The 72,089-nt window shown below is 40.5% G+C and overlaps 1 protein-coding gene across 1 annotated transcript; it reads right to left on the bottom strand.

Annotated features, from left to right (window-relative positions):
- Nucleotides 1–12,878: 12,878 nt before the first annotated feature.
- On the bottom strand, nucleotides 12,879–50,967 carry LOC131573643 (plakophilin-2-like). Its single transcript, XM_058827795.1, has 13 exons — nucleotides 50,601–50,967; nucleotides 42,886–42,998; nucleotides 39,749–40,440; nucleotides 35,161–35,299; nucleotides 32,408–32,615; nucleotides 27,980–28,157; nucleotides 21,487–21,604; nucleotides 19,839–20,000; nucleotides 19,255–19,428; nucleotides 17,732–17,885; nucleotides 16,099–16,288; nucleotides 15,061–15,148; nucleotides 12,879–13,533 (listed from the first exon to the last, which is right to left on the bottom strand). Exons 1-13 carry the CDS (start codon nucleotides 50,806–50,808, stop codon nucleotides 13,465–13,467), a joined length of 2,493 nt encoding a protein of 830 aa, XP_058683778.1. The 5' UTR covers nucleotides 50,809–50,967; the 3' UTR covers nucleotides 12,879–13,464.
- Nucleotides 50,968–72,089: the final 21,122 nt, after the last annotated feature.

The following is a 72,089-nucleotide window of genomic DNA, read 5'->3' as shown; positions in this document are numbered from 1 at the left end:
GGTTACACCTAGTAAATCTTTAGCAGGCAATGAATGAGGCACTTTCAGACAATCCTTATTTATTGTCGGAATGGAGATTAATATATAATCCCAGAGGTGAAGTTGGTTTGACTGATCTCTAAATTACTGACCTGCTTTTTACCCTCTCTAATGAGAAGTTCTGTGCTCTGGTTATCTCCAAAAATTATGGCAGTTTACACATTCTAGAATGTGTTCTACCAAACTCTAACAACTGCAATATATATATATATTTTATTATTTAAGTGATTAACATGCAATCTGTCTTGTTTCATCCATCTCCTTTATTCCAGTGAGATTATGCATGTAGGATTTTTTATCCTCATAGAGCACTGAGCCTATGGGAGAAGTTGGAGATGGTCTCATGCTTTTGACTTGGCAGATTCTGATGCTGTACAAGATTAACAAGAAAGCAGTTCAGCCACTGAAATTAGCACAGTTCAAACTTCTCTTGATGGTTTCTTAGCTGGACATGCCACAGGCCTTGACGGAATAATTTTTTCTCTTGGTCTTTGTAGTTTAGAAATGAAAGGGAATATACAACACAGGTGAAATAATGAGAAATAATTTTATTAGCATAAACATGGTGAGCATTCTCTGTGAAAGGAAGCATTTTAAGGAGAAATCTGAGCAGATCTCAGCTTCTGCAAGGTAATTTCTGCAAAGCTATAAAACTATAGAGCTGAAATACCAAATGTTATGCTGTCTGAAAATATGGTTGTTCTAATTAAGCTGTCTTCTTCCATTCTGGCCAAGCTAGAAATGTAGTTTATTTGAATGCTCAGAAGATGGTTTTAGTAGTGTCATTAAAGGAACCACATTCGCACAAGCCTTAATAAATTCTGAGTATGAACTGACAGTTTGCAGTCAGGATCTTCAAACAGTTCTTAAAAAGAGCTGTTGGATCCTGTCCTACCTGGCAGGCAGACCTTCCTGGGCCATGTGGTCTTGTATTTTTTTTCTGATTCTGGCAGAAATGTTTTGGAAGACTGTGCTTTTATTATTAACATTATGAGAAGGCTACTCTGAAATATGAAGGGATTGTTTCTAACAAGGGGTTCTTTGCCTAAACTGGGCTAGAAAAACCAGCTGTTCTAGTTTACCTGAGCTATTTGCCCTTCTAATTCTCCTTTGCAATATGAGAGAGAAACAGTTGCTTTTCTACATTTTTATTCTTTTAGGTGCAGGGTGAATTTGCAGAGACAGCTGATAGATCAATCATTGCTGCTCTTGCCCATGCAGAGTGCATTTAAAATTAATATTGTAAATATGCTGCTTTCTCACTTTTCTACAGTTAGCTTTTGGCATGGGCCCTCACTTTGTGGTCCTAAATGCACTGCAGATGTGCTTTAAAGGCAACAGTCAAAATGCAGCAGAAGCTTCTGTCTAAGCTTGGCACCTGAATGCCTCCTTCCAGGATTGTGGGGGCGAGTTGCCAAATATATTCTGCTCAGCATTATCTCTGCATCTGGCCCTCTCTTGGCATGGGATGGGCCCGTGCAGAAGGAAACAAAGCTACAGATTCAGCAGAATGTTGAAATGTAGTAAATTAAAGCCCCCAGCCAAATGAAACTTTTTAATTGATGTGTCACTTTCAAGTGAGAGAATGGCTCAGGCAGGTTCAGCGTTCTGCCGGGGTTGCAGAACTGTTGTAATTATCCTGTGTGGTTTTTAATACTTTTGAGAAGAAAATAAAAAAAGTGCACTAATTTTTAGAGCTACAGGCTCTGTTGCCAACGTGCAGCTGGCATCTGAGGGCATCTGAGCTTTTCAGCCAGATGAAGTCTTTGTGAGCACTAAGGCTGGGTCAAAAATTGCTGCTGCCAAAGCAGGCTGAGCTACTTTTTAAGTAATGTGACTTCTTCTGGACATAGATATCAGGCTGTCATTGAAATAGTAATTTAGTTTCAAGATCAGACACTTTCTCTCTGTTACAATGCAGAGCATCTGCTGGAAACATGAGAGGACAGACTATAAAATGTAATTTTACTTCTTAACTTTCAATACTTAGCTTTTTTTTCCCCCACCTCATTCTCAAGGATATTCTTATTATAACCCTGAAACAAAGTGGTATAGATACCCTCAAACACACAGGTGTATTGAGAAAGACGTTGGAATTTGATGTGCTTGAATAGATTCCACTCCTTTCCAGAAACAACCTAGATAATATGAAGGCTCTCTTGGTAAAAGAATGCCCTTGAGGTATCATATTTGCATGAGGAAGCTCCTAAAATAAATATGTGTGGGAGTTGCTGAATATATTTAATCTATATTTGTGTGTCAGAAACAATAAATCTCAAAAAAAGAAAAAAAAAAATTGCTAAGTTGATAGCTATTTAATCTTGAAGGTGAAGTAACACCAACCAACTCCTGAACCTGCTATGCATATTGAAATCTGAATGCTTGTGAATGCTGCTAGTTCTGCTCAGAGCATTCATGCTTTTTGATATCAAGTTTGTTCAACAGCTATCAAAAGCAATTTATCAGGAAACAACAAAATAAAACACTTTATCTGAAACAGGTACTTTCAATTCATGTCACTGTATATAAATATATATATATGCTCAATGTTTCTAAGAAACAAGCCAGACTAGTGCTTGGTGTATCTGCTGGTTGCCACCTTTGAATGGCAGCACATCATCATTTCACATACCTGTGGGCTCCTGGAAAACACAGAAATTTCCCCTTGGTGCAAAAATGGTCCTTTCAATAAGATTTTTCAAAGCATTAAAAACCAACATCAGCAACAACAACAAACAACAAACTACCACAGCAATGCTTTGCTGAGGAAGTGGCTTGGATTGTCCCTGGAAAAGGATCTGAGGTGTGTATTTGAAGGAATGGAGCTATGTCCCTATGTGTTTGAGATGGAAAAGGTGAGGTTAACTCAGCTCTTGTGGCTGATGCCAGAGAAAACTGCTTGTTTTGAAGGACATCCCGTTCATAGAAGATTTCACTGATGCTCAGAGGCTTTCATTGATCTGACAGGTGAGCAACAATAAACAGAATACCTTTGAGTGTAGGAATCCAGTAAACTCCTCAAGAACAGGTAAAACTTGTTCTTTTCCTGCAGTACATTCTGAACCATAGCATTTATACAGAGAATGAAGTTTAGACACACTGTTCAGGCTATTTCCTCTTACTTTTGTACTCTGTAAGCAGAGGCTTAGATGTGCAATATTAAAGGGGAGTTCTGTGGATAAGTGGCATTATATGTTTTTTTCTTTGAGTGCTTGCATGCTTTAGGAATGAAAAAAACAATTTTTATATGCAACTCATGATGGTAACTAGGCTTCTTAAGGCTTCAAACATCCTGAAAGGAAGAATCCAGGCTAAAGTTTTCTCTTATGATGAGGTTTTGCTGTTCCTAAACCACTTACTCCAGCTTACTGAGTGCCTTGTATCTGAGCTCAGTGCCTGGGCTCTCAGGGCAGCTTGCATCTCAGGTCTGTAAGGACAGGACTAACTCCTCTATTAGTAATTACTGCTGATTAGTTTATGTATTTTCAAGAACTTCTACTGAGGCTGGTCAATACAGCATAGTTGCTGAGACCTGGGGCTTTTAGCAGATACTCCTCAAATTTTACATCAGCTAAGGAGGAAGCATGGGATTTATCTTGTGAATAAACCATCTCCAACTTTATTGCTGCTGTTAGAATAGCAGATTGCTGCAGCACTCTGCCTTGGAGGCATAACAAGTAAATTATTTCAGTATGAAGTTCTTTCATGGAATTTTGGGCTCTTCCCTCCTAAGTTAGGATGTCTTTTCCTTTCTCTTTGTTCAGCATTTACTAAATGACAGATACAGTACAAACTTTACCCATCCATTAACTTCTATCCACTGGTGTGTCCGAGGTCTTTCTCCATTCTCCTTACTTAAGTAGGAAAAAGATTTAAAAATATGCTCTAAACACCTTTAAAACATGTTTATATTAAAAAATACCTTAAAAACATGCTGTCAGTCTCCCTGAGCACTTTAACACATTGCTTGTTTTTATCTAGGTTCCCAGGTGAACTAGGACCTCTTAACTCAGGCTGTTGAAAATAAATAAGTCAGCAGAATAAAACCAATTTCTAAGTTATCATATTCAGTACAAATGAAATGCCAAAATTTCAAGCAGAACATTTTTATTCTTCTTCCCTTTACCTATTTTAGTCTCTCTTTAAGAAAAGTCCTAATTTTAGTCTCTCTTTAAGAAAAGAAAAAAAAAAAGAGACCCATATACCAAAATGAATCTGTAATTGGAGACTTTAATGATAACTTCTAATATTTACTACTTAAAATGCTCATTAAAACTAACATGGTAACTTTAATGAGAAAAATGAGTTCCACATTATGCAAATATTTGCACTGGCAGACCAAGATTTGAATCTATCTGTATTATAGCTAGTGGAAACAGCTAAAAACAAGGTCAAGTTTCCTCCTTGTGTCTGAGACCTTTTTCACAGCTGACTGGGTTTCTCACTCATCAGCTGGGCAAGACCAAACATCCTTTAAGTTCTCTCTTAAGGAGGGGTGTGACTGCTGCTTGATGTGGGGCTCACATATGATCTCCTGGTCAGGGTAAAGGAATTTCCAGAGCTGGCCTGGTCTGGCTGATGCTGACTATTACAGCTGTAATGTGAGAGCTCTACTGAAAGGAGAGCAGAAAAGGATAAAAAGTATGGTGAAGGAAGCTGTCACCATTATTGAAAATCAAAGCTCAAGCAAAAGTACAGTAGATTCTGAAAACAGATATGGGGGAGTTCTTTTAGAATGGTGATTTTAAGACCCACTTCGAGAAAGTCTGTAATCAACTGCTTTTTCTCTCAAATATGTAAGTTTTCCTTTTAGGTATGGGTTATATGAAATGTTTTTTGGAGGCAGAACTGTTGGCTTGATTAGAACAACAGCAACAACACAGAAGCATTCAAAACTTGTGAAAAGTCTATCTGCTTTGCTGTGAAACTCAGCTTTGTGTTGAGGAATGAGAAAGGGATCAAGAAAACCTTTTGTTCTGGTGTCATTGGTGTCATCACCCAGTTAATGCTAATGTTAGTTGGAACTAATGCTGTACTCTCTGCTTCACGTAGCTAGGCAGGGCCACTTGGAGCTTGAATTTCCAACCAGGGGATGAGTAAATATTTTCCTTCAAGGGGAAAATATTTACCAGTCCCCAGTTAAAGTTATCTCAAAATTTTTTTTTTTTTTCTATCCCCATAAACCTGATCTGGTTTCACTTTATGACAAGAAGTTTTAAAATCCTGAAGAAATGGTACAAAAGGGGAGCAACTGGAGCTGTAAGCACTTGCACTGTGCATAGAATAGGAAATATTGAGTTGCCAGGCTGCTTTTTTCTTGCCAAGTCTTCCAAAGTGGTAGGAATGGAGCATCTCTGACCTCTCTGGATAGCTGTTTCTAGCATGGCATCACTGTGCTGGTAAGAAGTTTTTTCCTGATGCCCAACCTGAATCTCCCACACCTCAGCATGGTGCTGTTGCCCTGTTGCCCCTTGCTTTACCACCTTTCACTACTGGAACAAGTTTGGTTCTGTGATCTCTGAGGCTTAGTTGCAAGTATTTGTAGGCTGAATTACATCCCTGCTAAGCACTTAAAAAGTACAGTCCAATGAGCATGAAGAATTTTTAAACAGTCTAAATGCTATGCTACTTTATTTCTGGGGGAGAATAAAAGTTATAGGTTCAGTCCTGGAAATCCTTTAACAGAATTTGAAAATGCAAGGCAATTTAATATTTTTCTTTTACAACTCGAAGTTTTACCACATCATTGTTTATACCAAACTACAAGCTCAGCTTTCACAGAAAATATCCATCTTCCTCATCACCAAATCATCCTCCTCACCATCAAAAGCCCTTAGAGTAAAGAGCTGTTTATGAGGACAGGTGTCTCATATCAGCAGACTTTAAAAAAAATACTCCAAACAGACTTTATCTCTGTAGTGCACGCAGTAACCAGACAAATGCAAAGAACTGCACAGCACAGGTGTGAGAAAGCTTATCTGCCTCCTTATCTGCAAATTACAAGGGTCAGAGATACACAGGTTTGAAAAAATCATAGCAGGAAGGAGCAGATGGCAAATGAGGCAGTATGGGAATAGTCTGCTAACTTCAGCCATGGGTGAAAGCCAGTGGCAGGTGAGTGACCTGTTGTCAGGAGGAAACACGAGCATGCAGGGCTGTCAAATACCAGTTTACCCAGAAATGCTGGAGCTGGGCTGTTTCCACCAACCATTGGGGTACAGTTTCTCAGAAGTATGTTTGGGCAATTAGAGGACTTCAACAACTGGAATAATATCACTGAAGATGCTTCCCATCAAAGCTCTTTAGGGATTAATGAATAATAAATAAGCACAAGACTTTAGCCATGGCTCTCTTGTCCCTTCAGAACTACCTTCCATGTGAATGAAGCTCGGTGAGCAAGGTTGGATCTCCTGATGTATCCCTTGTAGCCCTGGGAGATACCACTATCAACACAGCTACTGTTGAAATGAAGAAGGAACCTAACAGATGTATCTCACTTTGTTTTGGCAAGAAAATCCTCAAGCCACACTTGGAACATCCTTTGTTTTGAGACCTTTCTTTCCCTCAACCCTGTGGTGAATTTCCTATGTCTGAGGTTTTGGGTTTTGTGGAGTAAGCAATGTGTTACCCAGACTTCACTGCTAAATTTGCAAGACATGGAATTGACTTTGATGTGGGAGCAGATACGGGACTGCTGGATTATTTCTGGTCTCAACTTTGTCACCTTCAGAGATTGTCTCCTAAACCAGAGCAAAACCAGTTTGTACTTCATAGCATGCATGCACATTTCAGCATGCCTGTTGTACACAGGACATCCCAAAAAAACCAGTAATTGATTTATCTTGGAAAAAGCTGGGGAAGAATTATATTTTTCTTAGTTTAGGACAAGAGTTATTGTTACAGCCTAGAAAGATAAAGAATGTTGGCAAGATCTTCACAAAAACTCTTCTCTTCTTCTTTTTTACCATGAAAAAGCAATTGTTGAATGGCATGCATGCAAAAACTAAACTGTCCCTTTCCAAAAAGGTACCTCTGCTTAAAGGACAACAGCATAAGCCAGTGTAAATTATGGGTTATTTGCTGTCCTTTTGGTGATGCTGCCAGCACTCAGGAGGGTGTCTTCTTGCCCAAGCCACAGGGCCATGCACATTTAAAAAGAATTTCATGGTTTACTAGAATTGTGGTAAAATATTTTTCAGGCTTGAGATGTTACACTGGTTTTGAGTTTTATTTTTGCTTTGTGTCTACTGAGAAAAAGAAATTCTAGGCAAGGTACCACTGTCTGGCTGCTGGAGTGGAAACAGTGACAGAGCAAAATGTGCACCTACCACAGGTGGTTGGTATGAACATGTGAGAGGTCAGGGACCACTGACCTTGGTTATTACCTTGGTTTTCTCTCCTTCTGGGAGTCAGCTCACTGCTGCTTGCTGCCTTTAATGGCTTTTTTCTCTCTCTGTGCCTATTCAACAGATCTGTACCTGTGGCCACTACAGTGGATGTGAAGAACATGAGGTTGCTTTGTAAAACACAAGTCCTTTCAGATGCACCAAACAGCTCTTCTTTTATAGGTGAGCACATTATAGACTGTAGAATCCATTGTGGCCTATTTATTATCCATAATAACCCTCACAATGAGTTAATTACAACCCTGAGGTAATGGTGAATGTGTCCAGCTCTCTTTAAAACAGCAGAAAATAACTGATGTCATCAGAAAACCTGTCTTTGGAGGATGGGTAATTCATGCTGTGTATTCAGGGGGAATTCTTTCAAAGGCCTCTGCTCCAGTCTTTCACACCAGAAGACAATCTTCCCTCCATCTGTGTCATTTAAACCGTGCCAAATCTTCTGCAATAACATTTTTGCAAGAATATTACTGCTACCCAAGGCACCAGTTTTTGACTTTCAGGTTTTAAGTAATTTCAGGTTGAGTAGTAGTCCCACCAAACAAAACAAAACAAAAACAAAACACAAAAACTCCCTACAATGCTGGTGCAAATATTGATTTGTAGGTTCTCCTTTTTATCACCATGTATCATCAGACCTGAGTTTCTCATCCCAGCCTCTGCTTATGTTAAAAAGTCTTACCTTTTGTCCCTATGCTTTTAAAATAACAAGTATTATCCTATTATAAAAATAGTATTTCAAGGCTATGTGTATCATATGTTTAGAGCACTTCTTTTTCCCAGCATCAGGAAAGAAAAAACTCCTTAAGAATCCCTGTTTTAATTTTCAGAAAGACCTAATACCTCCACTGCTCTCACTGCAGCATCCTGTGTGCTGCTGTGCTGTAACTGCAATACAAAGGTTCCCGAGGTTCCCCAGTCTAAGAATTCTGCAGGGTTTAAACTCATACACAGTTTGTAATGGGGCTAAGCCAAATATCCAGAGTTTTGAGTTTAAACTCGAGCATGCATCCTAAGGCACAGTGTGCTTTCCAGGCAGAGTTCAACACTGATACTACAACATTACTGATTTATTTTGTTGTTATTCCAAGCCAAACAGAGCTATTCTGGCTGGAACCCATTTTCTTTTGACCTTCATGGGTTTCAGAAAGTTTCTGAACTTTCTAAAAGATTTTACCCTCCTTAGCCTATCACTATTATTTTTGTGTGGCTCAGACATGGCTATTTCCCTTTCTGGTGAAAACACAGTAAGGACATGTTTTTGAGGGTCAAAAAATGCCTTTAAATTTCTCTACAACTGAGGAAGACCTTGAGTCTTCCACTGAAGCTGCAGGAGGGCCCAGATGTTTAAGAACAGTCGAGGTAGTAGTGGTGTCCTGAACCCCAGAAAGAAGAGCAGGGTGGGGATTTTGGGGACCCAGCTCCTTTCAAGGTGGGAGTGGTGATAGTTTTGACTCATAGTCCTATAGCTGATTACAGATTAGAGCAGGCAAAACACGGGCATAGGTAAGAGAGGGCCTTGTGCAGATTTGGAGGGAATATGTGGTCAGCACTGGAAAAAAAAGCCTGATGATGAGCAGTGTGGGTTTGCAGTGTGTCCCTGTTTCTCTGTGCTGCTCTGTGACCACAGGCTTATTCAGAAACCCCTGATACCATGGGGGTATTTGCAATACTGGCTCTAAATTGTAGCTGCTGAGGCCTGCTTCTTATTTTCTGTATCTGTGCATATTTAGGCTGTTCTGAGAGAGGGCTAAGAATAACAAGATACAAATAAGAGAACGGAAGCTTAGGTTAAATAATTGTAAAATTGTTGAAGAAATGTTCAGTTCCTAAACTTGAATTATTTATGGTCACACTGGGTACGGCACTGGAAGATAGAGCTAAAGGAAGGATGCAGGGAAATTCTAATTTCTGATCCTAAGCTTAGAGTGCTTCTAACACGTATTTTAGGATGTTTTTAGCTCTGAACATGTGAAATAAGACAAAATTAAGTTCCCCTTCATATGCAAACCTATTAATATACCCAAAGCAAGCCTGTAGAGAAAGGCAAACCTCTGATCTGTGTACAATGTCTGCACTAAAGCCCTTTTTGTCTTTGGTGTATTTGAGCAAATCTCCCTGCTGGGTTTCCAATGGGCTGTGCAACATCTAAACCAATATGCCAGGCATAACTCACATCTGATGTTTCAGGGCTTGTCCTTGGTGTGCTGTTGAGCTCAAATATGCATTTCCTCCAGTCTGACTTCTGTTTCCAGATCTTTGTCTCCTATCAGATGATGCCTTAAGGTCGTGTTATCTTCCCCATGGGATGGGTCTGGTGAGTCAGGAATGTAAACTGAGGTTTTAATCAGCAGCAGTTTAAGTAAAGGAATGGAAGAGCAGCAGCTGGAGTTGGAATAGCTTGGGAAGCAGCAGTTCTCAACACACTGCATAGTCTGTGCATGATTCACCGTGTGACTGCTCATCAGGCTAGCTCAGGAAGCATCCCCCAAGGGGGCTGTGAAGCGACACCGTTGGGCTTTTTGGCCCCAAAAACTAAAGAAAAGAAAATGTCGATGTTTCTGTCAGGCTGGAGCCTACGGACTAAACATGGTAACAAATAAAAAACCAAACAGGCAGCCTGACTGCCCCCAGCTTCCATGGAGCTTTCCTTTGGAGCATGGACTACCAGGCTAAATGGGAGCCAGGGGAGGGCTGGGCTCTTGTGTGGGGCTAAGATGATGGTGCCAGCTCATTTCACCTGAAGTTCTTTTATGGGCCCAGAAGGGGAGGTTCAACCTCTCTTAATCGACAGCACGTTCTTTCTCAAATGAAAAACCCCACAAAAAAGACAAATAACCCAAACCCTGTGTCCATGCATAATATAATGCAATATTTTACATTGTTTAATTCTATTTAGGAAAGGAGGGAGAAGAAAAATAACTAATGCTTAGGAGCAGTGATAGTAGAAAATAAGGTAGGAGGATGAAATGAGGAAAGGAATGACTAATTCTCTGGCAGTGTCTATAATCTACTACAAAATTATCTGTATTATTTAAGAGTTTCTACTAAAACAGTTCAATGGAAGATAGTTGTACTGGGTTGTGGTTAAGACACAAGACAAGAGGACCTGGGATGAGTTCCTTGTTCAGCCAAAAACTCTTTGGGCACTGCTCAGCATGTTTAAATTCAAAGTTTCCAAACTCCTCTCAGGAGTAGAGCAAGGGGGAATGTTCTATTTCCCAAGTCCAAGACTATGGGGAGGATGATTCTAATTATTTTTGATATCTCCAGTGGCCCATGGTGAAGTTTACTAGCAAATACCAATTAAAGAGAGGTGAAACCAGCAGATTCTGGGAGGTTTGATGGGTCAGCAAAACTGGACAAATAAAGTATTTGCAGGAGGGCTCTGATGCCAACAGGAGCATTACACAGCTTGCCTTCAGTAACACTGTCCTGTTGTAGAAAAGTCTAAGTCTCCATACCTAGATTTAATTTAAAAATGAGTCTGCCCTTTTGAAGGAAGGGCTAAGGCTTAAAAATACATTTGCTGCATCACAGACAAGTAGGTTCACTAATAACAAAAAGACCAAAGACAGATTTTTTTGCATTAGAGAGAGCACTTTATTATTTCTCTGCTTTGTTTTCTTTGGAGTCTGGCTGAAATGTTTTTGATTGCATACAAGTAGGAGATCAGTTGTAATAAGGCGTGTCTCATGTTTCTGGTGTTGCTGCCAGGTCTGAGGTATTTTGTGACTTTTGAACACAGCTTAGGTTTTAAAGGAGCATTATCATAGATTCATTTCGGTTGAAAAAGACCTTTAAAATCACTGCATCAATGGAAACAACCCAAAAACTCTGCATTTCCTCTTTAAGGGCATCTTACTGAGAGGTACACATGTATTTGAAGTACCCAGCACAGTTTGTTTTGTTTCTTAAGTAGCATGTGAGTTTAATAAAACTAAATGCATGAGAATTTCTAAAAGCTCCCTTCTTCATCTTTTAAGACTGCAATTCTTCATTCCTATGCTACTCTGTATTCAGGTTTCCTCTTTCTACATTGATTTTGCCTACTACTCCTATTGGGCAGTAAAAAAACGACCTTTCCAGGTTTCCTGGTATTCATTCTTTCATGGCACAAGCAGAGTCACTTGGGTTAATAAGTTAGAAGGGAAAGTTGGATTTTAATTGTCTGTTTTCTATCATATTTGAAAAAGTTATAAAAACAATTCCCTCAACATGTGGTGCTGTAAGTTCCCCTTCCCCATGTTGTTTTTGGACCTGCAGTATTTTGAATATGACATCTTACAAAAAATAATCGTATTTTTAAAACCTCCTACTGGAGTGCATTTGATTTGAGTTATTCAAAGCAAATGTGGAGGACTAAGAGCTCCTCTGAAAACCACCAGTGAGGGGAAAGCAGTGGTGTTTGCTCCCCTCCCCGGGGCACATTCTGTTCTGTGTGCAGGGGTGGGACTTTCTGGGACTCCTCAGAGAACTGTGCACATCCACCAGCAGAATTTAGCTCCCAGATATCCAGAAATATGTTTGGACACAGTGCAGTGGTACAACCTGCTGGTTCTAAATTTCTGGTAGGAGCCAGACCTTTAGCCAGGAGTGTTGAAATGAAGAGGCCTGGTGACCTCCCCTGTGAGGTCCCTACTCCAAGGATTTTGCAGCTCCTTCTGCACAAGAAGAGCTGTTCAGCAGTGAGGGTACAGGATGGGCAGCAGGGCTTGTGCTGACACATGACAGAATATCCATTGCCATCAAGGTAGCTCACGTCCCCTGATTTCAGAAGAATAATTCCAGATCATGTCTGCTGATAACCCAATATTTATATAGGAATTTCCTACTGGTTTAATGGCAAATTTGATTTTTTTTTTTTGAGAAAAATCTGACTTACTAAATTCAGTGGATGGTGTTTTTTCACCACTTTTTACCATCTTGAGCATCACGCCATGAAAACCTGAGCCTTCAGGTCCTCAGGAATTTCTTTCCCTCCTGTTACCTATTCCCACATGTGCAAGCATAGTCCTAAAGCTATCACATTGCATGTAATTGCTGTAGAGAGGATGATCATTTCAAGCGAGAGAATATGAAGCAGGATCAGATGAATTCCTTAATCAGGACAGAGCCCACCATCTTGTGTGTGTCTATTACTTCAAACATAAAGGCAAGGCTCCACTCCCTTTATTATATACAGATTATCAACAGAATTGTTTTGAAATTGCAATTTTCTTAAAATAATCACTGTACCACCCACAAATAATTTCTCCACCAACTAGAAAAGAATGATGAGCTTAATTTCAGCCCAAAGTGTGTGAAACATAGTGCCTTAAACCTAGTGGTTCCAGTTAAAATCTTTTCTGGACACAGCTGTAAAATGCAACAGCCATGTGAGGGAGGATGAGAGAAGCAAGGGATGATAAGATTGTTATCTATGTAGAATCAGTTTTGCTGCTGTTGCTGATGAAATGTCAAAGGAAAGAGGGTTAAGAACCAGCGAGCCCATGAAAACAAGCAATACAAAAATAGTAATTTTAACTTCATTGGTGCTTTTATAATGAAGGTAGTGAAACAACTTCTTGCGCATACTCATAGAGTCTGGAGATTCTTATTTAGCTGTGTGAAGAAACGAAAGAGTGAAAAATGACTACATCCTGAGCAGTGCACTCGATGCTTATCCACTGTAGAAAACTTCTGGTATAAAACAGTCTGGAAAGAATTTGCTGCCAAGTAGCATTTCAAACTCCTCTGCATAGAACAAAGGCAGTCATCTGGAGGTCTGACTAGTGGTAAACCTGGATGAAACTTCACCTCAGACATCCTGGAGAATCCATCTTTGGTTATTCTTGGATCGATATATACAGTGACAACAAGGTGATTTGGATTAAAAACTCAAAAAAGCTACTGTGACCACTAAAGTCTTTATAGAAAATCAGCCCCTTTTTTTCTGAGATCCTCTGTGGTTCGTGATGGCAACACCAGCCCTGTGAGGATGGTCACATTAGGTGCTTGATGATCTCTGTTGTGCTCTGATTCAATCCTTTAAGGAGTTATAGGCTTTTGTGGTCCGGCTGTTGATGAAATCTGCCTTCTTAAAGTCAGCCTTTGGAATGGAAGAAACAGAACAATTCATTATCTTCAGTGCTGGTTCTGCAGGGGAAGGCTGGGTCCAGCTGCCTAAAAGCTGAGTAAGGAGCCATGGTAGGGGTCTAGGCAGAGTCCTGTGCAGTCACAGAGCCAGAACAGGCAGTGCTTGTTTAGTCCCAGAGAGATGAGAAGATAACAGGAACTGCTGAACTCTCTCCGCCCACTGCACCAGGAGCCCGCTCCTCAGCCCTACAGACTCCTGACTTTTGGGTGGCTAACAGCTGAGATTAACCTAGCTGAGATTAACCCTGTCAGAACAAAGAACACAAGGCAATGCCAAAATGACTCAGGATTTTATCGATTCTGTTTGATCCAGTGATTTCTGTGATTTTCATTAGACTAAAGTTTCAAAAATGTCCAGGCATTAGATGGCTCTGAAGTTTTCAGTGCTATACCTGGTGTCTCTAGGGGACCTGATTTGCATAGGAAGAGCAAATAATCAGCATTTTTGAAAATCAAGTCTGACAAAGGTGTCTTACAGGCTTTGCTAAACTACCAGTAAATTAATAAAATTCATGCCATCAGGGATATTGCTGTATGGTAAAGTCAGGAATGCAGTTGTAAAAAACCACAGACAACAAAAGCCAGTTAAAAATTTATATGACACAATAGCCTTATTCTTGAACACAGATTTCTGGTTTGTGGGGCAGTACCTGCTGATTGTGATGCAACACTCTTAAAAGTTTATGCTAAGAAACTATTTTGGAGCAAATTTCAACCAAAAAAATCTACAAATAGAAGCAGCTGAATAATAAATGCTAGCAGCTTGCTTGAGAACTTGGAACAGTTTTAGGTTATAGGGAATTTGAAGTGACAAATTCTGAACAGCAAGCACACAAGGATTGAAAACAGTTTGAAATGCAGGGTGAAGGTAGGTAGGTGGAAATTAACTCAGCTGTGTGCTGAAAAAGCAGGAACAGAGCTTCAAAAAAACCAAAGGGGCTTGTGGCAGACTCATGCTGGTCATTTTTTGTTTGATCTGACTATGGCAGCAAATGTTTGCCAACACCTCTCCCAGGCCCTAGGTTTTGTGTTTTTTATATGTGACACCTGGGCTACCAGGCCATGCAAACAAGGAGAACAAAACTGCTCTGGTTTCAAAGCAGGAAGCTGCCTCGCCCTGCCTTTGTTTTTGCTGGCACTGTAGCTCCTCTGTGCCAGGCTGGTTCAGCCAGCGTGGATGGTCACCTACTCTGCATCACTTCTCACCACCTGACACTTCTGGCAGGCAGCAGCAAGACTTTTCATAAGCTTTGCCAGCAGATATAAAACCACAGAAGGAGAGAACATGAACACGGGCAAAAATTAAGGCCACGCATTACTTACACAGGCTTATGTACAACTAAATAAGAAAACCAAATTCAGGGACCACTTGAATCCTATCATAGGTTGATTCTTAAATGTACAGGAGTGCTAAAGGCCCCAGAGGACAAATGAAAGGGTTCTAGGTCTGAAAGAACAGATTATTTTCCTTTGTGCTTACCTTTTTGTAAGCACTGTGGAGGTCGGTGTGTGACCACAGCGAGTAGAGGAGGACTGAAGCAGCCCTGCTGGCTTTGCTGAACATATTGCTGCCATTTTGCAAAAAAAAGAATGATAAAGCATGTTTAAATTCCCACATCATAATCACAGTGCATGTACAGACTTCAGAAAACATAACCTCATAGCAATTGTTTTATCTCCCTTTACTCCTAAGTGCTGGTTTGGCGCCCTTTAGGTACTGTAGCATGTTTCCTTATTACTGAAACAAATAAAACATGCCTCCCTGCTTCACTCATTCTTCAAATTTAGGGAGAAATCAAGTGCTCTGTACCCTACATCTTAGAGCAGCTATCATAGTGTCCATTTTCAGCTGAGGAAAATACCCTCAGCACAACAAGCATTTGAAAGAATATTTCCAGTAGGTAAAATCTCTGGTTAGTTAGACAGGATTTAACCTATTCAGGGGCTCATGAGGCCTCCTTTACTGAGATTGATTTCCTCTTTCATTTTGCAAAGAAAGAGCAAGGCAAAGGGAACAATTATTCATATTTATAAAGCATTAATTACCTTCTGAGTAAATACTGACTGCATGTGCTTACATATTAAAGAACAATTAAATTTTTAATCCGTTCTCTAAACTGCCAATATATTATTTTTAAGTACAGATCTGTCAGTTCTATAAAATGTATCCCTGCACTTTATTGCTAAAGCTTATTAGGGCTGTGTCACGATGAACAGGAAACACATTTTGGGTACAGATGAAATCTGATGATCAGTCACTACAAATATGTCAGAATACAGATAATGTTGTTCAGTTATCTTCTGAGGAGTTGGTTAAAATGCTGGAACCTGGTGAATTTAGCTATGGATGGGAGAGATACAGAGATCTTTATTTCCCAATCAGTGCAATTCTATCCACATCACTCATTTGGGCTGTCCTGTACCTTGAGATGAAGCAGGTGTTTTTTTCTCCCCGAGTGCCAGAGGCTGCATTTCTTTTTTTTCCTAGGGAAAGAGTGAGCCCTGTGGAGCCTCTCACCTGTCATTCATGCTGATGGCAATGACCTTGGGCAGGCCGTGGGCGCTGAGGAGCAGCCGCGCGTTGTGCGAGCTGCTCTGGGTCAGGTTGAACAGGGTGTAGCAGATGGATGCTGTGGTTTCACAGGCAATGTCACACCCTGGCACACACTCGGGCAGGATGGACACCAGATCAGGCAGAACTTCTCTGGCTGCAAGTTGGAAGAGAGACAAGCAATTCCATTAGTAGCAGGTGCAGATTAACCTCATTCCTCGCATTGTCCCTCATCAGGGAGCTGTGTGCTCCCACCACACACTCACAGCTTCCTACCTGCATTACATCCCCACAATTCAGGTTTAGCTGCACCCACACTGCACTGGACAGCCTGTAACTTGCCTCATGCACAACCCATTAATACCTCATGTGCTGGACTGAACTCACCAGACATGTGCCAGCTGCAGGCTGCCACCTCCCTTTTAGAGATGTTTTATATTAAATTTATCTCCGTTTGATATGGAGGTTCACTTTGCTTGATAAATTTGGATAAATGTAGGTTCATTTTGCTAGATAAATTTAGACCCTTATAATCTAGAAAACAGTGTGCCCTCTCAAATGTTTTCCTTTGGCCAAAGGGCTTTTTTTTTTGAATTTGACCTGAATTCACAGATGCTTTCAGGCAATCAGAAAGAACATCTTTTGACAGAGAAAAGACTCGCCTGAAATTCCCCCAGTCCTCTCTATTATGGGAAAGCAAGGAAACAACTGTGAATGTGCAAGATGAAGCACCTGCCCCCAAAGCTTTGTGCTATTCTGTCTTTCCCACACTACCATAAATTATTTTTTCCTGATGAAATCCAAACTTTTTATCAGTTTAATTTCTTCTCTTTCAGAGGGATTCACCACCTGTAATCGTTAACACCATATGGATTATCCCTTGGAAGTCAGCCCAACAACATGTTACAGTATTTTCATTAAAAGGGAATGTTCTCTAAGGATCAAACAAGGCCCAGGAGACTGTTCTCAGAATTCTGGAGGGTAATCTGGCCCACGAGCCATCTGTACACCTGGAACTTCCCCTTTCCCCCTTGGTGGGAACACAAAAAGGACAACAAATTATATGAAAACATTTTATCCTATGAGTAGGGAAAAGTCTTAAATACACAATAAATCGAAATGAGAATACTCAGAATAGAAATGGCTTTTATTTAGAAATGAGATTATTTAAAAAGAATGAACTATTTTTTCTATAGCATCTTAGCCTCCATTCTCAAAAAACTTTGCAGGAAAACTGTGTGGGCTGCAAACTTCTTAAGCTTTGTGTATAATAAAAGAGAGCCTGATCTTTGCTAGAAGAATTAGAGATGTTTTGTGATTTCTTGCAAAGCATTATGCAGCTGTGGCAGCAGAGAGCTCAGCACTCACCTTCCTTTACCCAATTTTAAGCAAAAGAAAAAATCCCTCTCTAAATCTATGTAGACTTTACTTCAATTATGTATTTTTCAAAGTAACACCAATGGAAGTATCTGAAGAGGAATACCCAATAGAGTGAAAACTTTGTTTAGGTGAAACTCTGTTTTTTTCCGCATTTATTTTTTTATCAAAGCAGGAAACATTAATGTGAAGAGAGCAGAGCAGGCTGTGAGTGTTTGCTCACCGATGTCGTTCTGCAGGGAGGTGTTTCGAGACAGGTTCCTGAGCAGTGAGACCGCTGTCTTCTTCACGGCGGGGTGGCTGACGTGCAGCATGGCTCGGATGCCTGGGAGGCCGTTTGCCTTCTGAACAACAGTCCGGGCCACTGCCAACGGCATCTGCAGAAAGGCAGCTCTGGGTCATTGCCATGAATGCAGAGACTCACAAAAAGCCACACACAGCCAGTTCCCTGCACCAGTTTAAGCTTATTTAAAATAGTTTTAAGCCAGAGCTACATATGAGTTGTAACAGGAAAGGAAGGTGATATAAAAGAAGTTTCAAGCCCCCTTTCTCCCAGGTGCTCTTTGGCTAGTTCCTCAGACAGATATCACTGGTTTCTTCAACACAAAAGTGATCTGCTGTTGTGCCAGAGCCCTCCTCTCTCCACAGGAATATCTTCCACAAAACAACTTTTTTAGTGCTTTGAACATCTGCTCATCCCTCGCTGTGTATGAACCAGCAAACTCCACACATGGAGATGTACACAGAGGGAAAAGAAGCAGATCCCATTTAATGCCAGGCAAGGAAAAGCTGAACTGCTGTTGTAACTTTTCTCTAAAAAGTCCTTTTTCTGTTTCTCTGTTTCTGCTGCATCTCTTCTGTATTTTTCTTTTTATTCTTGGATTTCTCAGCCTCCTTTGGACTGAATTCTTTTGGGATCCTCCCTCGTGGGGAGCCCTGCTTATCTCAGTTCTTATGATTCGAAGAAAACTCCCGAGCTTGTTAGAATTTTGTTTCTCATGTTTATTAACAGGTGATCACAAAACTTAACAGGTCTCTCCAGGCTGGTTACACAAGATTAATCTTTGCAATTTGGTACATTTCTTTCTTCTGATGGTACAAACAAGGCTTTGTGGCACCCTTCGTGTCTGATGCACAAAATGTCTCCGAAATACACAGTTCTTTTATCTTTATACCTATTTTTACTCAATTAACAACAGACACGTATATTATTTTTCTTAATGACCTAATGACCCATCACCTCTGTGATGCACTGTGGCATTTTCTATCTAATCACTTACTATTACCCAAAAACCTCTAGGAGAAGAACATGAAGAAGAAAGAAGGGACAAGGGACAACACCCTAAATCCTCCATCTTGTCTACTGTTCTCTAAACTAACTTTTTCACCCAGTGGTTTAAAAAAACTTTCTAATCTATACACTTACACTTTAAGCTTTTTTCATCTAACTTTAACATTTGTTTTCATGTATCACCATGAAAACATGCTCATGAATTTCATATTATATGAAATTTAGTGTTTTTCTAGATCTTCTAACTAAGTATCAGAAACAAGGGCACACACTCTGTATTCCAGACTCCAACAGCTGCCTTTGACTTTCCCTTCAATGTTCTTCATTCTCCTTCACCATGTCAGAGAGCCAGTTGCCTGTCAGTGGTTATTTGAGTGCAGCTGCACTGCAGCCCTGAACTCTATGCATTCACATCAAGAACTAAATGAAAATAAAAGGAAAAAAAGTTGACTTACTGGTCCAGTGCCAGCTGTGAGGTTTTGAAGAGCTCCCAGGGATGCTTCCTGGGTGTAGTTTCTGGTACTCTTTGCTATTAAGGAGAGGTATATCCTGATCAGTGTAGAATGCCAGAGCGATTCAACACCTTTGGGATTGCTCTTTTCCTCAGGTAGCGGGGTGTCCTGCTGCTTCTAAACATGTGAGCAGATCAAACCTTCAGAAACAGTGACCTCCATAGCTTAATGCATCACAAGCTCAGCTAGCTGTTTTGTAACTCTCTATGATAAGGTTATTTGAAGACTGTCAAGTTCTGAGATCAAATAACAATGTGCAAAATTTCAGTATTTAATGATAGTGGCCAGTCCATCCAGTGGAGTATTCCTCAACTAATAAAACATTTGCCGTGTCTTTGTCATCAGCAGCAGCTGAATGAGAGAATTGGTGTCAAGAATGACTATCAATAAATTTGCATTTTTGGGGCAAGGAAGTGTCACCCTACCAGATACATCAATAACAGACTGTTAATTAGATCACAGCCTTATTCTCCCGAGGTTGCTACGAGTTATTAACCAAATGAGATGCAACCAATCATGTACATTACCTCTTTTACTTTTCTGCTCCGTGTTCCAAAACAGCCTGGTGTTTTATCATTGTTAGAAATATTTCTTCTTTGCATATATATGCTCTGGGCATAGCTCTCAGGAAGCTCTATCTCTAGCTGGTAGGACAGATTGTGAAGAATGCACACACAGTTCTCTGTGGCCTAAAATAACAGAAGAATAGAAATTGAGAACTTTTGCATGTGTTGAAGGGACACGTATAGACACGGGAAGAGATTTCATTTTTGGATCTTCAGTAAGTGACTGCAGAGTTTCTAATGCCTCACAGAAGAGCCAGGCTTCATGCCAGTGACCCACCAGACTGCCTTTGCACTGATAAATGAAACATGCCCTGGGATGTTCCCGAGCAGAGAGGCCAGCTGGCACACGGGGTGCGTGCCTGTTGGAAACCGTCCTGGGACACTGTAATTCCTGCACTGGGCCTGGGCATTGTTTGGGCGAGTGCTGCTTGACACAGGCTAGAAGTGTGCCAAGAAATGTTTAAGAGCTTAGGAGTAAGGATGATCATGTACACACCTCACCAGAACACCAGCAAAGGGAAAGGTTTTTATTTTCCCCAAGGAGGAAGCATTTTTCTGTGGTGGAATTCTTCTTAAAAGAAGACATTCCTTCCTGAACGTGGCTATGGTCAGATCTACAATTTCTGAGTGATGAGTCTAGTGGCAAATAGCTTTATTACCAGTTCCTCCTTTTCTGAAAGCCAAAGAGGAATGAGAGTGGTTTTAAGACAAAATGCAGCATGGAGCTACTGGCACACATGTGATGTGCTGGATTCTCCCTGAAGCTAATGGCACAGGATACAGGGGATGGAGAAGCTCAAGTAACTAATCCTAGAATAGAGCTATAAATGTGCAGTAATTACCACTGCACAGCACAAGTTATTGCAGGCCCACAAGAAGTGCCTCACAGGCTGCAGCTAACGTAAGTGACAGCTGCTCTTCTCACCCAACTTCACCCAGCTGAAAGACAAGCCTCTGCTCCAAGAGTCTGTGTTCAGGGTTCACCTGCACTCAGTGGTGGGAGGAAGAGTGACAGAAACTGGCATCTGGAGGTGTCCATGTCCTTGTAGTTACTGGCTTAGGCAGCAAGGAAAAAAAGTACATTTTTTTTTCCCTAAAAAAAAAAAGCCCTAGGAAAATTAGTTTCATTCTAAATGATGCCAGTTCCTTAATCACACTGCCACCCAAAGGGATTTAGGTTCTTTATTTCCTGAGGGATATGTAGCATTAAATACATAGGAGAGTAACCAGATTCATTTTTTAAGCTTCTAGCTAGCTAGAATCCTGAGACAACCAAAAAGGCAACATCTGACTCGTTTGTGTGTCAGCATTTCTGAAAGCTGTGATTTTATCTCACTTTTTTTTTTTTAAAAAGGCAGAAGTTTCTACCTTTCTCTCTAGTGATTCTGAAGATGTTTTCCCAGTGCTAAATTATACTAATCTTTTAGACTGCAGGATAAAAATACTTCAGAAAACTTCTTACTGGACTTCCACCTTTGGTGGCAGTTTTAAAAGCCCTGGAAATAAGTTTTGCAATTACATCACAGCTGTTTCTGAACATTCGTTTCCAAACAACTACAGAAAAATGTTCACTTGGCAATTTCCCCTAGGAAAACATCTCAAAGCGTACCTTGTCATTGGGCTCATGGTCTGCAATAGCTCCTTGGATATAATACACAAGAGAATCAATCAAGCCCTCACATTCTCTCATCTTCTTCCTTCCTTCTGGGCCAGCAGAGCTCATGTTTCTGTGCAGGAAAGAATATGTTGGGGAGAAGAGATTTAGTCAGAGGTATTTTCTTGTGCTCCTCTGACAAACTTTTCCATCTAAATCTTAAAGATAATGAAGTTCAGGTTGGGTGCTTCTTTTCTTCAGATATGTAAGACAATGAGCCTCTTCTAGATAAAACTTTCACTCCCAGACAAAACCAAATACTCCAGGGAAACAAACCACTTGTGTTTCTACGGATAAGGTAAGACTTGGCTCAAATTTTCAGCTCAAAGTTGAGTTAATCCTTTTTAAGCAGTTTAAAAAAAAGACCAAAACCTTGAACTTTTTTTTTCACTGTTCCATTTTCAGTTATAATTTTAATATTTAGGATGGTGGAAATATCAGAGGAGAGATACCTGTAAAACCTTCCATGCACGCAGATGTCCTTTGAAATTAATTTACTTACGCTGAGCTGGTTCTTGATCCAGGACGACCCATCAAAAGTCCCACGATCTGAGAGTTTTAGCAGCACCTCTACATTCACATGCAAGGACCCCCTCTTTGCCTGGCTTTCAAGTAATGTTTGCTGTGCTTTGTAGTAAACCAAGTACAACATACAAATGCATTGCAAAACTGATTTAAAACCTCTTGAAAAACCAGACACACACTTGCTGCTTGGCTCTAAACAAGCCACTGATTTCCATGGAAGAAACAACACCATTTTGGGGTGTAATTATTTTTACAACTCAACAAGGTCCGAATTGTGGATTACTGGAATTATAACCCAGGCCTTATTTTTTTACTCCTGCAGCTCTGCTGGACAAAATATTGCACATTCAAGCTTCTTTGTTTAAAATAACATTAAATATAACCCAATCTTAGCATCCATCAAAGCACAGATGTTCCTTTAGATAGTTTCAAGTTGCTTATTTTGCATGCTTACTTTGTCCATTAAAAATTACAATGTTTACAATTTTATTAATGACAAAGCCAGTAAGGTTTAAACTTTCTGGTGGCTTACAACTGTAAAATGAATGTAGCATTTTATACACTGTCATTTTACTTCCATTTTTTTTTTCCTCTGGGAAGTACGTATTCAGGTTAAATATTAGGCACTGTAATTACAATTTTACTTTAGGTCATGATGTTAACAATGTCTCTATTTACGGGTTCATTTACTCTCTCATGGAATTATACATCACAGAATCAATATTCAGATCCCACAGCATGGCCTACTATAGAAATCCCTCTGGGATTTGATTTTACCTATATATGTCACACTCAAGGCATGTCACCTTTTCCGGTGTTTATGCTGACAGAAGTGCACACGTTACAGCCCTCCTGCTGCATAGCAAAAATAGTTTCTGGGGCACACAGACTAAAAATACTGTCAAAGATAAGTGTGGAATTTCCCTCACCAAAGACACTTCAGATGATGCAGTGTTTTGTTTTGTCCCAGTACATATTCTAAAATCCTCTCAAGTTTTTACAATTGATCCTGCTGAATGCTTGTGCAAGGAGAGGCTGTGCCCTGGCCTTGCTGTCTGCATGTAGAGAGTAGAGGAAAGAGCTTTTACAGCTCAGGAGGCAGAGAAGAGGGGCACTGAATCAGGGGCACTGTCCTGTTCTGCAAGGGAAATTAATTACTGGGCTCTGTTTGATTAAGAAGTTGATGGTCATCCAGAGACAGACACCAGCATGTGTCCATGGGCACACCTGTACACATATGGTTACTCCTTTCCCCACCCTTCCCTGTTTCCTTAGCCTGACAACATGGACTGGGAAGGGAAGAGCTCCTGCTTTCCCACTCATCCAAACACTGCTGTACTCACCTTCCCCAAAACAGGGTCAGAGAAGAGCATTTCAGGCAAAACCTCAGCTAACAGCTTAAATTTGTCTGCTGATTGAAGCTTGAGAACTTCCAGGAGATAAAAATATTATTGGATTAGTAAAAAAAAAAAAAAAAATCTGAGAAGTGTCACAGAAATGTAAATGTAAATATGTATTTTTTTGAAACAATGGAGACGTTTTGCTTAGAGAATTTCACAACTGACTTCATCTTGGCTTCCTGAGATTTGAGGTTCCTGACAACTGAAATGCCAGCCTCTGAGTTCACCAGTTGGATGTCACTGTAGTGGAGTTCCAGGAGGCCCTGGAATACTCGGTGCTTACAACGTGAGGAGAGTGCAGCCTTAGGGAGATTGCTGCTTGTGGGGATTCTCTCCTCTAAATGACCCAGAACTTATAATTTGGCAGCACCCACCTATGAAAACTCCCTGACTTCTGGCACACTTAGCTGTGCTAATGCTGGTGACATGCTCAAACTGTGCCGTTTGCTGATGTGGATGCGCCCTTTCTGTCTACAGACCTCATCTGTCTCATCTTGCATTTGCTGCTTCTGTCCCCTCCTGCACACATGCATGGTGCAACTACCCCTGTAATCAAAATAGATCTTTGCTCACAGTCCTGTGCCATGTGGTGAGGATCAGCTCATTTCCTGCTGGGAAATATTATTTTGATCCAGAGTTGTGAGGCAAATACAAAGAAATTTGACACAGTATAACCAAGTGTGCCTTTGGAAGAAACAGAATGATGATAATAAATGTTCAGTTAGCTGATAAACGGCACCAAATGAAAGGGATACTCCCTCTAAGCCAACACTGAGTCATACACTGACTGTTGGAAAAGGTTCTTGAACTGCCATGAGTGGCCCACATAACTGATAAGAAGAAGGATTTTGCTCCTGGGACTCATTCTGCTTAAACTAGTAATGTGAATTTAATTCAATTACCAGACAACATTTTGGGAAATTCTATTCTCTTCATGCCTTGCACAGTTCAAAAATTCACCAAGGAGGGAAAGGTATCTGGGATCTGCTTAGTAACTAGATGTGCCAGGTTTCAAGCTGCTTGTTGGAAGTAGTAAAATTCCTTTCAGGATTTGGGGGAGCAGATAAACTGGAGAGGAGGCAAGAGGAGATAAGAATGAATGGAAATAAACTTAAAGGAATGGCAATGCTATGCAAGAGGCTTTGGTTCAAAGACTTATTATCATCAGTCATTTGTTTTACATTCTCTCTTAGCAGCTGCCATTACGAGTCCAAGGTTTTCAACACATGGGGGGAGCTTTGGCTTCACTTCTCTCCAGAGTAAATGGAAGCAGATGTTTATGCAATGATACAATTTCCTCCAAATGCAGCTTTCCCCTGTCCTTGTGGGTCACTGCGTAATTCACAAGAAGCTCAGACAGGAGCTGGGACAGACAAACTGAGAAAAATAGTAATGAAAAAGGAAGGATGACTTTTATTTTACTGGGTGAGCAGAGGGAGGTTAGCTGACTATCCTAGAAATACCTGTATCTATAGCTGACTATATCTAGGAATAGCTGTCTAGAAAGTTTTGAAAAACTAGAATACATAGGGGCACAGGGGGCTCCAGTTACAGGGCAGTTAAAAAGGAAGGCTCTGTAGTGACGTACAGCAGCTTCGGCACTTAAATTAAATGTTTTGTAGGGGAAAATGTGATAACTGTGTATAAATCTGGGGAAGTTCAGCAAATGGAACTGGTTTGTTATCAGCTTTCAAGGCGTGATACAAACAGCCTTCCTGTCACTGGAAAAGTCATGCCGGAGGTTCACTTACGTATCTAAATAATATTCAAAACCGTGCATTGGACATGCTGCTGGGATCTTATCCCTTCAGACTCAGAGGAGTAGGGGGAAATAGTTCAAAGATTTTTATCCTCTGTATTGGAACTGGAAGTAGAAATTTTATGTGTAGCACTTTCAGGCCAAGAAGAAGTGACTTTACGTTTAAAATCCTACAGGACTTGTCTACAAATGCCTGTAACACTCCCCTAGATAGTTTAATACACCAGTTTTACTTGTTCAGCTTATTGTCAGGCAACCAGTGAAGTCTGTTGATTTGGCTTACTCTGTGGGTCCAGGCAGAGTGCTTTTTATCGTATTTCACAGATAAACAACACTATTACTAATTTTAACTGCCAATGCAGAATTCCGTGGTGTACACAGCTTCTTTTTATTACATAAAGTTTGTGACCTATGGTTTCTCTAAAGCTTTGCTTCTCACAGGGTTTTAAGACAAAATACAGACCCAGAGAATGGGATTAACAAATCCTTTAACGTCAGATTTATCAGTGTCTGCATACACTGACACAGGCGCCGAGGTTCAGGACCCCACAATACTTCTGTCAGTAACTGGGGACTGGTCTGGTCATGCACTCACTCCAGTGCTTGGAAGTACCTGCAATATTATCTGCTAGATGTGGATTCACTTCTCCTGCTGCTGTTTTCTCAAAGAGGATGAAGGAAGCTTCAATTTATAATCTGGTAATGGTGTGCTGCAGTGCACATGCCCCCACCAAATGCTCGTGTTGGGTTTGGGCTGTGCTTGTCCCTTTCAGTCAACAGTTGTGTGGAAATCTTTGAAAAAATTTGAAAAAATTCAGAAGAGGTTCTGGCATTCTTCTGTAACTAAGTACAGTACTATGCATAATGTATTGCACTTCAAAGTACTATTTTTACCCTCTAATAGAAGCTGCAGGCTATAGACTTTATCAACATGCCCAACAAAAATGTTAGCATCACAAAAGGGAAGACTAATTACAGATTTATATTCTGGCAAATAAGCAGACTCTTTAAACATATTCATAAGTAACATTGTTCCCTCAGTGCACACTTTTTTTACTCCATGGTGTGCTTTTTATTGATGGAGATTTTATGTTATTAATACATAAGGAAGGAATACCTCTAGTGACCTAAGCTGGGAGGTGAGTCAGTTTCCAGAGAAGAGAAGCAAACTGATTAATCTTAAAAATATCAGCTATTTAGCCTGTACAAATAGGTAAGCCTCATTAAAAACTATTCTGTCCTAGAAAGTATGTGGCAATCTTGCAGATCATCTTTACCTGGGAATTTTCAAGCCCTTCTTTTTCTATTTCTAATTTTCATTTTCGAAACTCTTAAAAATGGGAAGGACTAGAAGATGGACATCATATTTTTAAAACAGGTAATGTATCCTTAAGCACCTACATAAGGGCAATTTTAGAGATTTTTAATTAAGGTTGGAGAGCTCACATGGACTCTGGAGCAGCCCCAAGTGCTGACTTTGTGTCCAGAGTAAGGTTAACCCAGGAATCTACTTTCATTTGAAGGAACTCAGGTACTGTTATACCTTATTTGTCACATAAGAAATTGTGAAACAAGCTCAGGAAGGCCAACACCAAGCTAAACTTGATGATCTGTTTATGATGATGATCTGTTTATGACGATGATCTGAGTCCCCCTTGGCTGCCTCACAGGGAAGAGACAGCTCCAGAGTCCAAACACCAAGAAAGAAGCACCAGACTGGTTTCTGCACAAATGCAGAATTTGTGCTAATTGGGCTAATTAATATGAAGAAAAGACAACCTCCTTCACTTCCTAGACAACAGCACTAAGCATTAGCTAGAGAGGTTTTATTATGGGTGGTTAATGTTTCTTTGTATATGTTTTTGAGTCATGAGAGTAAATAAGTTAATTATTACTTAGAGATGAAGTTAATTAGTAGTTAGTAGGCTGACAAGAGTTCCTGCAGAAAAAAGGTGTATTATTGTTGAGTATTTTAGCTTACAACTCATTTGTCTTCTGAAACCACACGAGTCAGATACAGAGCTGTTTGCACAGGAAAAATCAATGCCATACACATACAACTACTCTGCCACAGGACATGTCAGCAGAGCAGGCAAAACAAGCAGCTTTCCAGCCTCCAAATCCCAAACTTAATTCCTTGTACTCAACTGGAAGGGGTTTAAACCTCAGGTCATGCCTTTGCATTTGTACATTACTGTTTAGTCAGTTCAAACGATGTCCTTTTGTGCATTTTTAAATGTGTAAGCTTACTTAATGTGCAATGACTTTGAACTCACACAGGGCCCCCATTTTATAGACTGTTAAAGGTGCTTTTATTGAAGATGTGGTTTTTATACTTCAGCCATTTAGGGGTGTGCTCACTGAAGCCTTTGGTGTTTGTCTGTAGTAACTGCTACTGTGTCCATGAGTCTATTAGCAGATTGCAATACTAAATAAACAACTATAAATCTATTCCTCCTCCTCCTCCAGGCTGCAACTTCCTTGAACTTGTACAAAAGGCTGGACAGAGCTTACTCTGGTATAAAAAATGCCTTTTCCCTAATTTAAACTGCATCACTTTCTAATCAGTTTAGGCAGAGATTATGATGTCTTCAAACAAGCATCTATGGTAGTAGCTGGAAACAGAACATTTCTATGTGCTTGTAGGTACCATTCCCTCTTTCTAAGTCATCTATTTGTGATTGTGGCTCTGTGTATTTAACCAATTGTGCAGACCTGTTTTGTCATCACTATTGCTTTGGGTAGTTGTCGACAGAGTGCTCACCTCAGGCATCCTGTCGCATTGTAGAAGATATCAGGGTCAGGTAGAACACTTGATTTTGGGTAATCTCTGTCTGGCCAGCCTGAGTAGGGGATGAGGACAGCTTCAGTCAGTGTCTGCAGGGCTTCTCTAACCAACAGGTGCTTCAGCTGGTCATTGGAGGACAGATTCCACAACAGACCTGCAATATCCACAATAAAATCAGAGAGGGAAAAGGACTCCTCTGCACTTTGGAAGACCTGATCTCATACCCCTTGATGTTAATGAGTGAAGAGCCAGCCTGGCACTGATAATCTGAAGAGCAGCAGAAGGGACTGGTAAGTGTTCACCAGCTCTGATCCAGGGACATGGAAACAGGGCAAAAAGGGGGCACAGTTATCCATATGTGAATGAAGTAAGACCTCTACATGGTCAGTCTAATGTCCAGCCAAGAAGTGCAGTTTTCCACAGCTCTGCATTGCCCATCTGCCACAATCACCTCTGTTACCAAAGCAGCACAAGCTAAGGGCAAACAAACTCACAAAAGGGATAGATGGGAGGTGCAGAGAGTTTACAGAAAATCTGCTGGAAGACAGGAGATGCCCATTACCAAATTTCTCTAACACTTGACAGCAAAATTTCTCATAACAAGGAAAGCTGTTAACACTGATTGTCTGCTTCTGTCCAGACATTAGTCACTAAACAAATCATTAAGTAATGCTAAAAACCTTGTCTATTCACAATCTCCAAAACAAAGTTCAAATATAATCCTGAAGAACTTATCAGGTTCCATTATGTTCTATTCCAACAGACAACAATTCTTTTTAAAGTATTCTTCCCTTGGAAAATAACACGTATTTCTGCTTTTCACTACAAAGACATTCATTGTCCCTCCAGCTTGCTGCTCTAAGTTTCACAGACCTCCTCCTCCACACACTGGCAGAGTATTAGTGAATGTTCCTTTCATCAGCTCACAGCAACAACAACAAAAATGTTTCTTTTGTATCTCCTTGCACTTTGAATTTCATTTCAGGTATTGTGAGCAATAGTAAAATCAAAACAAAAGCCAGCCAGAGGCAGCCCATTCCTTCTTCTGGGATCAGCTCCTCAGCCTCTGAATCAGGGGATAAAAGGGAGAATGCACTTTTCTGAAGGATAGGTAAGGCTTACAGGAAATCAGACAAGCAGTCCAAAGGGCACTGGAAAACAAAGCAGGTTAAGACAGAAGGGCACAAATGCAAGGAATGGCACAAGGACAGAATATACTTTTAAAAAGAACAAATACATTTGGAATTACAGGCAGATACTTAAGAGTTGGCAGAAGAGAATCTGAGGTATTGCTCTCACTGTAAATTTTCCAACAAAAACCCTACCTTTACCCACAGGCACTGTCTCTCTGTGCTCAGGATTCTCTCAGTGGTATTCTGGGTGTGGATGAATTTGTGCACATTAGAAAATGTCTTTAGGAGTGGATTGTTTCCTTGCACCTATGCTATATTCTTAGGAGCATAGTTTTCCCTTAGATGATTACTTGGAAAAATGGGTGGGGTCTGCTTTTAAATTTACATTTCTTTTAATGACAGCTCTGCTTGTGCTGTAATCTTCCCTGCAGGAAAAATTTTCTTTCATTTCTTATATTCATGCTGCATGATAACAATTTCAGGAGGTTAGCTACTCCCTGGAGCCTCACCTGGCTTACCTTCAAAAGCTAAAATCTTTTGGTTCTTTCATGCCACAGCCATTTTACTTTCTGTTCCTCAGTATGCTCTCCAAATACTATAAAACTCCAATCCTGTCTTAGGTCCCGCACTGTCTCCAAATGACATCTGCTCCTACAATTTAGGAGAAACCTCACTCCTTTCCTAAGAGATTTCTAAGTAGCTTGTATGCTAAAGAAAGGACAAAGCCTCTGTTTACTTTATCTGTATCAATCCTTTTGTGAAGCTAGCAAATTCAGTCCAATTCAGTGATCTTGGGCAGGTCTGATTCCCCTTGTGAAGAGATCATCTGAGCACAGAAATTGCAGAGAAGCTCTTTTCTGCACGGGGGCATTAGGCAGACAGGTCCACAGCACCTTTCAAATCCCTGTCATCAGCACAAAGCTGCTCTGCTGGGGGCAGTGGTTTGGTGTTTTTTGCGTGCTCACAGCCTGTGAGGCAGTCACAGTACGTGCTGTAATCAGCATTTATCTCCACACACTCTGGCTGCTCTCAGCCTTTTCACAGCCCAATACAAGGCACAGTGTGTGACTGGGCTCAGTCTGTATTCCTAAACCTGAGTCTTGAAGAAAATACAGGCCATCAAAGTATTCTTTGAGAACATTTGATAAAATACGGATTAATGTTAGGCAAGTGCTTGTCTGTATTAACACTGATGGTCCTAATAAACCAGTGACCTTTAAAGATAAGCTTCTAAGGCTGAGATTTACTTATCTCATGTGCACAAGTATTATACTTCTGACAGGTAATGAAGTACAGTATCAGAAAACTTCTGTCTCAGAGTTTTAACTTCCTTCTCTCCTAAAACTTCCTTATCTTCATATACTTTTGCCAGATGGAGTGCTTTGGTACCATGCTTCCCATACAGCAGTAGAAACAAAAAACTTCCCTCTGCTGAGCTTAGACATCTTTATTAATTCATACTGCATGCTTTCAATCCTTGGCCAGGAGTCTTTCACTAGAGTTCACTGAGGTATTATCAGGTACAAAGATGATTTTACTTAACTCTTATGGGGAAAGACATTTAGCTGAATATGATGCCATGCATTTGGAAGTTCCTAATTTGCAGTCAAAGTAGGCAAGTAATATGTATGATCTGGAAAGACAAATGGACTTCTGGTGCTGACCAAAAGTGTAAGACCAAATCTTTGGTGTAAGACCGAATCTTTCACATTAACCTTTTCCTAGAAGTGCACACTTCAGAGAGACTGCATGCATGGATATGATATTCCACTAGTCCTGTATGAAGTCAAAGGCAATGCAAGAGGTGAAATCCATTCATCCAGACTGCCCTTTGCTCTTGTAGGCTCCTTGCAGCTTGCTAGGGAGCTGGAAGAATTGTTCAAGTGACGGCAAAAAGCACTGCCCTAGTGGCATTTTCACTAAGGTACCCAGTGCATTTCCTCCCGCACGTTTGATCTTGAACAAAGCAAGAAATACTTCTGTCTTGGTGTATTTTTAAAGCTATCCTTTGCAACTGACAGGCATGAAAGCACATCATAGTATTTTGCTTTATACAAGCTACATCATCCTGCTTGGCATAGATGTTTTTTTGGTGTCTTTTTTGTTTTGTGAGTAAATATTCACGTTCAGTGACAGCAGTAATTGCTGAAAGAGGATGTCCCTTTATCCATTTCTGCACTGGTGAAGGGGAAGACAGTAATATTCACAATATGCATGTGATTTATCAGGCACAGTCAACATTTTTGTCGGAAATTATGAAACTGCTTGAAGGGAAGGAGCACTGGCTTTCTGGCCACTTTACCACCATTTTCAATGCTTCCCTCACTGGTCTGTAACAGCACTGAGAGTTAAGGCACTATACAGCAAATTACTGTGTGACCCAATTCTGCAGCTGGTGAGTGTGAAAAACTTGAAAACATTTTAATGTTGCAGAGCTGCAGAACTGAGCTAAAAAAAGAGTGAACAATACAAAGCTTTGTTCTCCAACTTAGAGAGCAGAGTATTTAAAATACTTTAAGGAATGCAGAATTACAGAAGGTCTCAACATGTTTTTGCTTCAGGACAGGGCTGCTTGACAACTTCAGTATCTTTTCACACACGGTGCTCTTAATAGATTTTGTTCCTGGTGTCTTTAAAGATCACTTGAAATAAATCCCCATTCACTTATTCATGTTTTCCATTTATAAAATATAAGCCTGCTCTTCCTTTGCATGCTAATTAGAAAGAATGTGGGTCACAAGCAGTGGAATTCCAAGAGACACACTATGAACACACAGGACTGCAGGGATGAAGTAGGAATCTGGGGCAGTGGAGTTTGTGGGGAATAGAACAACCACTTTCTGTCCATGGCACATGACACTTCTGGGTGACAGCCTTCAACAAGGAACTTCCAGTAGGCACTGTCAGCACAGAACCAAAAAATGAAGGCTGAGCTGCTGTGTAAGCAGCAGGCATTAATTATAGTCCCAGGCACCCCCAGGGAGCCTGACATTCTTTTCTGGAATATCAAGGATTTAAAGCTTCTTGCAAGCAGACTCACTTAATTTCTGAAGAAGCTTTAAGAGGGGAAGTTCCAGTTCCTAATCTCTTGTTATTGACTGAAAGAATGATCCTGAGTAAGGACCTTGGAATTTTACCCTACGGGAATTGCTTAGAGTAGGTGACAGCGCCTTTGTATTTAGTCACTAAACACGGGCTTAAGTAAACAATCATGTACCTCTCCCTGAAAGCTTTTGCACTGCTTCATGCTTGACTGCAGAGAAAATACTACCTGTGATTTGCTTCTTGGTCTCTATATCCCTGGTGTGCCGGAGCAGGCGGAGCAGGAGTGGGATCCCTTTCTGCTCTGACACCTCCAGCTTGTTGTCATTGTCCTCAAACACCAAGTTTCTCAGAGCACCACACGCTGCCCTCTGAACGTCCTCATTCTGAACCTCAAGGAGCTGTAGAAGTTTGGGAATACCACCAAGTGAGAAAACCTGTGAGGAAAACAAAACACAACAGAGAATAGTCAGATGGTGTAAATGATAAACTCCACTCTCCCCCTGCCCCAGCAAATGTTTCAATAGTTATAGTGACTCCTTTCATTTGCTCCTATTTGAGAGAACTTGAAGCACAGATCATTAATCATTTGGACATGACTATTAACTTCTGGGCTTTTATATGACTAATACTCTAAACCCACAACTAGGAGAGGCAACATGTTTTCATAATTAATATCAGAGAATGATACTAAATCTCTTCCAGCTTTGCCGCAATTTGTACTCTCTGACATTTAATCACTCTGCTTTTTAGCTTCCGTGTTGGTGAAATGAGTATTTGAGATTTAATTCTGGAACAGTTATGAGCAGGTTTTTACTTTTCCTCAGCAACCAGCCTGATGAAAAGACAGTGTTCTTCCCAATGAATGTATTGAAAGTGTATTAAAAAACAATACATTATACTTAATACTTCTTAACTATGCCACACAGAAGAAAAGCAGTAAAAATAAGCATCAAAATGTAGAGCATTAACCATTGTTAGCCAGCTGTCTACTGAACTACCCACATTTAGCAAAGACTACTTTTCAGTGTTTGAATCTTCAGAAAACGAGGTTTTGGCCCCAAACGAATGAAGGATTTAAAAGATGTTACTTAACAGTAGCTGTATGGAAACAAATAGTTTGTTGTGGTGAATGAGGAATCCCATACAAACTGTGATATGCCACAAGCAGGCCTGAGCTGACTCGGGAATGAATCGACTATGGGAAGTACCTTACATTAATGTACGATTGCCAGCCGTCTCCTCCAGCATCTCAAAATGCCATATGGTTTTGTGGACAAACTCACCCTTGTGCAGAATCAACAGCACATGAAAGACTCAGAAATCTGATACAAGTGTCTTAAATAGTCCAGAGTTTGACGATAAAAAGGATTCAGTACAACCGGCAGGTGTTGGCAACACGAAGAAATGGAATGTAACAAAGCCTTTTGTGCTGCAGGGAATAAACTACACAGCCTGGCAGCCTCTCCTCTCATCCACCTGTACAAAAGGCACAGTTTCTTTGTCCTGCTCTGCTGACCTGATTCCCCCTGCAATCACCTAAGTGCCAGCAGAATGGAATACAGGAATACATCCTGTGAGGGCAGTGGTGCACAGAGCATGCTGCAGGCACATCAACCTGTTTTATTGCAGTAGATCAGCCCTTTTGACACCAATACTCTAGTTGTTCGAGTTTCTTAAAAATATTTATGCAGATATTCTGTCAGTGATTTTAAGACATTTATACCTCTTGTAAAAGGAGTGCTATTTCAACCTAATTTGCCGAGAATTTAGAACAATTATTGACTGGTCCTTCTAAATTTTCATTAGTAGACAAAATTCACCAGAATACTGAGAAGTTCACAGAAACAGATAAACCACTAGACCCACAAACTCTCAAATATCAGGGAACAATAGACAATGAATGCAGGCTGAAAGGCTGAAAAGGGGACACGAGACCATGCCAATGTGAACAAGTCTGACGGGTGCCAAACAGAAAAGCTCATTATAGGATCTGTAGGGTAGACAGGAATATAGGAAGCAGCTTCAGGCTGACTTCTCCAATCTGAACACTACTCAGCCACTTATTTTCCTGGGAAGCTGCCTGAGAGAGGACTGTATAATAAGCTACTTTCAAACATTCAATTCCGAAGCTCTGTCCTCAGTTTGAAGTTAAAGTTGCCACCTGTACTGTTCTTTTCTCCCAAAACTGACTCTGGCATAGCCCAAAGCAAGTCAAAAGGATGGAGAGATGTTTGGCTGTCACTGAACTGGACTGCATGCACATCATTATGGAGGTAAGGCTGGGATTACCGAGCATACAGCAAAGCAAAGCAGGTGTAATAATGTTTTTTTAATGGTTAAAATAAATTATCTCCTTACATTTTAATGTACAGAATCATTCAGCAGGAGGGACATATTTATGTTCAGTAGTGACATTTAAAGAAAAGGAAGAAGAGAATATTTTTAATGTGCCCTTTAGAAAAACTTGTAAGATACTTAACAAGTTTCTTGTAAGAGACTTGAAAATTTGGTTAATATAAGCAATGTACTAATGCATATGCACAGTTCCAGTGAGCCCTTAACATTTTTGCTAACCCATGTTAGCAAAACACATTTGTGCAGTCTTAACAAACCCTCAACCTTGGATAAATTTACACTGTATTCAGAATTTTCTTTTTTTGGGATATTTCTGCATGCAAGTCAAAAATGAGACAGGAGCAACTATATTGACAAAATGTTCAGACTCCATGATTTATAAAGGCTGAAAGAATGAAATTTGTTCAGCCCTAAAAAGAACAAACTGAGTGGGAATACACTGAGTGGGTTCAAAAGCATCTGCAGCAATACACAAAAATGCATTTTAGGGAAAATATCTAACATCAATATCCTGTAAGGTTACTCAGACTGCCTTCTTTATTTTCATGCTGGCACACATTGCCATAAAGTATAGAATCTTATTTTCTCTACCTGATTGTAACTGGCAAAAAAGCAATTACTTACTTTTCTCCTGGCATCTGCTTTTTGGAAGCACTCATGCTGTATGAAAGTCACTGCAGCAAGGATCCTGGGGGTGGACTGGGTATTTTCACTCTTCAGTATGTTCACTGCACGCTCCAGGGTCATCTCTACTTCTGGGCTCCTTAAAAGTACAGACAGAAATCTAGTGAAGAAAGACTGCAGAAAAATTATCAGTCTTGTAAAACTAGGGTTTCTGTGTTTTCCATGTAACTCTAGCTTTTCTTAAGAGATTTTTTGGCCTTTCCAGTAGCAGAAAATATCATAATGGCTTCAAGAGATACTGATATTCAGGTGAAAGAGAAAGTCATAAATAGAAGTGTGGCTCTGGAGAAAGCAAATCATGCTTCAAGTTATAGTAACAAAACGGAAATATCAGTGGCTGTTTCTATCCAGTGGATGAATGAAGAATGTGAAAGAAAGAATGAAGAAGTGGATGAAGATCAAAAGAAGGCCATAACCATGTCAGAGTGACTATTACTGGCCATGAAAATACCTTGATGTTTTCCTCACTAGTGTGATGATTGTTTTTTTTTGTCCTCATGCCTTTCATCAGTGTCTTAGTTCCCAGCCTACATCTATGCAGGATTCAGAACCTCCTTTTTTCAAAAAAGGAAGTTGTTCTTGTTTGAAATAGATGGGCAAAACCCTTTTTCAGGTGGGAAAAAATAAGAATGCCACTCATTAAACTGAGTATGTAGAGATCCTGTGGTAGGGAGTCTACGTAGGGAGTATCAAAAATATGTGCCACCACTTCCCTTCCAACTTCCAGCATGTTTGCTTAAATTACAATTGTGTTAGACAATCATATTAAAAAATGGAAAGAGAGGTCACCAAACACATTTTTTTTCCACAGTAAATGGAAAATAAAAAAATTAATGGCACAATCAGGTGCATTTGATCCAGGACAGGTGGTTATGCTCCCCAGACTTTTTATTTACTTTTGGTTTCAAATATGCTGCAGCCAGATAAAAAAATGGGGTGAGAAAAGTTGACAAGAATGTAAGCATTCTATTTTTTTTTTTTTAAATCCAGATAGTTTTGTAGTAGCAGATGTGTCACGGGCCAGAAAGGGATGAGAGGGCAGCCTGTGACCCCCTGTGAAACAAGCAGTAATTGGCCTAATAATTTAATAACTCCCTACTTAATAGCTTAATAACTCCCTACTGCAGAGCTACCAGAATCAGAATGATTTACTTGATAATCATCTCAGTAAATGAATCTGTAGCTAAAAATTTTAACCCAACTTTTACATTAAAATGAGTACCTGAGAAATACATTAACTAAAGTTGAAACTTTTTTTTTTTTAAAACTAAGCAGAAATATTAGATAATAATTAACAATGCTCAGAAAAGTGGAATATGGAAAATTAGCCAGATCATATTTCTTCTTTTTACTCTGGAGTGGAACTGAAAAGCAGGCTTTTCAAACTTTGGTTTTAGTTACATTTCTTCAATCAGCAAAGGATTTGAGACCATGTTATAAACCTGCACGTGACCATGTCTACCTGTTGGAAAGAGCAGTGCTTTTGGATCCTTCTGACCAAACTCAGTCACCTTCTGTGAGCAGGACACATCTCTGATGTACTAAATTGTGGCATTTCACTGACCAGCAGCTGAAGAGGACTACAACCACGGGCTTCCCAAGGTCAAGGCTGATGCATGAGCTGACCCCTCAGGCCACACCAGAGAATTTATGTGGGAACTCAACCTCAGGATGCCAAGGGTGTCACAGAGGAGTAAAAGTCCATCAGGAGCCACTGCCAGGCTGGGATGGACTCATGGACAGGCAGACAGGGCATTTCTGGGTGCTGGGGGCGTAGCTCTGCCCTGAGACTGACAGCAGCTCCCCAGACATGCAGTTATCCCTCCACGCTGCAGGCAGAGGGTTTCCCTCCTCTTGTGCACTGCCATACTTGGATTGCTCTCCATCAGATAAAAATAACATTCCCTAGTGTTTTATCTGGCAGCAATAAGGGATGCAATGCCATCTCTGACCCTCAATGGTTTTCATAAAGCTGCAGCACCCTAACTCGTGTCAAAATAGAATTTGATGCAAAGATTCCGTTCCCACCCTCAAAGTATTTACAGGCAAACTTAATTAGCTCTGAGGCTCACTGGCACATGAAGTGACACCAAAGAAATGGTCAGCCAGGCAAAGCTTGTTAAACAGCACAATGATTTGACAGATCCTGACTTCACCTTAATTGCCAAAATATGCCAGTTTTGAGACAAATACACACATAATCGTTTTGTGGCAGCTCTCAGCACATTTAGAGGTCAGATTCTGTAAGCAGCTATTTCTCAGACAGCTTGAGGTTGAGTGTCTCTCTTTTCCAAGCTCTTAGTCATAAGGATGCTCTTAACTGATTCACCTCACTAGAAGATACAGAGATAGCATCTCTGTACTCTGATCTTTTTCTGCTTTGCTTTCATAGCATGAGCTAATTCTTTTACAGGAAGTTTGAAAATGCTTTTAGATACATTTCAAGTGCCATACACAGCTGGTCCACTACTTCTCTGTAACCATACACAACTATTTTACATTCTCTTAATTCACCTGGAAAGACTTAAATTGTGACCTGCATTAAAAAAAGTACAGATTTCTGGAAAAATTAAATTACTCCAAAAACAAGCCGATCTTTTTCTTCCCCTTTACATTACTAAGGGAGCAACAAGTAAGGTAGCAATATATCAGATAAATGCAACCTTAAAATAAGAGAATGAGAAATAACAAGATAACTTAGAGTGTCTACAAACTCCTTGAACTGAGAGAACTTCCAGCAAATGCTGAACCTAAAAACTGACACTTAAGGAATTATGCTGTCACAAAGATTTCCAATAGATCACAAATCTTCCATCTGAGTTGACATGGTCACAATCAAGCCACTTGCACAATGATTCAACTCTGATTTTTATATTTGCAGGCATTAAAATGCTTTAGTTGATGCTTGTACAGACAGACAACCAGACTCCAGTGTCTGCACATGCAAAAGAAAAGTCAAAATTGCTCCTACATGTAATTCAAGATAAAAATTGTTGGTTGTGGCTCAGAAATGCATTCAAGAACTTGCCAAAAGTTAAAGCAGATTATTAAACCAAGGGGATGTATGTTTGCAAATTCTCTTACTGATAAACAAAGTCCTCCCTACAGATAAACAAAGCCAGATATCTATTTTCAGTATTAATACTCCAAAATCTTTAGCTGTTGTGAGCTCTCAGCTGGTATTTTTGGACTTACTAGATGCAAAGTCTGAATACTTAAAAGTCAACATAATTGTCAGATCTCTTAAATCCTGCATCACCCAGAGATGATAATTTCAATCCAGACTAGAAGTGAGCATAATGCCATATATATGTTTGCAAATATAATGATAACACACAACATGTAGTTGGCAACAAAAAATATCTGATCTGCACATAGCAGTGATATCAGGTGATGCTTTTTCTCACACAGTAAGAAACTGAGAAGAAAGATAGGTCTTCAGAAAAATTAATTTAGCAGCTATACAGTTATGGGGGAACAGCCATTTCTTAGTAACACTGTTGTAAATTACACTATGATTAAACAGAAATTTTAGGTTCTTATTTGAATTATAAAACAACAACAGAAACCAGGATACACCAGGATATGCAAGTAACCATCTCCTGTATACCAAGTGGCTTGTCCTGTCCACTGAAACATAGCAACTCTGGAAACATTCAGAATTACTCTAAAATAGAAAGATATTCACTTCTGAGGGGAAATTCAGAAAGAATAAAATTTCTCTTTTGAAAATGGAACAGATTTTCAACATTCTGGAATTTTCTCTGGAAAGGAATTTTTGGTGGGGGAAGTAATTTTGGGAACAAACCTGAACAAACTTTTCAAGTATTTTAAACCATTTTCATGAAGTCTGGGGGCAGATTTGGGACTTTCTGGCATGGAGCTAATAGAGTTTCAAACTAAGATAACTCCCTCGGAGCACGTAGGATCTCATAGTAGTGAGAAGCTCTGGGGTCTTGGGATTCGGAGCAGTTTGTACTTGTTCTAGGGATGGATGGTGCTACAGAGCTAAGAGAAATTTCTGCCTGTGTTCTACCAGAAGTTTATAAAAACTAAGAGGTGTCCTTGAAACCATGAAGGATTTTTAACTGGAAACTGTCGATTTGCCAAAAGCTGTTCCACTGGTACACTTCTGACCGGTTCTTGTGAGAACCATTGCTGATATTGTATGGGCTCTTGTGAGCAAAAAATTTACCAGTACAATTTTGTGTATTGTGACTTAGGTTGTAAATTACTCAGTGACTACTTCATGTTTCCTTTTAAAGCTTAACCTTGTCAAAAGGGGGTCCCAAACTTCAGCAGGAGCTGTAGACCCTGCACTGTACTTACACATACACTTTTTCTCCCCTTTCCTCCGTTACACAGGATGTGGATTTTTAAAGGCAAATCTATTTTCAGCCTCCTCTGCACTGATATTTCATACATGGTGCTGGCTGCTGAACCACAAGCTATCAGTTTACTTTCTAACAAACACATTCCTGTCAGCAGTGTCAGCCCAGAGCCAAAGCAGGTCCTGCACTGTGCTTACCCGAGCTGAGATCCATTGAGGGTCACTTGCTCGCTCTGCAGGAAACCATTTCTCCCTGCTGCGGCCACAGCAGCTGTCACTGGCATCCTCTTCCCATCCGTTTCTGCAGTGACACTGGCTATTGAAGCTGGCTGGGAAACTTCTCTCCTGCTCTGTGTGTTTCTGAAGGCGGTTTGGTAGAAGCTGGACCTCACAGACTGCCTGTTCTGAGACAAACGGGACGCGGTCGGGGACCTCACTTGTCCCATCGCGCTCTCCGCGGCCAGGTAGTTTTCCTTCTCCAGGAGGTTGGTCATGCTGCGGCTGTTGCCAGGCCGGTGGTACAGAGGGACAGCGGGGCTGGGGTAGACACCATCAAGGACAGCATCACTGACAGCCCCCATGCGGGACTGTCTCTTGAAGGAGCGTCCCCTGTGCACGGAGTCGCGAAGGCTGTAGCCAACAATCTCGGAGCGAGCGTATCTCGGTGGCACAGTCCCAGCGGACCTCAGGCTATCTCCGTGCCTCATGGAGAACCCAGCTGAAATCCCTCCATTGTAGTGAAAATCACTGGACATGTATGCCAATCTTTCCGGATTTCGTTGGGGTGAAACCTCCAGTCTCCTCAGAGGCTGCCTTTGAGCTCTCTCCTCCATCGTCCTGTAAGCGATCCTTGTCCCCCAGCCATTCGTGTAAGAGGATGGGGAGGCAACCTGCTCCAGGGGGAACGAAACAACAGCAGCCACAGTAAGGTCACAACACTTCAGATTAGCAGCAGAGAAACCAAACCGAACCAAGTAAAGACAAAAATTCTACAGCCTGTTCTCAGAATAAAAGAAAAATAAACACGTGAACGTCACCAAAGTTGTACATCAAATGGGATTCTGCCACACTTCTCTGCACCTCACTTGTGAAGGCAGGAAGAAGTACAGTCTAAACATCAGGAGACAGAGTCTAAGCATTCAGTCTTCTGTCATGAACTCAAAATAGTTGCATAAGTCAATTAAGACAGGTAATGAACAGATTGATTATTAATGGAGATTTTTCTGTTGAAACTCCTTGGGGATTGACACCAACATCTGCTACTAAAGCTAAATTCAAGGCTGTCTAATAGACAGAAGAAAATTAATCAATCAGGTATAAAAAATATTATACTCAAGTATCTGCATATTGATAATAACCTTTTTAATATGAGGTTATTTAGCACTCATGTTCATGTGTGGTAGGAGCTAGTAAGAAGAGGTCGTCCCTTCCCTGTTTGTCTAGCCTCTTAAAAATTAAGGAGATGGTAAAACATTTCAAGAAAATTAAAATGATCATTTCATCATTTCACTGACTTCCTTAATTCTACAACTGGAATTTTAGACTATTTCCTTTTTTTCTTGTATCTAATGGGGATAGACTGTAATGGATCATTACCCTGCTTTACAATTTTCTCATTTCTAAACTCAACAAATCCATTGCCAACCTTTCTTTGTAGGATGTAAATTCAAGATTCTCAGTTTCTGGATCATTTAAGGCTTCTCAATTTTTATACATTGTCTTGCTCTCTATATTGGTCTCCATACTCCATTCAAAACCATCCAGAATTAAATCAACTTGGAACACTCTCTGGCCTTGAAATAGAGGAGTCATGGACGAATGTTTTTTTAAAAAAAGTAAGCATAGGGGCATACCACCATAAAAAGCCCCGTATTTTCCATTTCCATGTTGTGTTAAAGTGTAGGAATATTAAAGGCACTTTTTAAGGTAAACAGAGAAGTTTACACAAGCTATGAATTGAAAGAACAGTGCTTAGCAGATAGATGCCAGACTGAATTCCCTTAATTTCACTGTTGAGGAGATCCTGAGGGTGATAGCTAACTCACAAAAGGAGTAAAGGTTAGATAAACTAGCAAGCTCAGGCAAAGATCATTGGATATATCTATTTATTGTCAGAAGTTATGCAAGATTAGCTTTACCTGTTGTTTGGGGATAATTAATGTTCTTGTCAAGTACCAGACCTTGTGGCTTTTCCCACAGGACGCCTAAGTCTCTCTTTTCCTCCCACCCCCTGCCTGGTAAACTATTATTTTCTTGTGATTCCTATGTCACCTCCAGTTTTCTTTTTGCTGGTCTCTCTGGAAGGAATGGATTCATTTCAAATATTATGGACTTCAGAACAGCTGAGAGTAGAGGGTGGGAGGGCAGAGAAGGAAATGTGTTTAGGTAAATGCTTCTATCTCTCCCCATACAGAAGCATCATCATGCTTCACACACTGTTCCAAAGCTGGGCTATTTCTTTGAATGACAAAAAAAGATGTGTTTTTTCTTGAGTAATCTAAAATTAGGAAAGAATTGCCCCCTTTATACAGTTATTTACCACACACATGTTTCTGCTCTCAAGACAAATTCCTTTCAGTTTACTAAACTGATCATGCAGGAGCTTTGCTATTGAGCTGGAATGCTTTCCCAGTCACTCCTTCAAACAGGTTCACACCAGCTATGAGCTGTGTCACAAACCCTGCAGAAAACCAATCATTTATCTCAGCATTCAGGCCATGACCCCAAGAAAAGCTGGTCAGAATAACAAGAGAATTTATGATTAGATGGATTAGAAACACCATTGTATTGCAAGGACTGTACTGCTGGAATTCTTGTAATGATAAAACAGGTTACAACAGGAGTGGTTTGAATAAAGGAACCATTTAAAAAAGGAACCATTCTATCTTGTGAAAGTGTAAGTATTTGTGAAACCAAAGCAATCTCTTTTCCTTTGGTTTTGGATGCTTAATTCTGAGATACAGATGTGCTGACTGAGCTGCTGTCTGGTGGGAGGGATGAAGTTCTTACAGTGTTTGCCTTAGTGCAGTGTAAATGCAATTTTTCATTTTCTAACCTGATGCCAATTCTCACAAACCAAAGAGGACTGCAAACAGCCCATCTGTATGACTGACTTGAATCTGGCTACTGGGCTCTGAAGTCAGTGGAAGCAAGGGAGAACATGAAGAGATTTCATTGTAAAACCCTCATTTTCTAAAAATCAGGTTTTAAGAAGAAAACAAACAAGCAAACAAGCATTGTAACACCATCTAAATGCAATTATTTGTGGTAACAAAATAAATAAATTATGTGTGTGATACTGTATTTATTTCTACTCATTGTCTTCCTTTGCTCACCTGGTTTGCCTGGTAATATGAGAAACCATAGGGAGACCTTGGTGCAAAATCATTCTCAGTGATCCCCATGTTGTAGACACGCTCTGGTACACTGGATGCACGGTGCAGGCTGCCTGGAACCAAAGACTGATGTCAGTAAGGTCTTACCAAAACATGGCATTGTTACAGAGGATGATACACAGTACTAGCAAAAGGTAGCAGTCAGCACTGACATTTATATAAGCTGAAAATTGAAGAGTAAAATGATGGAGGGATATTTGCATTTTCCAGAGGATACAAGCCATTTTTTTTTTTTTCAGTTCCCTGTATACTTTACTTAATTTTTAGCTTTTAGGAGTCTTGTGACTCGTGCAGCTATGAAAAAGGTTTCAGCAAAGCAAGCTGATATTTTAAATGTCCCAGATGAGAAGCTGATTAAATGCTGAGAAACAGCGTCACTGAACTAAGAACACTTATTTTTCACTGTAACCACTTTGAATGTACATGCAAACCTATAAATGCATGGTTTACACTGGCTGACTGTGACATGCAAAGTACACAAGAGAGGAAAATACTGCAGCTGTAGATGGGAGCTGAGAAACATGGGTTGATGTCTGTATTTGCTACTGTGCACCCTGGATGCAGATTTCACCATGTACAGCTGTAAACAAACAGCACACACTGAGTACAGACCCTTTATTTCACAGCTGTCTGCCTCAAACCCTGCTGTTTCTTCTCCCTCAGGTGCTAATTTAATGACAATGTACTGGAGCAAATAATGCCTCACTAATCTTCTCCCTGCTCTACCCGAACAGCACAAAGAGTCTGCAAACAAACTATGGCTCGTGGCGCCGTGAAGTTGGGTTGTCCAGTGACACTTCAAACCTGCACCTGAAAGGTTCACTAATCCTACAAATAATGTCAAAGATCCAGAGTTTATCTGCTCTGATTCCTTTTTTCCACGAACCAGCTCTGAAAATAGAGCAGCACATTGTGATTATTTCTTCCATTAAAACCCCAAACAGGCCAACAAAACCTTCAGGCCGTTCTATTTTTTCACTAATAGAATGCATTTTAGAAAAAGGACTGCTTCTAGTAACGAAACTTTCAAAAGCAACAGATATTAATGAAGTAATTATTTATGAGATTCCATGTTACTATGAGGCTCTGAGTATAGGAATATAATTAACACAGGTCTAAAGTGGTGAAATAGGGGTTGAAAGCAAGACCTCAAATCAGTCTGAACCAGGCTGAACAGGCAACAGTGGTAGATAAAGAAGTTAACAGGCCATCACTTTTCAAAATATTAAATATTACCTGAGATACTACAGAACAGAAATCTAAAGAACAAATCACTGACTTGCCCAAACTGCTGAAGACCAAATTTGTGTATCCCATGGCAGACTGTGATAACTTGAGGCCTAATTCAATCATAAACTGCAATTATTTTGCTAGTATAATCCTACTTTCCAATTCTCTGATTTTGGCAGATTTAAACACGAATGAGGCGATTTGTTAGGACACATTCACAGTAACTTCATATCATGAGAATGGAATGGTGCAGCTTGGTCAAATCCATGATTTGGATTGTAATAATTCCTTCCTCACATTACAACGTTACCATAGCCCAAGGATTACCTGAGTACATGAGAAAGATACAAGAGGAAACTGCTCTTTTATACTGCAAAAAATTCTCAGAAATGTGCACCAACATCCCAAATCTACAAATTTATATGGATGTCTCATTTGTGACATGCAATTCCCACAGCAATATACCATTTCAGGTGCCCAGTAAAAGTCCATCTCAGCTCAGTCCTGGCTTTTTAAAGATTCACTTTCTTCATTGCTTCATATTAAAGGACTTTTATATAATAAATCTCAAAATAGAAATACCCATAAATTTCTGGTTTTTTACAGCTTGTATTTTTTTCTCCTGTTTACTGTACTTAGTGAGAAAATATTCTCCGTTATCTACTTAGGGCATAAAAGCCCTTTCAGCAAGTAATTTTTGTATATTTTAGGTAACTCTAAGCTCGTCTTTATTAAAAATAAAAATCCAAAAGTGAGGATAAATTAAAAATAACACGGCAATCCATTAACTGGTTGAGGATAATCTAAATACCTAACAGTTCCCTCCTCGTAAAACCAAAATACAGTCAATCAAAAGTTGTACCATTGTCTTTCAAACAGTCTCCTTTTTCCACCTTCAGTCTTCCTATGAAATTATCCATCAGTAAAAATTTTTCTGTCTCAGAGACAAACAGAGTATATGTCAGCCTATGGCATGTCACTTTGCAGTTGTCCCTTGCTTGCTGTTTTCACACCAGTAAATTATTTTGCTGGCCTTTTACCTCTAGATTTATTAGGCAGACATAAAAGGCATGCCTTTTTACTGCATGCTGGTTACTTGTGCCAAAAGTCAGTGTGTTAAAGGAAAAAGGGGGAACTGAAATGCTGTGCCTTTCCAACAGCTATGAGAGGCGCAGAAGAGGTGACTGATCAGAACTTGCCTGTGCCAGCAAGGCTTCTTTCAATTTATTTTCACTGTTCTACAAAAACCTTACACACCCAGAGCATTGCTCTGTTGTTTGATTTAAAAAAAAAAAACCATGAATCATTACTTTTAAAATTTATATTATGTTCTCATTTACTATTAGGACTAATACTTTCTGACTATGACTCTCAGAGTTTCAAGTCTCGCAGAAACTCTCTCCTCAGGAAATAAGCACATGATTCACTCATCCACAGGGGACGAACACTGTGAGAGGCCATACGACACCACACTTGATTTCCAGCAGCCAGTCAGGAAAAAAATGGGTTTGCTGCAGGCCCTGCATCATGTCTGTCAGCCCAGAAGGGTATTTTGGACCACTCAGGCATCTCAGCCAGCAGCAGACACCCATGTGTGGGCAGCTGAGTGGAACTGCTTATCATTGCCCTCTCTGCTGTCAGTATGAACTGCAGCAGCTGAGGAACACCTTGGATGTGGTCAGTGCAGGGGGAAAACCCAACCCCTCCGCTCTTCTCCTCGCCTGAAACAAAAGCTGTGCAGAAGTCACTGATACTGCAGCGGTTACAAGAAAATTCTGAGACCAGGAAACAATAATTACAGTATCAGGAGGCAGCAGGCTGTACAGATGACTGAGCAGAAATCCCGTCTGTCTCCACAGAGGCTCCTCTCAAGGCCCTTTTGTTCCCCTGGATGTGACAAGCCCAACACCTCCTGAGGCCTTGGGAATTTCTCCCCAAAAATCACTGCCTATGGCTGCAGACAGACCAACCTAATGCTTGCTTTGCTCTCAAAAACAACAATGACAACAGGCATCTCTAAGATATCTGGGAGATGAAAAAAGACAATTATCTCCACTAAGGAGACAGAGATATCTATCACTAAGGAGATATCAAATAAATCATGTACAGTGGTAACTCTCTCTTGTCAGTCTTTTCCAGCACTTTTCCATTTGAATGGACACCATGAAAGCCAAATTTTGGCTTTGAACCTCTCAGTGCAGTCATCAGTGTAGCTGTACCTGCACACATCACACACGTCACCTGCACACACGTCTAAGAGGAACTGAGGGGCTGTCACCCACCCTGAGTGCCCTCCTTCTGTGGGTTCACTGTCCACTCCTGCTCACCTCCCCCACCAGGACCCTCAGCACCCCTGGACTGGCACCTTTTCATCCTTTTTTTCACACCTCAGCACTCAGGATGGACTGAGATGATGACATTTAATAATGGCATATCAAAACCATCCCTGAATCCCTTCATCTCTGCATCAAAGAGCCTTCCTTCTGATTGTGCTCCTTCATCGCTCTGCCAGCACATGCCTGGTCCCAGAGGAGTTTTTCTAAGACTTTGTGTCCACTTTTGTGTTGGTTAGGACATTTACACAAGGGTTTCAATTTAAGAAAAAGATTTCTTCTGGCTCAGGAAGCAGAGGCGAGGAATGTAACAAAACCAATAAAAATTGAAAGTCAGTATGGATATTTTTGTCTGCTTCCTTATCCCAGAAAGATAGAAACAGAAAATTATTATGAAACAGTTAACATGCCAGCATACTACAAAATAGAAAGCTAAGGACAGAAAAGCATCTGAGTCCCTAAATGCAATTTTAACAAGAAAATACTAAGAATTTAAGAAATTAATAAATGTGAGGAATAAATAAGTCTCTGATTTTTACCATCTTATATCTGATGCTGTTTATTTGGAAATCACATAAGATTGAATTCTGCTTTTATTTTTTTGTTTGTTTTTTTATAAACACACTGTGTTTATAAAACCTGTTAGAAAAAGAATCAGCTCACAGGCAGCAGTTCATCAGGCCTTTTGGTTTTGTATGATACTTTACTCCATTCTGCCCTCATTTTTTACAGTGAAGATCTAATAAGGATGCCTTAAAAAACCAATCAAAATCCAAAAGGAACAAGAGGCAAGTGGACTCAGAACGAAGTTTAAAAGATTCCTAAAATGTACATAAAATAAAAACAGCATCTGCAACAAAGCACCAATCATTAAAGTCTGTGATTCCAAATGCCACTTTTACTTTGGTAAGGTGGAACTACCTACCATTGTATTTCCACCCTTAAACAGCATCCAGAAATTTGATATGACTGCTTTAGTTGTTCAAAACTTGTAAAGGCAGTGTAATCTTTAATTTATAAAGGCTCAACATTGGATAAACTGGACAAGTTGCAGCTGTTGTTGAACTGCTTGAAAAGCTATTAACAAGGCTTGGCAACATCTTGAAAAGGGTTGAGGACATACGTAACTTCGATCATTTGGCAGCAGGTGGAATCCTCAAATCTGAAGATTACCCAATTTCTTGTATCAGAAAGAAACACACCTCCCAAAAGGGAGAAAAGGGCGTGAAACGAGAAATAGTATGGGGATAGAAGGAAAAAACAAGTTTTTCCATATAAAAGTAGTGCTGAAGGCTAAGCAGACACCTCTAACTTGAAACTCTAAGGAGAAATTATGCTGGCTGAGAAACTGCTTCTTGTGGCTTCAAAGTTTCCAGCACAGTCAGTAGAAAATGGGTGTGCACCCATGACACTGGGCAAGACCTTTCCTTCCACTGATTTTTCATACCCAGTGGTTATGTGCTTGGCTAATTTTAGGCATGCTTGTGAACACTGTGGTTAGGTATGCGCTAAGTACCTTGCTGAGCAGAGTCTGAAACACTCCTACAGACAGGACAGTTATATCACAGCTCCTGTTCCCTCTAAATCTTTGTAATCCTCCCCTGCAACTGCAAATAATGGAGGAACCTTGATGACTGTAGCCAGAAAATGGCTATAATTCACATAAAAGGATGCTTTTGCATGTAAAAAAGGGCATTTTTTAAAAAAGTTCCCTACACATCGGAATTCAAATGTTTCTCAAAGCATGGTCCAGTTTTGAGCAAGTGTGTTGTCCTGGTTTAGGGCAAATTTGGGAAGAAACCTCTGAATGGGGTACCTGCAGAAAACAAATTCAAGCAGCCCCCACCTGGTTTGGGAAAAGATTTTCTTGGAGAAAACCAGAAAAAAAACCTGTTTATTTAACCAGCAAAGTATTCACAAGCATGAAAATTGAATAATATTAAACAATAAAACCTCTCTCTGTTCTGAAGAGATGGCAAATTCAGAAAGTCCTTGTTGTGGGGTGCAACTCGGCTCACTCAGTCCCTTATGAGTCTCTCCTGTATCCCAGCCCCTGGTGGGCCACAGGCATGAGATGTTTTTCTGGGTTTTCAATCCAGAGTAGGTTTGAATAGTTCCAAGGAAAAGAAAAACCACAGTCTGGGGAACTTCTCTGCCTCGGATAGCTAAAAAAACCCAAAAAACTAAAAGCAAAGGAGAGTTCTGTCCTGCTGTCTGTCTGTGCTGCACACAGCACAGTCCAGGAGAAGGATGTGGGGCAGTGAGTGCAGGTTCTGAAAACAAACTTTGAGCTTCTTCTTTTCCCCTCTTCCCCCTCAGAACCAGCCTTAAAAGTGCAGAACTCAATGTCCAGCACAAACAGAACAGACAATTGGGGAAACAAGCATCATAAAGTCACCCTTGGAACATCTCTATAGAAAGCACATTGGGACACACATGCAAGTATATGTATATTTTTCAGGAGAGCCAAAATGTTAAATGCAAGATTGACTATGATTTTATATATATATATTTATGATTTTATACATTGACATTATATATATTCAGGATATAGACAGATATACATGTATTATACATATGTATAAATTTATGGAATGCGTTTCAGTTTTGATTATTTTTTTTCTGAGTTTTGCAGCGGGACTAAAAATTGTACAGCAACTTCCCCATAAAAATATGTATGAAACATCCATGAAAGAAGGAAAGTTCATTTTCTGCATGAACAAGACGTGTTACAGACATGTCATTTTCCACCTCTTATCCTGAAGTTTAAAAGTTTTGGTGTCTCAGAAATGCAAGGGCATCAAATACTTGACCTTTAGAAAAACAAAGCAAACCAAGATAACTATCCCCAAATACTTTAGGTCTGTTAATGTATTCCAGAGAAGCCAGGATGACTTGAGAGCACGGGAACTCTGTTTTCATAGTGTTTTATGCATCGTCTAGAGACTTGAGCTCACATTCATGACACTGTATCATTTATAAACTACTGCTTAAAAAGCTTTTTGCAGGCTTTCTGCTGAGAGAAAAAGAAATTAAGCTACTCTAAAAGTGTTTAGAACCCGTATTTGAATGGCAGCAGCCAAGCTAAGGCTTGGCTTATTGGTTTATAACAGGCTTATGCATGTTTATCTGCACGCTGCACACCCATAATGCGATTTGTACAACTGATTTCTACAAGCAGAATATGTCCATTTTTGCCATGAGCTGTTGTTTGAAATAGAGGCCAGACAAAGAACAAGAAAATATTCGTCTGCCTGACAAGACAGATGACTGAAGTTTATAAAGACTTTTGACAGCTTTTAGCAAATGAAAGTTGACAGATTCTTTAAGGACAACGGAGTAACAGGGCATGTAGCCAGTCATATCTTCCCATTTAAAAACGAAATTAAAGTTTCATGGCATATAAAGTTTTCATGAATAGTTAAGACTAAACCCTTGGAGCACCTTGCCTTTAACCCTCAGCACCTGGGGTCACCCTGCGGCTGCCTGACACTGTGCTCGGGCTCTGCTTGGGGCACAAGGCGTGGCTGCAGATTTCCCGACGGGTCCGGCCTTCTGGCCACCAGATCTTGGGAGCGAGGGATGATTGACGTCAATTTGTACCACGCATGTCAAAGAACTGGGTAAATACTGCCTGATAGCATTATCGTCCTGTGCTTCCCATTCCTGCCTTTCCTAGAGTTACTTTTCCAAGCTTTTATTTATTTATTTTAATTTCACGGTTAAATAAGGCAGAGCTTTTCCTACGCTTCTTCCCATTTGGCTTCGCAGACAGGAGCAGTGGGTAAAGCTAAAGGCATTACAATAGGCACATGAAGCGGCTGCTGCATCAGGAGAATTTCGGCTGGGTTCCGCCCCCGGGCAGCGGCCCCGCCACGCACCGAGTCACGGCAGAGCTCGGCAGGGAGAAACTTACGACTCCCGGCGGTGGGAAGAGAGTAAAAGAAAAGGCGGCAGAGCCACGATTTTCTGCCCGAGCAGCGGGCAGGGCGCAGGGCCGGGAAGCGGCGGACACGGGGCCAGCGGGGGTCGCGGTCCCTTGCCGTGCTGCCGCCGCCAGCGCAGAGCATCGCGCTCGGGGAGGGCACTCACCATTGTACAGCGAGCCCCGGCTCTTCCTGGCCAGCGTCTGCTGGACCTGCCGCTGGATCCGCAGCGCCTTCTCCTCCCCGGCGCGATCTCCCGAGAGTTTGAGCCGGTCCTCGGAGGGCAAAGCCAGGCTGGAGCTGTCCAGCTCGCCCAGGATCTGCTGGCCCAGCACGGTGCGGATGTAGCCCTGCTCGGGCCCGCGGCCGGCCATGGGCACGGCCGGGCTGGGCTCGGCTCCGCGGACCTGTTGCGCCTCCGCCGCTTCCCCAGCGCCGGGCCCGGGCCGCGCCCCGCCCGCCGCACAGGTACCGGGCACGGCCCCCTCCCGGCCCGGCCCGCCCCTCGGGGACCGGCCCGCCCCTCCCGGCCCGGCACCGAGCCGCTATTCCGCTCCCCGGGAGCGCTCAGGGTCCGCCGGGGCTGCCCGGCACCGCACAGCTCAGTCCAGCCCAGCCCAGCCCAGCCCGGCCCGGCCCAGCTCAGCTCAGCCCGGCCCAGCCCAGCCCGGCCCGGCCCAGCTCAGCTCAGCTCAGCTCGGCCCGGCCCAGCCCAGCCCAGCTCAGCTCAGCCCGGCCCGGCCCGGCCCGGCCCAGCCCAGCCCAGCCCAGCCCAGCCCAGCTCAGCCCAGCCCAGCCCAGCCCAGCGGAGAGCGGCCGCCGCCTCCGGGAAGCGCCGCCTGTCCCCGTCCTCCCTTCGGGGCAGTCCCGGAACGGCCGGGCTGAGCTCCCGGGGCCGCGATAGTGCGTTTGTGTGTGTTTGTGTATGTGTTTGTGTGTGTGTTTGTGTGTGTGTTTGTGTGTGTGTTTGTATGTGTGTTTGTATGTGTGTTTGTGTTTGTGTGTGTGTTTGTGTGTGTGTTTGTATGTGTGTTTGTGTTTGTGTGTGTGTTTGTGTGTGTGTTTGTGTTTGTGTGTGTGTTTGTGTGTGTTTGTGTGTGTGTTTGTGTGTGTGTTTGTGTGTGTGTTTGTGTGTGTGTTTGTGTGTGTTTGTGTGTGTGTGTTTGTGTTTGTGTCGCACCCGCCGGGACACCGGGTTCCCTCCCCCGCGAGCAAACACACTTTAAACTCATTTTCAACATATAGATATGCGCTGTGCCGTCCCTCATAGATGCTTTGCATCACGGTATATATAAGATAATTCTATTTTCTTACACGTTTTGCACCTAAGTTTCAGCCTGGAAATAGAAGATGCTCTGAGCGCTGTGGTCCGTGCCGTGAAGACCGAACTTTCAGGCGGGAGTGGTTATCGGGCTGCTGGTTTGGGAGGTTTTCCTGCTGGCTGGGTTTTTTCCAGGCTGCCCTAAGGGACTGGAGAGAGATGAGTTGCAGCCGCCTTCTCTCCGTTTCGTTGTAGAGAGGTGATGAGGGAATTGCTCAAGGAAAGCTTGGAAAAAACCCGAGTTTTTGTTGTGAGCCGGTTTTGCCCCCTGAAGTACAGCTGGGGAAGGATGAAGTTCTCACACGATCTCAGGACCGGAGTTAGTGCTCAAACCCTCTGCTCATGGTAGGTTGAAAGGAGGAGGAACAAGGGAATGTACAGTGTTTTGGGGACAGGAAAATGCAGGCTTTAGAAAAAGAAGTAGGCGATCCAGGGTTGCACAATTTAAAAAAAAAAACCAACAAATTCCACCAAACTACACCTAGGTAGAGAATGTGCTGATTTTTAAAAGCAAATTAAATGTAATGTGGCTTTTAACTTCACGTGTTGCTATTTCAGAGTCATGCCGGGACACCAAATGAGCTGTTGAAGCTTGTTTTTTACCGAATTTCAGACAGCAGGGAGAGTACAGATGGCTGGGGAGAAACTGGGGTGATCCTTGGCTTAGGGTACACTGTAACATAAGAAACTGGGAACCTTGTCACAAAACCCAGGGTGGGGAGGAAGAACTGGCTCCACACGAGTCCAGAATCCTTTTAGCCCTGATTTTTTTACTCTCTGTTTGTCTCTCTCCTGTTTGTTCACTAAAAGGGGGAGGGAGTTCTGGCCATTCTCATCACTTGTACTGACTTAAAGTCACTCCCCTTTGTTCTAATGTGGCACCCACGGGAGAGGTGATGCTAGTGATACATGAGAACAGTTTCACTGGTTGAGGGAAAATGAGTGACACACTCCTTTCCTTATAAATGGGGAAAAGTTATGTATCGGAGCAAGAAGGTTGGAGATGGTGGGGCGGAGGGGGGAGCCAGCTGGGAAAGAGGAGCAGGAATTTGTGGGGAGGAGGGGATTGGAGGTATGTGGCAGAATGGCCAGATAACAGTGGTTCTCCAGGCATTCCCCACTTTTTTTTTTTTTTTTTTTTTTTGTGCAGTAGGACAGGAGTAACTTGCACCCGGACCTGTTAATAAAGTTGTGTTCATGTCATCAGTCAGTCATACACTCCCGATGAATATTGGCAGAATTGGGATGGGCAGGAAATAATTGTGACAGAAAAGTGCAAGGGTAAAAAAAAAAAAAAAAAAAAAAAGGACAGGATAGGGTAGGGAAAAACAATGGGGAAGACACATCACAGCTAGAGAGGAATGTAAACTATGTCAGAAGCTATGTTAGACCCCTTTGCTGACATGCAGACATTCACAAAAGCATTTCCAGTAAACAATAGATACTTCATTCTCAGGCAGTATGAGTGAGGAGATTAGAAATAGTCTAAAAAATGTGAAACATTTCCTCCCCTCCTCCTTTTCCCTGCCCTCTTCTCTATTCCCGAACTCCAGCACAAACACACATTCTGGTTAGTTTTGTAGTCAAAACCAATTTGGTTTAACACAAAAAAATGCACGTGAAATGGATTTAATATTTAGAAAATACTCTTGCAGAGGGTGTCCTCAGATGCCACTGACACCACATAGCGGTTTACAAGCTCTTGTCACAGTGGCATTGCCTCTGTTGAATTGTTATTAACTTTATTTAGCAAGTAGGTACATCTCACATTTGTGCTTGTGAGATCTGTGGCAAAAGAAATAGCAATTTGCTCTTGGCTTTAAAATCTTTCATTAGATTTCTGAGATGGATTTCTCCTTGTAACCAGGAGTGCTGACTGTAAAGTTGTGGGCAGGAGGACAGAGGAGAAAGAAAGAATTTTGCCTGCACAGCAGTTCAGAAGATGCTTAGCCAGGATCTGAGATAGAAATGAGTTAAGGCTTTTTCTTAGCTGAAGAAAATAAACAAGTATCATGTAACTGATTGTCCCATCAACAGCAATTCCTTAAAGTTGATTTATTTTGGATTAATATCCCATCTTAACTGAAAGGAAAAAAAAAAGCCCCAAGTCTTTTGAGAGTGAAATACTTTAGCAGTGTCATTTGCAGATGGAAAGCAACATAGCTAGGATTATCCCTAAAAGATTGCAACTTGTGATGCATGCTTGCTCATTAGATTTTTTGGAAAAGAGAATTAATTACCATGCAAGTGCTGATTAAGGGATGTCAAAGACCAAATAAAAACATTTGCTTTCAGCCCAGTGTCTGATGCAGGCAAGCAGATCAGGAAACCAATTTTTTTTTAACAAGATGTATTCACTCAGGGTTCTGGTTTTCTACCCCCCTTTTTATTTTGGATCCCGTGCCTGAAGGTGCTATATGTAAGTCAGGAAGAGCAGGATTTATTTTTTTCCCTACACGTGTGCTCTTCCCTGTGGTTGGATTTGCGGGATGCAGCCAGGGGAAAGGGAACCGAGGAGCTCTGGCAGGTGAGGCAGGCCACAGTGCCACCGCGTGTCCCCGTGCTGGAACTGGCCGAGCCAGCAGAGCCGGCAAAGCACGCTCGGAGAGCACGCAGGAAAGGGTTAACTGCGTGCTTTAAATCCTGGGAAACGTATTTTTTTATTTTTTAATTTATATATATATATATATTTATTTATTTATTTATTCTGGCATAATTTTTGGAAGCAGAGAAGCAGAAGATCACCTATTTGGTCCTGGAGGATAATTTAAAGTAAATTATATTTTTATATATTTATATAAATTAATTAAAGTAAAGTAAATTAAAGGATAATATTAAAGTAAATGAATTTTTCTGAGATACCTAGAGGAAAAGTGCCATTTTTACATTGGTGAAATGAGTGTGATAGCAGTTCTCTGCCTGTAAGAGATATTGCAATAAACAAAGTGAGGGCTGTGATTGAGACTGTCCCTGACCTAGAGAGAGTTCAAGGGAGCAGCGAATTGCCTGAGGAAAGGAAGACCACAGTCACACACACACACACGATGAAAATTATTCTCATTGAGATGTCACAAACCTTCACTCACTCCAATGAGGTGGGTATGGAACTGCTGGTTTTGAAAATCCAGGCTGTAGCCTAGAGCTGAGTAAGTGACTTGAGCAATGTCATACCAAAACTGCTGTGTGGCCTTGGCTTCATGTCTCAAGAGAGCCAAGGACTGCAGATAACAGTGGCTCCTCAGGCTTTTTTTTTTTTTTATTGTGTAGTAGGACAGGACTTGCCTGCATCCTGGCCTTGTTAACAAAGCCCTGTTCGTTTCATCAGCCTCAGTTTGTTTCTCCCTGCAGCTGGAGGTGTTGGTGTGTGTCCCACCCAGAGCAGGGTGGCAGCTGGTGCTGGCCAGGGTTGTAGCCCTCAGGTAAAATCTGTGCTCGAGCCACAGTGTGAGGAGCAGTTTTGGGCTGTGTCACTGCCACAAAGTGCTTGTTGTGATCTGGGTGGTACTGCCAGAGACTCTTGCTGGGGTGCATTCAGCCAAGGGATGTTTTCTGAAGGCTGTGCCCAGCACAAGTTGGGGGTTAGATTGTTCTCTGCTACAACAGAGCAGCCTCCAAGAGAAAGGGGGATGTGTTGGTGTGGGTGACATTGTGTACAGTGACATCTGTCCTCTGTGGTGCTGTAAAAGGGTTTTGGCACGGTGGATGAGACAGCAGGAACAGAGAGAACTGAGACAACGTTTTTAACACGTCTGACTGTGAATAATCTCTGTGGAGATTCCCCAGATAGATCCTGGGGAATGTTTTACTTGAGAGTAGGCTCCTCTCCGCTGTGGGTAGGGGACAGTCTGGTTGCACAGCTGCATTGGGAAGATATTTTTCAGAGATTAAGAATGAAGGAGACAGCATTAATCTAAATTTTCCATCTCCCAGCTGATCCTTTGTGTTTGGCAGGACCACCTGCACACTGTGAACTGGAGGTGGGGTGGTCAGCAAGTTCTGGGGGAAGGTGGCAAAGCCCCTTCTGTCCCAGCCAGTCAATATCTTGTGGATAACATTCCCTGACTGTGCTTTTCTTACTCAGTTTAACACAGCAGGCTCAACGCTTGCTGGCAGAACAGACAAAACTGAGCAGCAGGGAAATATGGCCAAAGCTAAATCTGCATTTAAGCATCAATAAAGTAACAGCATGGCCTTATCCATGTGTTGGACTGTTCTGCTGACTCAAACAATTGCCTGTGCCTAAGACTTGTTCTCTTATTTCTTTTCTTCCCCAATCCCTGTGCTCTGTTTTATCCTATCATTTTTAGACTCTCACTTTACCAATCAAATGTAATACTGTAAAAGTGTGAGTTTTCTTCTTCTTTCTCCTTTTTCAGTCTCAGAGATGCACATCAGCAGTTTTTGGAACAAAGGTTATGCCCTACATCTGTCAGTTCTTGAGTCATCTGGGCTCTGGGAAGACAGCCAGGGAAGAACTGGGAGGACATATTCAAATGGTCTTATCAGATACTGTCCTATAAAGAGCAGCAATGCAATGTGACTCGTCTGCCAGGTTTGGAATGAAAGGAATGAAGTGGAGCTAATTTCAGGAAACTGCAATCTCTGCTTTGAGTAACACACTTATTCTGTAGTCTCAGGGGTGGATGCTTTCCCAAGCATTAACATTTTGGTCACTGTGGTAAAAGAATGTGCTCTATATGTAGGTGGAGGTATGAATATTCTGAAAGTGAGGGCACTGGAGTTTTTTTGTGTTTATTTGAGCTGTTATTGTGTGCAGCAGCACCTAGAGGCTCTGAATTTTATCAAAGCCCAAGGCCCTCTTTCATTGGGGGCTGAATGTGTGAGAGTTGTTTGACTTCACCTTGTGCTACAGGTAAACAATACCATCCAAATGACTGATGTCCCATCTTTATATACAAGTCAGGGATGGAGAAATGAAATGTTTTTCCTGAAGAAATGTGGCTCCCCAGAAATTGAAAACAACCTCATATTTTTTGGCTCCTAATTTCGTAATGCATGAGGTATGGTTGTTGAGGAAAATATTAGAGCAACATTTTAAAACTCCTTTTTCCCCTAGTGTTAGTAGAAAAATTTATATTGGTCATATATCTTATTATATCATCTTATTATATCAATGAGATGATAAAGTCTTGAGATAAAACTATATTCTTTTGGTTTTTGGGTTTTTTTTCATAAGAACTGTCAACACCTGTCCTTCAGGCAAAATGAAAATTCCTATTTCGATTAAAATATCCTAATTTCTTTTCCTGTTATATTTAGTCAAGTTGTAGAAATCAGTGCTAAGGGAGCTTGAGGAGTATATCTACTCATTTTCTGCTGTAAAAAAGGATTAACTGTATCTAAAATAACATAGATATCTTCCTAATCTGCTTTTAATATATTTAATACATGATGGGAGACTATTTCTATACCACTCTGTTTATCCACAACCTGAGGATGCACACATGAAATATCTGTTGTAATAGACACTCATCTGCATAATGCCAGGTCATGCATCCTACCCAGTCACCAGAAGAAAATGACAGAATGCACTAAAACTTGCAGGAGGTGAAGCTGGAAGGAAACTGAAGTGTACATGCGCGTTCATTTTGGAATTCTTAACTGCACAAAGCAGCCACAAATCTGGCTGGCCTCTTTCCTTGGGGAAGGAAAATCTCAGTCTCCAGCTGCCAGAATAGTGTATAAGCAGTTTGTGTGTAAGCCCAGCAGGTCCAGCTGGCCAGCAAGGACTGCTGTTGAGAGCTGCTCCATGAGCACAGTGATTTCCCAACAGTTTAGGGAGGTTTTTTTGGGGGTGGGTTTCTTTTGGATGCATTAGGTGGATTCACATTTTATGGGCACACTTTTTGTAAGCGAGGTCAGGAAAAGAACAGTGCAATCTCATCCTGGCTCAAAATAAATGCAAACAGGTTTGCAGTATAAAAAGCTGCCTGGTTTCCTAAACTTTTTAAGGTTTATAACTCTTTTTAGGTTTTGCTGTTAGCACAAAGAGTGGTGGGTATAATACAATGGAAAAGTTAATATCCTGGGCATTTCCAGCACGGTTTAGGGAGTGCACAAGAAACATGCCTACCCTAAGGTAGCCTACCATGCTGTCATGGTGGCCAGCAGTGGATGTCTGCTATAAAAACAGCACAAAGGTGGAACAGTACTCCCTAAGTATCCTTCCAGAGGCAGTACCTTTGTGTTTAATTGTCTTTAATGATTTCCCCCATTCGTTTGAATGATGCCTTTTTGCATGATTATTGCCCCCTCTGAAATAGGTTATACAGCTCAATTACAGGGTATGAGAAGGTACATTCCCTTCTGTGTTGTTCCAAAATGCTGGATGATAATTTCATTTGATGTAATCTATTTTTGGTATTATGAAAGGAAAAAAAAAAAAAAAAAAGGAATTAGAGCTTCTTATTCATCCTGTCTGTGCTACTGATTATGCAGTTCACTATTATGTTCCTCTGAAATTGGTTTTCCAGGCTGAAAAGTCCTAACCTTTACATCTCCCTTTCTATGCAAATTATTTCAGACTGTAGGTCACCTTTATGAGCCTTCATTTTTCTTGCTCAACTCTACAATTTTTAAGATGAGATGCCAGAACTGCACACAATATTTAAGGTGCTGAGACGCCTTGGACTTACACAGTGATATAGTGATTATTTCCTTTCTTTTCTTGCCCATTCTGCACCTAATAATTCCTTTATGTTCAGTTAGCATTTTTGGCTGCTGCTAAACTGACATTTTGAAGTCAAACACTTGTGCAGAGGATTTTTTTTTCTTTTGACCTTCAGATTCCTTGAAGAATGTTGAATATAAACACATTTTAGTAGTTATTACAGAGATAGTCCTTGATAGTAACATTGTGACACCAGCGAAAAATGCCACTGGAAAGAGAGTCAAAACCAGATGCTCCCCCTTGAGTTGCCTGACTAGCTTATCCGTGAAACACTCCTGTAGAGTGTCTAAAAATACCTCAGTGACATTTAAATCTACATAGGAGTAATTAAATTCTGCTATTATTACGGCTTTTCCAGTCCTGGCAGGGTCTCTGAAAGGGATTTTTCCCTAGTTTGTCGCTGTGGTTAACTGTCCTGATCTTGACCTGGATTAGTGCTAATGTTAGACTTTGCTTTGAGAGCTCCTTTTAAATATTTTGCCTGACACATCTATATGGGATTTGAGATTTGAAGTTGGACATCAAACCACTGCTGTAGTTTTGGTGGTCTTGCAAGGTGTGCATGAGGCTTTAAAATGCACATCCACCTTAATGATGAAGGTCAAGTGTGTAAACACACAGCTTAAATTTGTGAAGGTCTAAAGGAATAAACCAGAATATTTGGCAGAAACACATTTTTTAACCCATAGAGTGTAAGCAGTGGATGGAATCCAAATTTAAATTGCTTGCTTTGTTCCAAATACTGCAAAATGTTTCACATATATTCATGGACAAACTTGACAGCATCACCCAAACAGACTTTTTGGCACCTAGAGCCCTCCAGCCATCTGCAAAATGAGATGAAACCTTGGTGGGGGGGTTCTTATAAACATTCTCTAGCTGTGGTTTGATCAATATACTCAAACACTCTCATGCCTACCCTTCACTCCCTTGTTGCATAATAAATTCATGTAAACTTGTCCATATCACAGCACCTGCCATCTGTTAATCCAGGTGTTAAATCTGGACAGTGGAAGTTCTCTGTGCCAGTCAATTGTCCCTTGCTATGTGCTACATCTCCTGAAGTCAACTATCATTTTAATATTAGAAGGAGATTTGGATGCTGCCGCTTTTTTTGCCAGTTTCTGGAGTCTTTTAGATAAATGATAGAAATATGTGCAGACCCATTGTGCCCTCTGAAGCATCCTGTTTCATTTTTAGATTCATGAAGACTGTAACTAGGAATTTCCCTCTCTGTGCCAGCAGACACTGTATTTCACTCCTCTTCGGCAACTCCAGGCAATAATTCCGAATGGGAGAGCGGGATAAAGTGCTTCCTGAAAATCTGAAGTAATGGTTCCAAATACATCCCTGATGTGAAGCCACTGCCAGTAATGCAGATACAGCATGGATGAATATTGTCTTGGCCTCCACTGAATCGGTTTCATTTGCTTTTGGCAACACGCTGCAGATTTTTTTTTAAATTAATCTGTCAGTCTCCACAATCTGAATCCAGTCTGGCTGATCTTGTTCAAGTTGTAATTTTTTTTTTGACATTGATGAAAATTAATTGATCCCTAGATATGGTGTTCATGCTAATTTATTTCCTGCAGCTGCAAAAAGCCCGTATCTCAACAGACAATTTAAACTGGAATATTCAACCCAAAAGCAGACTAAGCAGACAAGGACATTTCTTTTTTGTCTAGATCTTATTTGGAGGAAGAGACTGCACAGTGTGCAGTGGCCAGTAATTTAACTGGAAAATCACTGTGAGCATCTTCTGTTACTGACAGGCTCCTTTCCAGCCCCTCTGAAAGCCTTGCTGAAAATTTTCCCCGCTAGACCTGGAATCATGTGCAGAGAAAAGATTGGAATTTCTTCTCCAAACTCTTTTTTTTTTTTTTTTTTTTAACATGGATAGAACACCAAAGGCTTTCAGTTGTTAAATCACTGTTTCAGTTAGAATATAAATTAATCAATTAGGGCATCACAGTTTTTTACGACATTTTTACATTAAAATGGATGAATAATAATAAATTTCCTTCCTGGCCATCCTGATCCTTGCAGAATTTGTTGTTTTTGTTTGTTTCCCCTTGTCCATCATGACCCCTACAGCTTGTTCTGGTTTGCTGAGGAAGTCAGCAAACTTCTCAGGGTACTGTGCAATGCCAGCTTTCACATAATTTTCTGTGAAAATGATAGGTTCCACTTCTTTTTTTGCACTTCCCATTAAAAGCTTTTGTTCTTTCCTGTGTGGTGGCTGTAGCAGCAGCTTGGCCACAGGGTGAGATTCCAGGCTTGCCTTGCTGCAGCTGCTGCAAAACGAGAAATTTCTGGTTTTACTGGGTTGGCTTTCTGTGAGGCTGGCAGGGGAAGGAACAGCACCAAATCTTCTGGCAGTAGCTGACAAGTAGCTGAAGAGGTATTTTCTCTCTTGCAGGCTGCCCCTGACTTCTCTTGGGGGGTCTCTCCTGTCACTGCTTCATGCCTTTTTCTTCTTTCTCCCTCTCTCTAAAGAGCTCAGTATAACTCAGAGTGCAGTGGCCCAGATGAAACAGATCTTGCTCTCTTGCAAGATGCCAAATATATAAAAAATCTACAGTATGGAAAGGAAATTAGGTTGTTTCATCAAGAATATATAGGCAAACATACATGTAAAATGCATACATCCAATTTTATGCATTTTAGGTGGAAAAGAAAATGAAAATTTGTGTCTGTAGGAAATGCAGTCAGTTGGAAAACACACATGAGCTACCTTCCATTAGCTTTCCTCTCACTACTAACATCCATCAGTACCAGTTTGTTTATTCCCTCCTGGACTGAGTAATTTAGCTCCTTTATTCTCCATCATAAGGACATGATTGAAAAAAGGCTCTGTCTTCTATGCTGTATCCACAGCTCTGAAACAACATCTGGGCAATAGTTCAAATCAAGAAAATTGAATACTGTTGATATTGGTCTCTTTGTGTTGTATCAGCTTCCTCTCCTACCCCACTGTGAGAGCTTTTTGCGCTCCCATTCTGTGCTGGGCTGTGTTCTGCTCTGCGATTTGGCACTCTATTAGTAACGGGTGATGTGGCTCTTCATTTTTTGTGTATGAGCACACGGAGGAATGCACAGACAAGCACAGACTAATGCTCCCATTCTTATATCCAGGGGAGTTCACTGGAGAGGAAGAAACTCTGGATTTCTTGTCTACTCATTGCTATGAAATAGGACTGCAAATTGTTTTCTAGGGATGTCGAGGTTTTAATCAGTTGCAATTCCACATGGACAAAAAAACCAAAGAACAAATAACTTATAAAATGAAGAGCATAGATCTGTGCATTCAGTGGCTGTATGTGGGACCAAGGAATGCATATTTCATCCAAACCAGAGTAGAAGTTTGACCCTTTTTCATCAACATATTCCCCAAGCTGTGTCAGTGCTGATCTGGCTCATTGTATCTTTTCATGGATTACTGTCTGCAACAGAAGTGGGGGACAAAAATGCCTTGGGCTTCTGCCTTGTATCCTGATCATATTCATGGGAATTTGGCCATAAAATAACATGGCTGCACTATATAATGTTTGGCTTTCTGTAGCCACACTTCTTTCCTCTGAAAGCCAAGGTGTGACAGGGGGGAGTGAAAAGGTGGGGCTACTGTGCCTTGTGTGAGCTGGGATTTGTCCATGGCACAGCCATGAGCCTCCTGTGTCCACTTCAGGAACACTCTGAATCTATTTTAAAAAACAAGCACGGTAAGCCAGGCTTACATACAGAGCTGCAAAAAGCTGCATGACAAACCCGAGCTGGAAAACGGAGACAATAGAAAACCCCAGGAGATCTCCTACTTCACTTTGCCTGAAGTCATACAGGCCTTGAATCCTGAGATCCACTCCAGGACTTTGACCCTTCTGCTGGCAATTTGTTTATTCTAATTATGAATGTAATGGTTCTTTGAGCCATTTCTCTCGCATTAATCATCAGATGGCAATAATGCTGTTCAGGTAGCTCTTCCATCCCAGTTTTTATCTCTTCCAGAAGGAGAAGTATTTAAAAAGACAAATTTTGTATTTGTATTCCATTTTATAAAGGATAACTATATATTATTATGGGTTTCAGTGTGAAATAAAAGTGATTAAGAAAGAGTCTGTATCGAACAGGGGCTATTTTGCTTAAACTTAACTACATCTGTCAAACAAAAGGTCTTGTCTGAGTTCTTTTTCAAAAGCTGTTTTTTAATTACTGACTTTATTTCTTGGTTATTGTACATAGGAGAAGAGTGTGACTGCACTTGTTAGCCACTTTTCCCACACAGCGTTATTCCTTTTCAGAAATTGTATAATCTTGTAGCCCACTGAGAAATAAATTAAAAAGCACAGAGATTTAATCCTCAAACTAAATCTCCAATTAAAGTTGCAATTGCTCAAAGTGTTGTTTATTTTCCTTTTTCAAACTTAGTAAAAGGTTACTTGGAATGTAGCTAATGACAATTTTGATGGCCTTATAAGAAAATGTGCTTATATAATACTTGACTTCAAGGTGACATGAAAACATTGCAATTAAGTTCTGTAAGACTCACTGAACTCTTTGATTTCTTTATGTGCAGATTAAGGACTTTGCAGGAAGTTTTAGCCAGGCAGGAGCAAAGATGGGGAGGTAAAGACAGGATCTATGGCTTTTCACCCTCAGCAAGATGAAATCTGCTTCCAGCACAGAGATGGGGAAAGAACGACATTTTTTCATCAAGAGGAAAGAAATAGGAAATGATGAAGAAAGAATAATAAAATAGAGATGGGAAATGGTGCTAGATTTATTCAGACTGAAAATAGAGCCTTCATGAATTGAGTAATAATAGCAAGAAAGTATTTGAACTTAGGGTTGAATTAATCTGCTCCAAACTTTAATGAATTTTGAATTGTGTCTCTGTATTGTTAGTGTCTTTTTAATGGAAAATAATAAAAGATTGGAAATATAGGCAAGTTGCATGTTACAATAAGCATAGTAATGAGATTATAAATATACTAAATTTTGGTAATAAACATAACTCTGAAAATGTAAAATACGTTTCGTATAGCAGAATATGGGATATAATAAAATGTCTCATTAAAAAATTGGATAATTTACTTTTGATTTATACTTCTAAACTTTTTACTGAGACAAGTAATAAAGAAAAATGACAATTTCTATTTGGTCACACAGGCCAGTAAAAGCTTTAAGGAAGTTATTTTATGTGAGAGAGAAGGAAGGGTGGGTTGAATTTATCATGCTATAAACCAAAATGGGGAATTCCCGAAATATTAATGAGTCTGCATGCTTCATACCCATCATAATGTTCTGCAGAAAGTGAAGGTTACATTGTGGGATATTCTCTCCTGATGGGACCAAACTGACACAATATCCATGAGGAACTCCGAGTTCACCTGCTGATACACTATGGGTTGAGGCTTGAAGAATAGATAGAATGACAATTCCTTTTGAAATACCATGGAAGTAAAATAAGACAATTGCTCTCTAGAATATTATAACCCTTCCAGGACCTTAGAGCTCTAGAAAGGCACATTTGCATAAGCACAACACTTTAGGAGAAACAAGGATGAAGTATGATGGCTATAAAACAATGACTGGGTAGTGTAACCTAGAGGCCACTGAAGGTTGAAAGACTTATTTTGAGCAACAATGTCATCTTTCTGTTTTGTTTTTTTTTAATTGTACATTGAAATAGCAGTGCTAAGTCATGGATGAAATAAAGACATTTCTTTCATGTCAAACAAAGTGATGTATTGAAAGGTGTGAAATTTAACTATGACCATCAAGAGAGCTTTCAGCTTTAAATTTTGTCTCCATGAGAAACATCTGAGATGTGATAATCATTACCAGTTCAAAAATCTCCTACAGAGAAAAGTGAAAAGATCATTTTGGGCATTCATCTGTCAGAGATGCTTCAGCTCACAGAAATAGCCTGTTCTGTGCCAGAGGCAACATAAATTAAGCTAAGTCAGTGATATCTTTCAAGACTGGAAGGTACTGCCTTTTGTGGGATATTGATGGGAAATATGGAAGACCCCATTTCAGATAATTGAATGAATCCTGAAAAATAATCATGGAATAATTTGTGTTGGAAATTACCTTTAAAGACCACCTAGTCAACCACCCTGCAATAAACTGGGACATCTCCATCTCAGTCAGGTTGCTCAGAGTCCTGTCTCTGAAACCAGGGGAACTACTGCATTGCTGTCAAGCACATTTAAGAGGAAACAGGCTAAACCATCATGCAAATATTTCAAATCTGAGATAGTAGTGTTGTATACACAGATGTCCCCCAGGACTTTCTGCTCTGCTGGTCTTTGTTCTTCCTCTGCTGCTGCACAGTGCTGCACAGTGCCTGACTCGCTTGGATGTTTATTAAAAATGAGATTTCTTCCCTGGGAGTTGTTGACCAGCTATCTTTTGTCAGATTTTACCCTGCTCCAGTCTGTACAAAGTCAACAACAGGATGACATTCCCCTGGACTTCCCAGAAAAGCAATGCAGGAAAGCAAGACTTTACAGGCTGTTGAATATTTTCTTCTTTGTGTGTACAGTGCAGGTCAAAAGAATATTGCAGAGCTTGCCTGCGACTCTTCCAGCTTTGACTGTATCAATCCACGCGGCCAGGATGCAGTGATTTCAGTGGCTTTATTTTGTTGGAGGAAGACCAGCAAGGGTGAGAAGCATCAAAGGGAGGAGCAGAGCGATGGGGACTGCGAGGAATGGCTGCTTAGGCACGCTGTTGGTGTTTATTAGCCATACACATGCCATCTGCTGAAGGAACAGACGGAACAAAAGGATAATCACACCAAGTGGATTTTGCTTCTTCCTCTGTAGAGATTTTTCTAGGAATCCTTCAGGGGAAAGAGAACCTGAAATCTTTATATCCAATCACATGAGACAGTTACCACCACTGAGAGGTTCTTTCTCTGGAAATGAGTACCTTGCATAAAAATTCTCAAACCACTGACACACAATGTAAATTAAAACTTGCAGCTTACATTGAGAGAACTTCAAGAAGAGAACACTGAGGTTATGAATTCAAGTATTTTGAGTTAAGGAAATGTGAGAATTAAGGCACACATAAAATATGTACAGTTCTAGCCTGGCCAGCACAAATCTGGAAATAAATAACTTATGGGAAAATTTGCAGTGGAAAGGGTCAGAGTAAACAAATGGAAAATGAGTCATCTGTTGTTCAAATGCCTTTTGGTATGATAAGAACTTTAGATTTTGATCAGTAAATACACTGAAGGAACTTTATATGAACCTGGCTGCATTAAACTGAATTTTCAAAATGACTCAAATAAAGGATTGGCCAATTTTAGCAATAAACTCCAGCTTCTTTTGGAAATAAGATTTTAATGCTGTGATATTAATCTTGAAAGCATATTTTTATTCCCCAAATAAAACTAGAAACAAAGAAAAGAAACTACAATATGAAGAAATTGGAACTGCAGAATTAAATGACTTTGCCAAAAAATGCTGCGCATGAACATTCTGTGTGTGTTTTCCATGTCATCTGGAGGTAACAGACTGCCCAAGGGGCTTTTCTCAGTATCTGCCTTGGCCATCAACTAGAAAGTATATAACACAAAATTATTCCTATGGGTAAAAACTGACCTGTAGTAGTTCTTTGTAATCTCACAGCATTGTTTTGGGAATGGAGACACAGTTCTGTATTCTTGTATGTGTAAATCTTAAAGAAGCAATTTCTATGCAGTGTGCATAAAAATTTCAATATTGTATGTAACATTTACTAGGACCAGTGCTAAAAGGAGGTAATTTTAGTAGATTCTTTCTTTCTCAATAACTGCTGGCAGTGTTCTTAGTACAACTCTTTCATTTGTCTGTTCTACATAGTTCTGCTTTGGTTGGATAGTGATATTAGCTGAAATAAGACTTCTCATCTCCAGTCACTCTTCTGTTGTCAGCTATGCCTTCATGTTCTGATTTGCAGAAGAAAAACATGCAGGCTTTCTTTTTAAATTTCATAAAATATATAGTGTTTAAAGCATTGATACCTTAGGGTATTCTTTGGATATCAAACAAATGATTGATTTCTCATTCTTCCAGTTGGATGCTCTATGGTTTTGAATGATAGTCCCTCCTTCCTTCCTTCCTTCCTTCCTTCCTTCCTTCCTTCCTTCCTTCCTTCCTTCCTTCCTTCCTTCCTTCCTTCCTTCCTTCCTTCCTTCCTTCCTTCCTTCCTTCCTTCCTTCCTTCCTTCCTTCCTTCCTTCCTTCCTTCCTTCCTTCCTTCCTTCCTTCCTTCCTTCCTTCCTTCCTTCCTTCCTTCCTTCCTTCCTTCCTTCCTTCCTTCCTTCCTGCCTTCCTGCCTTCCTGCCTTCCTGCCTTCCTGCCTTCCTTCCTTCCTGACTTCCTTCCTGCCTTCCTGCCTTCCTTCCTTCCTGCCTTCCTGCCTTCCTGCCTTCCTCCCTCCCTCCCTCCCTCCCTCCCTCCCTCCCTCCCTCCCTCCCTCCCTCCCTCCCTCCCTCCCTCCCTCCCTCCCTCCCTCCCTCCCTCCCTCCCTCCCTCCCTCCCTCCCTCCCTCCCTCCCTCCCTCCCTCCCTCCCTCCTCATGTAAAGCAGGGAATGTTTTTTGTCCCAGAGCTGAATCACACACCAAAGTGATGAGCTTAAAATTTTTTAAGAGTGAAGAAAAACGGGTATCTTATAAAAATAGGCTTTTCCTACTATATTCTTTTTGTGTGTCTGTGTGTAATTAACTGTAGATCTCATATCCTAGGTTAAATTAGGTCTTCCAGAAGCCATCTCTGTATTATTTTTTAATTGATTTGTGTTTCAAACCTACATAGGAAAATGTTTGTTGAGAAAGATAAATGGCATTGTATTAAAAAACCAAACCAAAACATGTCTGATTTAAACAGCAGTTTTCTCATGCTTGAAGTTTATTAAACTATTATCTGACAAATTACACTAACTTCCCTGCAACTGACAAATAAATAGACATTTTACAAATATTATGTGGGATGTACAAGCTAATATCAATTAATAAGTTGCCAAGTTAGAATTTTTAATTGTGTTCAGAGTTATTTAATTAACCTTATGAATTTAAAGTCAAAATGAACTGAAGCATACAATCCAAAAACATGCTAATAAAAAATCTCAATTAACTGTCACAGGGTTTGGCTGACACATGTGGTGCTCTGGTTGTCAACAAAACAGTAGTAAAAAACCCCACATTGTACTCCTGAGTAAAGGAAAACAGCTTTTTTTAGGTCTGTAGAGTGAACATAACACAAAGAGTACTCTGGAGGAAGGGGAAGATGGTTATCAAGATTTCTCTGTGCAACACATTTTAATATTTTTTTCCACAGAAGGCTTAAGATTGGTTAAATAATTTTCATTTGCTGTCCAAGGGTACAGTAAAAAAGGTGATACAGTTATTGTGGAGGCTCAAAAATCAGTCATAGCTCTACTACCACAGACTTTCCAAAAGATGAAAGAGGTTTCATCTTGTGTCTGAGGTAAAGCAAGGATATGGACAAGGCTGAGGAAAGAACTTTCATCTACTGCTGTTATAGATGCTAAGTCAGGAGTTGGAGATATCTCATGTGTCCTCCAAGCTGTGGTGACTTGCATGAGGCAAAAGAGGAGGGAAATCAAAGCTGTCTCGGGCCAACAATTTAGGGCATTTATAGCCCCTGTTAAAATGCCAACGCTGGATGACTCTCAGGGACTGGAATTTATCACTCTGTTGTATGGGGTTGGTTGTGTGAGATAAGATGAGGCCAAGAGGCTGATTTTCAATTGAACAATGATTTTCACAAATCATTTTAAGTGACCTTAGATTTCAGCCTCAGCAGACACTGAAAATACAATGAACCATTGCGGTTCCATTTACACTTTTTTCTTTGGAACCAAATTTCTCATCACTGCCACGAGTAATTGGAAAAATGGAAACCACAAAATTTCAGTGATAGATAAGTCCAGCTTCACATTGCCTCAAAGTATTAGCTGGTACCAAGATTGATACATTTTCTCAAATGTGTTTATCCTCACCTGAGTAAGAAAAGCAGAGCTCCCTATGGCTCAAAAATGCAACTTCCAAATTGCCTTAGCATTCATTTGTAAGTAAATGAGTACAGTCTGGACAGACATTTTCCTTCCATTTTATCAAGCCTGCCTTTGATTTGTGCCAACCCAGTTGGAATATGGTCTTTCATCATATTTGTGAGCTACTCCTGACTGTCATTTCACTATGGACTGTATTTTCCAAGAGTGCTCTACAGTTTGAGCACAAGTAATCATCTGCTCCATGAATAAGACATGGGCTAATATAAAGGGAAAAGGAAAGGGAATGTGTGCTAACTTAAGGGAAGAAGGTGATGATCCACTGGAAGAGGTTGCCCAGAAGTCTTGTGGGGCACCTATGCTTGGAGATACACAAAACCTGGCTTGACACAGCCCTGACCTTGATCTGAGCCAGGGCTTGGACTAGGTGGTCTCCCAAGACCCCTTCCCATCTCAACTACTCTGTGAGACTGTCCAGGTCAAACTTCAAAATGTAATTGAAATAATATTGTCTAATTTCTAGACATAACCAGCCTGTAATTTAATTTCTGATCCACCTGTTTAAGGCATGGGCAAATTCATATTGTAATTGTAATTGAAAAAAGTTAGGTCTGTAACACAAATCACATTTTGCAAACACTCCTATTCTTACAGAAATTCAATTAAATATATATATACTTTAAGAAAAATAAATGAATGTAGCAGCTAGCAGCAGAAAAGAAAATGCTATCAGGAGATTTTGATGCAATGCCATTTTTGATTATGTTTATTAAGATTTGTTTACTAAACTGATCTACGTATTTTCTTCTCATCTAATTAAAATTAATTACAAGAGGAGTAATTATGCTTTCAGTCAGATCTGCTGCACAGAGAAGATTATTTTCTTGAGTTCTAATTTTACAGCTGCATCTGATTTTGCAGTATTGGATTTTAATATGTGGATTCTCATCTTCTTGCAATTTCTAAAATGAAATTACTTATGTCGTGTGTGATTACTGAGACTTTCAAGAGTCATTTTGGTCAAGAGTGAGATAATTTGCTACTTTACCACAGAAAGATGGAATTTAAGCTGAGAATATTGCTGTGCTGGAAATAAATACTTAAGCTACTGTCCTTTCTCTGAAAAATATTAGAATAGTCATTTTATGAACACATATGTGTGCCACTGGATTATGCTGGGCAAATGGAGAAATACTTGCTCAGTTTAAAAAAAAAAAAAAAGACATTTAGCAATTGTAAGAAGATTGGAATCAGTGGGGATGAGTTCATTATGTTTCATGTAAGAAATGGTGTGCTCGTACTAATACGACAGTTTGTTTATATCTAGTTATAAATGCTTTTTTAATATTTCATTAAAAGTCTTCATGATTTAAAAATAAGATGTGGTTTGCCTAAATGAAGCAGATTCAGCTCTTTATCTGGAGTTCAAAAATAGATTTCTCTATCTCAAAGAATCAAAGGCGATAAATAGAAATTAAAAGCTCTGAAAAATTGTAAAAATGTCTTGTAATTTGCACATCAGCCTCGACCTGCAGACTGGCATCCCAGTGGATGGGGATGTGTTTTGATAAAATTGTTGTGGTGGAAAGGAAAAGAACGAAGGAAGTGTTGGAAGAGCTGCTTGAGTGCACCCCAGCAAAGCCTGGGGGAAGGAAGAGAGGTGGCTCTGTTCTTCCCCCACGCACATTTCCCACTCATCCTGGTTGAGAGACAAAATGCACAGAATGATTACTCTGTTAAGGAGTAATTCTGTAATTTAAGAATAAATTAAGTACCTAGTGTGCACCAGTGATGAAATTAATGGAACATAACCACTGAGATTAAAAACTGAACTTACTGTCCAGGGGCGTGTTTGCTCTATAAACCAATAAGACCTGAACACAACCAACCTATTCAGAAACAGCAACTGGTCTGAGAATGAAACAATTAATCAACTTTGAAAAGCAAGATCCACTCTGGTTTATTTATTTCAAATTGCTAAACCAGTTCTTTACAAGCCTTCTGTAACCAAAATACCCATTGTCTACAATTACTGATAAATTATATTCCTGCTGAAAGGGAGTGCTGTGCTTATCTTCATTATGCTAGCTCCTATTTATCTAGGATAAAATGCACAGAAATTTGCTAAGAAGCTGAAATATGTTGTTAAGAATTGAAACAATACAAGAGGTGTGCCACCTTGTTTATTTGTTGTATTTGTTTTTTGTTTTTTTAAAATTTAATATCTAGGTAATGTTGCAATGAAACACACACAAAAAATTTCAATGACTCTAATAAAAGAACTCAGACAATATTTCTCCTTGATTGAATTTTCTGATTATTTTATGTAACCAGAATACACTAGGCTCCTTAAAAATGTGATGCACTTTAATAAATGGAGGACCAGAAATGTAGCAATGACATCACCTATGTACCATTCATTAAAAAGCACCGAAAAAGAACCCAAAAGCAAAATGTATTTTAAAATGCATTATTAATGGCATTATTCCAACATAATTTTCTTTTCTTCAGTGAATGTTCTACTGCCTTAAAAATGCTCCAAGTATTTTTCAAGTGTGTAAGGATAAAAGGAGAAAATTAAGAGGGAGATGATGTTGAATAAGAATTTTAATCTATAAAAATTTTATAAGTTAAAAAAACCCCTTAATATAGTGCTTTAGATGTATACCTAGGAAATATTCCTTATTTAAGCAAAAGTCTTTTTCCCTGAAAAAATGAGAAAATTTGAGTTTAGGTCAGCATAATCCATCCGCAAATAATTTTTGCAGATCTTCAAATACATTAAGTCTACAGTTTTCTTTTCTTTAATCAGAAAAGAGCAAAGAGAGGATGCCATCAGGGGAGCTTTCTGACATTCTTCTTGAGTTACTTTGCCTCGTAACTGTTGAATGGTGCTCTTCTTAAATGGAAATTCCTGCATCACTCTGTTTTTTCATGAGTTTTTTTAAAATTTGCTAAACCTTCTCTGAGAATATTTGAAAGCACCAAGCTTTAGTAAGAGTTCCAGACCAAACTTTTCAAATAAAGAAAGAAATTTCAGCTCTGTGTAGTTAAATTCAGCAAGAGATTCTGCCGAGATTTCACTGAGAGTTTAATGCCTAAATCTTTTAATCCCACAAAATTTGATAATAGCTTTTTGAATAAATGCCCAATTTTCTTGATAGCCTTCAAAATTTAACTAACGTATAACTAAATTAAGCACGGCTTACTTCTTTAGGGGATTTTGTATTTAGAAGTGAAAAGTTATGGAGAAATCTTCCACAGGAGGGAGCCTCTCTCCCACTGAGCTTGGAGCAGGAGCTAGGCATAGGATATTTTTCTCTTTTAAAACCCGTGTAAAAAGACCCGTACAGAAATTCTGAGCATGTTGGACTAACTTCTCAAAAAACAAAAAAAATGAAGAAATTGAAATAGGTTTCAAATGTATCTTCAGAGGCAAGAAGGTGTCTTGGGATACTATGAAATAGAAAGGTCATCCAGATTCTGGCTTTTATGGAATAATTTTCAGTTCAATAACCAGCCTTGCTGAAAAGGGTAGATTTTTAATTATGCACACTGAAGTAATGCCTGAGCTAAGCATGATAAAAACATACAGGGTGAGTTTATTATACTGGCA

Source organism: Poecile atricapillus, chromosome Z, assembly GCF_030490865.1.
Source record: "Poecile atricapillus isolate bPoeAtr1 chromosome Z, bPoeAtr1.hap1, whole genome shotgun sequence".
NCBI classification, from domain to species: Eukaryota; Metazoa; Chordata; class Aves; order Passeriformes; family Paridae; genus Poecile; species Poecile atricapillus.
The sequence above is the reverse complement of the archived record's forward strand: the minus strand, read 5'-3'. Positions and strand labels throughout refer to the sequence as shown.

Excerpts from the sequence above, each read along its gene's own strand:
- LOC131573643 (XM_058827795.1), bottom strand. The coding sequence starts at position 50,808 with ATGGCCGGCCGCGGGCCCGAGCAGGGCTACATCCGCACCGTGCTGGGC. Across the intron at positions 35,300-39,748 it reads CTCAATGGATCTCAGCTCGG|GAGCCCAGAAGTAGAGATGA; the intron begins GTAAGCACAGTG and ends TGTACTTTTAAG. Across the intron at positions 28,158-32,407 it reads GACCAAGAAGCAAATCACAG|GTCTGTTGTGGAATCTGTCC; the intron begins GTAGTATTTTCT and ends TGGATATTGCAG.